Genomic DNA, 72,089 nt, shown 5'->3' on the forward strand with positions numbered 1-72,089 from the left:
TTCGCGAAGATTGACTGCCGTACCGTAAAAAGTATTCTGCAGTTTTGCGATTAGTTTGGTACTCCCTCTACCTAGATCTCTAGAGCAGTCCCTTTCGTTCCTTTTCAGACTCCTTAACGGAAAAGTTCCATCTGAGCACTTGTCACTTCAGGCTCATTAAAAATCGAAGGAGACTAGAGTCATCTTTTGTTTTTTCTCGACTCTTAAAAACTGAAAAAACAAGTTGTGTCAAAGCGTCTAAAAATTTATTTTAAACGGAATATTCATCACCCTTTTCCTACGTTGATCTTAGGTTGAGAAAATGGAGTCTACCAACCAAGGAATTCCCCTTGGTGGAAATCCTAGTCCCTTCTCCTCTTGGGGAGATGTTGGTGCACCCCATATGGCCACATTGTCGCTTCCAGGACTGACAATTGGCTTGCCAGTATGGCTTTTCTCAACCAATGTCGTTCAGAACACCACTATTCCTGAACAATCGAATCAGCAATTAGACGAGTCTAGAGTTGCCCACCAGCCTTCTACTTCCTCTAATTCTTCCTCTCCTCCTTCCTCTTCGCTTAATGGAACTGGTAAAGCTAAAAGCCAAGTTCCTAAGGAGAAGAAGGAAAAGAAGAAGAAAGAGAAGAAGAAGAAGGAGCCAAAGGCGAATGTGGGAAAACGAGTGTCGTCTAACGAAAATCCACACACTGCACCGACCAGGCCTAAATCTCCATGTGTCATTTGCAAAGGAGACCACTTTCACAAAGATTGTCCTTGCATCCCCTGGATACTAAGGGACTGGTCTCCTCGTTTGCACAATCCGGTGTCATCAACCTCTGGTGATCATGTTGAAAGCACACCGTCAACTAGTGAAAGTGAAGCCCCAGGACAAAAAGGGAAAGCTAAATTTCCTTGTAAACTGTGCGAAGGTAGTCATGTCGTCCACCGTTGTCCCTTCTTAGATGAAGCTAAAAGAGTTTTGGATGATCGTCCGGTTTCACCGTTACGACTTCCTCCTAGATATAAAAAACTCTTTCCGAGTCTGTCGCTAGTTAAGAATCCAGCTGACCCGCTCAAGTGGTCGGCTGAAGTGCCTATCATTGAAGATAAACCAACTGAATCCATACCAGACGAAAGTCAAAAGGTCGAGGCGGCAGTTGACCCGGTCTTGCCTTCAGAGGTTTTATCTTCAGATGATACAGTCACTGAAGAGAACAAAGATGACACCGTCCAAATTCTCTTCATCAACACAGACTCCGACGAACATGGGGGCAATCTACCCATTCCTTTACCGCAGGAAGGAAGTTCGTCAGAGCCATACCCGGCCGTCTACTCGGTCCCACCTCCAAGCAACCTAGTTGTCTCCTTCGACTGGAATCAACTAGGCAGACCCCGTTTACCAGCAAGCATACCATTCCGAATTATCGTTCAAATATATAGAATGGTCATGGTTGGTACCATCATAGATGAGGGGGCTTCTGTGAGTATCATTTCCTCTACTGCTTGGAAAGCGCTTGGTTCGCCATCGCTTTTGCCTGAGATGAGAAATCTGACAGGCTTTGATAAAGGAACCAGTCGACCTTTAGGGATCCTTCCCGATGTGCCCATAACATTGAGAGGGAAGACAGTTCGCATGAACGTAATGGTAGTTCAAGGACCCTTGGATTATAACCTACTCCTTGGACGAGACTATATTTATTGCATGGGAGCCATCGTCTCCTCACTCTTTAGAGTAATGTGTTTTCCGCACGAAGGAAGAGTGGTCAAGCTCGTGGACCAGCTTTCATTTCCCGGATCACGCATAGCAAATAGTCATATACCATCCCTAAATGGTCTCTTCACGCAAGAAATGTCTCAATCCCCAGTCCGTCCTCCCGATAAGCGCGAGTAATTCGAAGGGATATGACTGAAACCCAGGGGGCATGCATCCTGGTCTGCTTCGGCAGGAAAACTTTGGGTATAGGGTAGGTTTCCGCGAGAGAATATGACTAGTCTGTACCCCGTCCGTCAGTGGAAGGTTATTCTAGAATAAGATTCTCTTGTCAAAGTTATGTGAGTTGGCAGGCATCATCGCTCACCTTTGTTTATCTCGGTAGACATCGCCGAAGAAATGTTTCATTCGCAACGCGAATAAGACAATCTTTGGTAACCTGTAAGAGGTAGGCCTCTCCTGATAGAACAAATGTTTTGTCTGCAAATTGAGGGGTAACCTTGAAACCATATTTTATACCTGGGGGCATGAAAACCTTTTGGAGTGCAAGCGAGGGGCGGCTATTTATTTTTTAAATTTTTAGGACCTCTAACCCTTTAAACTCGTAGGATTAGTCGTCACCTAACTTTCATAAAGAAAGGATGTGGAGCAAAAATCTAAAAATTGCCATTTTTATATGAGACATCCTTATCATATGACTGGATTAATCGAGCACTTTTAGCACATAGTTCAAGCTCGTTAAAAAATAAACATAAGACATGAGCAAAAGTTTCCACCCGCGTTTAAGCTCGTTAAAAAATGAACTATTCCCCCGGTAAATAACCACTGTGAATGTAGTACTTCAGCCATTAAAGCCTTGGTCGTGTTTGCACCGTCACCTCCACTTTTTCATTGGCCGATCATTCACCTCCATTTGATTGTTTACCCATTTTGAGGAACAGCTGCGAAGAGTGATTTCACTAGCCATCCTTGTGACACTGCCGTGATTGGAAAATTCCAAACCTTACCTGGAATCAGCTGCTACCCATTTTATCACTCGTTCCTCAAAAGACGAGTCTTCTTTAAGCTCTTTTCAACTGACTCGTAAAATATGAAAAGATTGTGAAGTTTTGGCCTTCCAGCTCGTTAAAGCGACAGGAAGTGCTATCCCTCCTCTAGATTTTAATCTTTTTGGACCTGAGGGATTATTGCACAAAAATATCGAGCGCTTGTTTTGTTCGGCTCGTTAAAACTATCGAAAATTCATCCCTTTTGTATTGTTTTATACTTTTTCGGACTTAAGGGATTAGATGACGAAAAAGGAATTTTGGAGTTACCTTTACGTACCTTTTCAGACTCTCTAAAAATGAAAAGGGTCGAGTTATCTTTGTCGTTAAACTCGTTAAAAAGGTTAATAGCGACAAACTTGTCTTTAGACGAGAACGAGTTTCACTATCGCTAGGCTCGTTAAAACATAGCGATGGGTTTGCCCGAAGGGCAAATTATAGAACAAGCATATGTTATCCTCCTCAAGCTTGACAAAAATAAAGAGGTACTGGTCAGCAATGACTGGGGAAAAATTGGGAAGAAAACTCAAAGAATCTTTATTGGTAGCAAGTCGCTCTTGAACATGACACTTCCACTCCGTGTCCGAGTCGGGTTGGGTTGTTTCATTCACCACTCACATCACCATCGTCACGCCATACCATCCACATTTGGGGTAAATGCTACCAATCCATCACATAAGTGTCGCCGACATGTTCAAGAGAAGTCATCCAGAGAAGTCACCTGTGTCCCATCCACTACCATACATTATACTTCATTCTTTCATGACCGCCATCCTGAACCATATATCATCAGATCGTTTTCACCTCCATCAAAATCATTTGCTCCGTTCCGTGTCATTGATGTGGGATTCATTAAGGCCCTCCTTTGACGGATCGCTTCTTGTCAACATCAGCTCATTATCCAAGAAGTTGATCTAGGAACACCCCGTTCAGTACTTTGAAGCTTGCATGCCTTAATGGCAAGTTTCTCACTTCCGGCGACAGGTATACATCAATGACCTTCGACCGAAAGATTTTGCGTGGTGTTCGACGTCAAATCCTTTATTCACACCACGTGAATTGTACTGCATTACCTTGAGGGTCATTATCATTATCGGTGATTCCTCTCGCACTTGTTAATAGTTTACATCATTGACTGGTAATCAAGCGATGTCTTTCCATGTTCGACTTCAGAACATTTCTCACATGGATCGACTTGTACTTCGAGTGAAGATTGGACGAGATTGAAGACCCCGGATCTAGTTTCATCCATCCGGGCTTCGATATATATTCAGGAAAATAAAGACATTGAAATGTACAGCATTGCAGCACAGATAATCATCCTACCAAAAGGATGATGGCTCTACCAAAATCATCAGTCTACCATCAGACGATTGTCTATCCTATGTACATGAAAATGAATTTATAAAGCTGGGCATGGGAATACCCGCCTCAGCTAGAGCATGAAAATACTATGAAGATAATGTATTGTATTGTATCTTATTACAGGTCTCCTCCCAGCATTGAAAGAACTTCGGATCCTCCTAATAAAGCATTTCACCCGATAAACGGCCTCATACTTTAGGGGGCAACTGTTATAGACATTTTTGTGCCTTACAGCTCTAAGCATGAAATGTCCATAAACCAAGGGATCCTAAGTCCCTAAAAGTGTTGTTCTGACCCCTAAAGGAACAAGGTCAACAAATCACTGCTTCTCCCAGAAGTTCTCCACCAGAAACTGCTCATAATCAGTCAAATCAGGATCATTTCAGCTGCTCCACTGGCTATCTGCGTTGCATAGCACCCAAATACACTAGCTAGGTGCGTTTCAACGCACCTAAATGCACTACCAGGGTGCGTTGAGCGGAAAATTACAAATGGCAGTGTCATTCCGCGAGGTGGAAAGACAATGGAAGCTTCCAGAATCTTCTCCAATGACACTTGCCTCACTGAGTTCGACCAAGGATGAGTAAGAGGCTCTCAGTCTCCAAGTGGAAGCAAGAACTGACAGAGAGAAGCCACTAGTCAAATCATAAGCTGACTCATCCTCCTTGCATACATCTATATATGGATCCCTCATCCCAGAGATCCAGAGGCTGGAATTTTGTACATTGCAGAGAATTGTTGTTGGTTTTGAGATAGATATTAGAGTATTGGGTGATTGATGCTTTGTTGGAGGTGAAGAGGGGCTTCTTTGCTGGGAGGTTGATGCTGGATCAGGAATCATCGGTTGTAACTCCTCCTGGATCTTCTTGTTATATCAATAAAACTATTTGAGTTTCTCCTACATGCTTGTGTATCATTGATGTTTGTTACATTTGTATGTTTAGCTTAAATCTGATCCTAAGCTATTTATGAATATAAATCCATGTCTTTGTGTAGTTTTCTTCTTCTGTGATCTTACAGGAACTTGGTGAAGTTGGGCAAGTAAGGGAGCAGGTAGCTGGAAGTTGTCAAAGAGGAGAGAGATTGGATCAAAGGACTAGCGCAAGACACAGGTTGGTTCATCCTATTCCTCTTCGTTTATAATTCATAAAGAAGAATACGAAAGTAGTTTTCTCTGTTTGTTTCTAAGGTCACTGTCACACCTTAGTGGGATAGGGTCGTTCTGAATAGACACTTTTCCCGTTAACACGGTTTTTCCAAATACATTTTTTATGAGAAGTTATGAGCTCTGTACCAAGACCTATTTTTCAGCCAGAACAGAGCAAGGGACAGTCTCCTAGTTTCTAGGGACAGCAAAAGGATGAGTCATCAAGGGCCACCTGGAAGGTTATGAGCACCATCAAATTCAACTTCATGGAGTTTAGGTGTCAAGGAATGCTTTAAATGTTTAGATAATGTTGTTGTAATCATAATAAGGAGTTACACTCCTAGTTGTATTAGGTCTCTAGGACTCCTAGTTAGCTGTTTTTTGTATTAAATAGTTAGTTTTAAGTGTCAATAAGTGTCAAATTAGAAGGAATTCGAATTCCCCTCATGCTGGAGGAAGGAATCTACATGAAATCTATATATGGGAGAAGAACTAATGTATTAAGGGTTGGAAATTTCAAGAGAAACAGTGCAATTATGTTATTGCAAAACATTGTATGTTTTATGTTAATGCAGAAGTTTGGATTTACTACTTAGGATTCAGAGAGGGTTTTATGTGTTTTATTTCCTCATGGATTTCTTCATTTGCTCACTTGTAGTGGTATGAACACATGTTACTTAGAATTCATTGTTAATTCTATAACTTCCTTCATGTGTTCATAGACTGTGTTTCCTATATCATGTCTCTGTTTTGCTAGTAGATTAAAACTCTTTATGCCCTGACTTCCATGTAAGCTGATCTGTTGTTGTACTAAAACATACTTTGACTCCATAGCCCAATAGATGCTTGTTTATTGGCATTTTAACCATTTATACATTTTCATTTGATTTCAATCCATAGAGTTAGCCATCTTATTCATTATCCAAATCTTTAATCTTTTGAGAGAGCCCTTTCAGGTTGGGGAGGCTAAGCCTCAACCAAAAGTTGGTTTGAAATAGTTACTCAAAGTCTTCCTGATCAGTAGCCTATCAGGGGTCCGATTTTGAGATAACACATAGAATATCCCTCATCAGTCGTGTTTGGATCCGCTCTATAGGAATTTTGTTTCTCACTTGGCGGACTGCCATCTCTGCAATATGTTGGGATTAGCTCCATGGTGGTCCTAGGATCTTCTCTCCCTCCTATCAAGTTTACTCGTGCACCTCTCCATGATAAACCACTAAGGAAATATATGTCTTCACACTCAATAGAGAGCTCATGGTCCCCAATACTGAACACACCCTATCATTCATCCCATCGTTGCATAATCCAACTCAAGAGATCCTCCTGACTCTTCATCAGGTCAGGTATGGCATACTTTGGTTGGACACATCATCTCAAAGTTTCCAAACATGTCGAATTATTTAGCATTTGTAGTTCCTCGGCATCGTGAGCTCTTTCTCTCCACAGACGCATCTTGCAAGCTTAACTCTTATATAACACAACCCTTAAATCAGTCTCTAGCTGGCAGAAATCCCTAGGAAATCAAGAAAACCAAGATCACCTTGCACTCTATTGGCTAACAAGGCCCTTCAGTGCCCATAGGGCATGATAACACACCTCCCCTTCATGGGCAAGGCATTTAACGCACCCCATGGCCTGGGTGACCGCATTAGCCAACCAAGCCACCTAGGGCTTACTCAAAGATGCAAAATTGACCTGCAATGAACCTGAATTAAGTATTTAAATTCAAGTTAGGGATCAAGCCACCTACCTGGAACTGACAGAATGTCGAATGGTCGCCTAGATTGCTCACAATCGCTCAGGAAATTTCTACTCCTTTTTCTCTCCAGAGCACTCTCACAAACTTCAAACAGTGAAAATGAGGGCATGTCACCCTTCTTATAGTCACTGTGGAGGTATGACTCACTTTATCTAGTCATTGAAATTGAATCTCTTCATTCCTATCTTGTTTAAACATGCACCATGTTGATATTCTGTCAAATTTTACTTATGTTCTGATGATATTTTAGTGTCGTTATATAGAGTTGAACAAGTTTGATTCTGGATGAGCACGTTCTTTTTTGGGACTTTTTCTTTCTCTTGAACTAAAAACCTCGAGTTACCTTCTTCAGGTTCGTAAAACTCGGGTGTGTTACTCGATATTTATGATATTCTGAAGGTCAAAGCACGAGTTGACTAACTAACACTCCGATTTTCACTCAAATGTCAGCTCGAAAAGTAGGAAGCATCCACCTCATTCCTAACTAAGGACATTATTAATCCCATTTGGGATTTGAAACGTTGGTGTAAAAATTCTCTTACTGTGGATTCTCCGGTCAAAGATTCAAAAAGCACAAACCACAGATCTCTGAAATCCGACATTATTAATCCTAACAAAGCTTCATTAGAAGGGAAAGAGCAATAAATTAAGGCAACATCCAAGATTGCGCCTCATTGGAACTTATGAAGGAATTGACTAGGAGAGAGCCTCTCCTCATTTATAAATTAGAGGCTTGGCCATTGTAACAAGGACCAGAATTTTTGAGATCGACATTGTTATGTTGTCGAAGAGTTGAGAGAGAAAGAGAGGGAAAGGAGCCAAGGAGCTAAGGGAAGACTTGATTCAACAACCATGGTTGTAATCATTCTTCTCTCATCTGATAATATAGATTTGCTCCTATTTTTTCTACTTGATGATGTTGAAAACTCTTTTTTGTATATGTTGATGCAAATTCGAGATTGATGATTCTCTTAGATACATGCTAGATTTATATATTCCTATTTGTTAAATGATTTTAATCATCAAGATGTATATGCTGTGAAGGTTACTTCTTGTCTTGTTTATGTAAAGGTTCCCCTCTAGGAGTGAGTGAAGAGGCCTTCCCTTTACGACACTGAGATCTCTGATGAAGTTAAACTAGAGATAGAGAGGTAACTCTTATGCTTTTATCTTTGAAAAGTTGCAGGTCACCTAATTTTGTCTGCCTTGGGTCCTGGGAGACCTGAGAGCATTTTTCTATCTACAACCACCCTTGCATTAATCCCTATAGCAATATCCACCTAACAACTGACCATGACCTATGTATACTCCTTGGCCCTATCCTGCTCAACTCCTCATTTCCCATTTTCAACCATACCAACACCAACCTCCTCAATGGCGTAATTCATCACCAATATGAATGACTTAGCCAACCCAACAACCTACCTTAATGAATCCTCGTCCTCAACCACAACTACCCCAAAACAATCCACCCAAACATCTCCAAATTCTTGCTCAACCCAATCTGAACCCCAACAATAAGCAGGCCCAACAATTCTATAGTGGAGAGACATCTTATTCCACATATGTTGTATAAATCCAAGAAAACAACCTCAAGTCTAGGAAGGTGCTTCCTAATGATCACCCACCTTCTCCATCAGAGAACCTTGAAGAATAGAAGGAAGAAAGCACTCCTCAAGCCAAAAGACCTCCATATCCTGAAAGGTTGATCCATCCCAAAACACACACCCTAGGAGAAGTTGAACTTTTGGGAGAATTGAAAAACCTCTATGCCAATATAAGGAGGAAAGATGCCCCTACTATCAATGCTAATGGGAAATTAGTTGATCTAATGCTTGGGAAGGTCATCATCCCAAAGTATTTGGATCCTAGAAGCCCGGTAGTAGATGTGCACATTAACAACATTGTAGTCCCTAATACCCTTATTGACTTAGGGGTTGTAATCAATGTCATGACCAAGGAGACTATGCTCAAGCTTAACCTCCAAGGAGCCTTAAGGAAAAACACCATAGTATTGCAACTTGAAGAAAGATCCATAGTAGGACTCAAGGTTGTCATTGAGGATGTCATGGTTTCCATTGATTCTTAGGAGTACCCTACTGATTTCGTTGTTCTCCAGCCCAAACCATGTTCAATGGCTACCCTCTTATCCTACGAAGACCTTGGTTAACTATTATTGATGTTGTAATAGCCCGGGGTTAAAATTTCATGTAATAAAGTTAATAAAGGAAAAATAAGACCATGGTCATGGGACACATATTCCAAGCTGAATGTTGGGAAAAAAATCCAAGTGGGTGTTCATTTGGTTGCTAAAGGAAATTGGAAAGGGCAATGGAAAAGGCTTTGGAAAGGAAAGAGGAATTAATTGGAATTTTATTTATGGAAACAAAGGAAATTAGGAGAAATGTAAGGTGAAAGGTCATAGGTTACACGTGAGGAGGAAATTGAATGAAAAATAAATCGGAATTGAAGAAATTAGAGGCCTCATTAATAAAAAGGCTTATGAGGACCATTTCACTTTTTTTTCAGTGTAGTTTTCAAGCTCTCTGTCTATTCTCTCTATTCTCTCATATTCTTGCACACTTAGAGTATTCCTTGAGCACTCTAGCATTGGAGGAAGGAAGGAAGGAAGGACAAGCAAGCAAAGGTAAGGAAATATCTAGTAAGGAAGAGTTGGATCAAGTATCTACAACAAGATTACTTGCAGGTATTGAGTTACATGTATTATTTCCTTGCTATTTTTTGCATGCACGATACATGCATGTGTGTATTTGGTTCTATTGTTGTCATTGGCATGGGTTTTCTAAGCGTGACAATGGTCTTCAACCTTGCCTTTCCATTTCCAGATAGCCATGGTGTGATGGGGTTCTTTTAGTTGGTCGATCTAGATTACCGAATGGTTTTGAAACTGAGTGGGTTGGTCTCAGTAAAATTCCCAAATGCTTAGGAATCCCTTAATCGGTAATGGAGGGATACACAGTAAAGCCTGAGGGTGGAGATGGAAAAATTCCTCACGATTTAGGTAGAGATATCCAGAGGCATCCATGCTTGTTTAGGGCCTAGTGATCCCTTGACCGGTAATGGTGGTTTACATGATAAAACCTGGTGCTATAGGTGAGGGTTTCTAGCCTAGGAATCCCTTGATGGGTAATGGCAAGATACACGGTAAAGCTTGAGAAGCCCTAGTTAGTTTTGTTGTGTTTCCCACATTCATGCTTGGAATATGGCATATGGGTGATTGGCTAAAAGAAAGATTTGGTTCAAGCCAATCTATGGTAGGATGGTACGTGGAAGTCCCTGACTTGGTTGGTTTTTTCACATGTCAATAAAATATCTTTTCCTATTGTATTTCATGAGTAAATGTTCCTGTTATTTTGAGGCCTTGATGGTTTTTCTATCATTATTATTTTGTTGGTTATAAGCATGGTTTTAGGGCATAATTTGGTTATGGATCTCCTTGTGTTCTGTTCAGTAAATGAAATGTTAATGAATGTATGACGTAATAGATGATAATATAGTTATTTCGAGAGGGAATCAGACCTTCTTGATGAATATCATATAATTATGAGGTCCTTATGTTCATATATAATGTTTATTTTATCACCTAGATTGAACCTCAGGCTGAAGGAAGGCAATGTCAGGGAATCCACAAACCATGCTTATCCAAGTAGCTAGCCCTACTAGGCCGGGAGAGGGCTCTCTCCATAAGGATCTCAGCCAAGATGACTAGATCAGGTAAATTATATTTGGCTAGGTATAGTAGCACGATGTTTTGATTGGATTTGAAGGGGTTTTTATCTGATCAGGAGGAGCTGGACAGTTTAGGTCTAGGGAATTAGGTCAGAATTATAGGGTGTTCAATGGGGCAAGGTAGGCATAGGCTTTAGCACTCTATGACTTGATGGGGTGAGATTTTTTAGACTGGTAAGAAGCTAAGAAGAGCATGTGAAAACCATGGATCCTTCCTAGACTGTAGAAAACATGAAATGGTGAATGGTTTCCCAAGGCAGAGCACTGATGCAATGAATTTTGCCTATCAACTTGAAAACGTTCAACTAGAAACATGAAATGATTGACTGAATACATAAAACACATTAACACATGATCACAGAAGAAGAAATTGTACTAAAACTCATACCACATGGATCCCATAAAAATAGCTGCAATTCTTATTAATCTCCTGCTAAACTGCTACAAAATGGTGTACAATCAAGGTCTAAGCATCCAGCTGAGTCCAACCCTTTACAATGAGAAAGAAGAAGAAGATATAGACATGAATTCAACCTCCTCCCATCCTCAGGGGTCGAATCCCTAAGATGAGGAGCTAATCTAACTAATATTGAACAAGAAACAGGAATATAGGCATCTCAACAACTTGCCTCTAAAAGTGAAAAACTGATTCATTTGAGCTCAAACTGACTTCTAAGGTAATGAATCTACCCTCTATTACTATTTATCTATCATAGTTACATGACAAGTCATCATTTACAAAGATGAAACAACCTCAATGAGAGATAATCCAAGAATACAGTCAAAACTGGAAAAATAGGCATCCTGATCAAAATCTGCCCTATGCGCAGCACCACTGGCCCAACGTGCAATGCCACTTTCAGGTCCCTTTTGGAGGCCTTCCTAGCATCCCAATTGAGCTAATGATAGCTCATTGGAAATTTCTTCAAGTCTACTTTCCAAAACACTTGGAATTTAGGCATTTGAAGCTCATTTGATCCCTCAAAACATGATTCTCCCAAGACTACTTCTGTGTGTCCAAAAAGTGGCAGAAAGGTCACTTTTAGGGTGTTTTTTGACCTTTTGGTGGACCAATTCTGCCAAAAAAACTTTGAAAATCGGTAGGGTGCATGTCCTCATCGCTTTGAATCCAAAAATGCAAACCATTTCTTCATCGAGTGCCCCTAGGAAAAGCGCAGCACCAGTTTAGGCAGTTTTCCTGTGTGTAGAATTTCAAAAATTTGCAAGTGAAAATTTTTCTTCTAAACTTACCCAAAATTGGTGAGAAGCACCATCATCAAGTGTCCTGATGAGCCAAGGAAGCTTCAGCAAGCATCACAATCCTATCCTCCTCCTTTTTTCCTTTCAAAGCCTGCCTTAGCCTAGTTTTCATCTTCTTGACCCTCATATTGCAAATCTTGTTTAGGGTCCTGTAATGATAGGCCATGTGTATGATCATCTGATTGTCTCTGTTTGCCTTCTGTAGTAGCTTATCAAGGTGCAAGTTGAATCTCTCAAGCCAAGTCTCCCTATCATCTTCAATCTCTTTCTCAATGGGAGTCAAAGTGACACGTGCCTCTTTACCACTTTGTTGTTTTACTTTGAGCATTTCCAGCTCCATGAGGACTTGTTTGTCACTCAACTGCTTGTTTTCTTGCTCCAAATATGTGACGACATACTTGGCCCTCTCCAAATTGTCCATCAGCTTGTACTTGAGCCTCCTTTTCTTGTATGATTATTTCTTTTATTGTGTCTTCATCCTGAGCCTCTAAATCAATGATTTCAACTCCATGATGAGTATAACGCTACTCCGGCTCATCATGCTCAGTCAAGTCAAAGTCCCTTTCCTCCTCATCATCAAGATTATACTCCAACATATTTTCCTTCCCTTTGTGCAGCTGCTGCACCTGTACCTATTGTGTCGATGAAGAAGGCAAATCCCCTTCCACATCTTGTGGAGCTAGCATTTGCCTATGGGCTAATGAAGAAGGCAAGGTCCCTTCCACATCCCGTAGAGAAAACACTTTCCTATCGGCTGCAAACAATTTCCTTGTGCCCCTCTGATATGTCATGTAAACAGGAACCTCAGTAGTTCTAGTCTCCTTGGCCTCCTCATTCACATGAACATTTCTAGAATTTCTACCTGCTTCTTTAGACACTAGTGGAGGAATTTGAGGACCCCTGAAGATGTCATGAGAAATAAATGTCTCCCAAGAGATGTTGAGGAGACTGAGATGATGAAGCACAATCATCTTGATTAGGGAATAGTGATAGAGACTGCTCATGTGCTGAGGGTATGGCTTCTTCTGGACAAATTGAGCCATCTTCTCAATATTCTTGAATAAGAAGTAAGGGAGGTTTAACATCCTCACCCTAGTAAAATGCATGAGGAGCCTGATGTGATAGGTGTACAACCTGGAAAATATGCCCTCACAAGTGAAATACTTCATGATGATTTTCATCATGGACACATACTTGTCTTCGAGAAATCTGAAAGGAAAAAGTCTCTTCGCCTCATTTTTGTGTTGGGGTTTGATATAAGGCTCATAATAGTGTTCATCCAGGTCTTGGGCCTTGTACCACTTCTCCCATACATTAAGAATCTTGGTGGCATCTGAAATGATGGAAGGTGAGACTGTGAATGTTACCCCAGCAAGAGTTACCTTGTTGTCCTCAAGATGGGCTACAAAAAGTCTACTGAGCTCAAGGTGGTGTTGAACTCTCTCTACCTGCTCACAGAACTCATAGCAGCCAAGATATCTGAAACATGTAACAACCAACTGAGAGGCCTGCAATTCTCTAAGGTTTGATGGCTCTTCTCTGATAATCCTGCCTCCCTTGTGCGGTTTTCTCTGCTGCCTAGCTCTATCTGCTGAGGTGTCACTGCCTGTGTTTTCCTCCTCCTCATAGTCTCTGTCCTCTGTGTCCATGTTTGCAAGGCTAGAGGTTGTATGAAGGGAATGAGTGAAAGTGTTTTAGGAGTGAGGGGATGGGAAATGAGCTTATGGGCTAAAAATGAATGAGGGAGTAGGAAATGAGAGGGAGGGCTTGTTGTGTTTGAGAGATTTCCCTTGGGGAAGAGGATAAAGGGATGGAAATGATATGGAATAGGGGTAAAGAGATAAAGGGATAAGGGGATAGAGTTTATAGCTGTAGGGATAGGTGATAAGATGAACAATGAGGGTTTAGGGTTTTAGGCATACAAGGGAGATTTTTAGGGTTTCATATTTATCATGGAGAATGATGCTTATGATGTTGATATGCAAACCAAAACTACAACAAAGGAGGTCAACTTACTTACAATGAAGGTAAGAGAGAGCAATTTGGAGGTTTCTTGAAGATTTGAGGCTTTTCTAGCCCCCCTGAACAACGCACAGTGCCGGTGCACAGACACGCAACGCCACCCTAGAAGCGCAGTGCCAGTGTAAAATTACACTACGGAAATTCCCCAGACGTGCAGCACCGGCCTCAATGCGCAGCGCCAAGTCTTCAACGCGTAGCGCCAACCTTGCCTGCCTCAGAATCACACCGCCACTCCACCACTGCTCCAGAAGGGCAGCGCCAACCTTCCTTCGCCCAAAACTCACTCAAGCTTGCCTCTTCTTCTCACCTTTTGACTCCTTGCTTGCCAAATTGGAACAATGAACTTGAAAATGAAATGTGAGCACTTAAATAGGAGTAGATTTTGATTTTTCACTTGAAAACCCCACTTTCTAATGTTTCTTGTCCTTCTTCAAAACTCTGTTTTTAATGCCTTTTTCTACTTTGTGTCTTTTAAGTGGATAATGCTCAACTTTGAACTGATTTTTGCAGTGTTTCTTTATTTTGCAGCAAGGAGAGATGCTCTGGTGTAGCTAGGATCATTTATTACATATAGTGACTTAAAATTACATAAGAAATACAAATAAACTCAAAATACTCTATTTTCACCTCAAAAACATGTTTTTGAGGTGAAAATTACATTAGGTTAAAAGATAATTATTCAGTGGCTATGACCTACAAGCCATCATGCTTGACTTATTTATCATCCTCATACCCTTACTGACCTTTATTTACACTTTAAAATCAGGCATCTTTAACCTTGGAAATGAAACCCTAAGACCTAATGAAAACATGCCCTATGACCTAATGAAAGCATGATTGCAAATTGACCATGAAACCATAACTAAAGATAACCTAAAGAAGAGTCAGCAAGTATCCTCTATGAGGGAGAAATTTATATTTTTTGAAGAGAAGACAACCATTAGTGGATCAATTTGACATGACCTAATGAAATGATGTAAAAATTTTAGTATGGGACCCCTAAAATGAAAATGCAAAGAGCAAATTTTGATCCCTGATGGAAGCATGTAGATACTGACACTAACAGTCTATATGACCTGTACATTACACGATTATGATGTGTTTGACAAGTGTTTGATGAAATTTTTGTCATGGTTAGGATGAGTTTGGTCAGTTCCTAGTTCAAGTTTTGCATTAGAGCCATTTTCTTCTTGTTATTTATCATTTCTGAGAATTTCATCAAGTTCTGGCCTAGAGGCATGAGTCCTAGCCTCGAAAAAGTGGCTCAGATTTTGGAGTCACTCACACAAAACTTACTGAAAAAATTGCAGTTGCATGGAGGCCTTTTCGTGGGAGAATTTGGACACTTTCAGTCACATGGAGGGCTTGTCATTAGAGTGACTAGGGTTTAGGTTAGTAAAAATGAAAGTTAACTCAAAAGTTGGACACTCGGAGTGGTTGGTTAGCCCCTGGGGATCATATAGCTCTTGAGGAAGTCAGTTTGGTTTTTTGTGTGTTGATTCCACTTCCTTAACTGTACATGGGGAGTCAAATCATATCATAGTAAGTCTTCATCACATTTTTACCTCGGTGGACCGGTTATATTGGGTAAATGTGGTAGGAGGGTGTTACAAAGTGCTACCAGAGCATGGTTCACCCCTTGGACTAGATGGGTGGAATGTGTTTTTCATGCATGCATGTTGGTTGCATATGTGCTCATTATGTTGGTGGTCTATATGTTCATTATGTAGAAAATCTTGTAGATTCACAAGCTCAAGCAATGTACTAAAGCAAAAGACAAAAATCTACTTCTAATTTCAACTAGCAGAAGCCAACAGATTGATGAAAACAATATGAACAAGAAGAAGATAAATCAATGACACAAACACAAGATGTATCTGGGGAAAGCCACTACTCAAAACCCCGCTATTTGTATTGCATATATCAGAAATATGAGTGAAGATACAAAGCTTGTTCTCACTAGAAAAATTCCGCACAAGTATGCTCAACTCTCTCATCTCACATGCTAGCTCTTGGCCAATACTTAGCCAATTCTACAGCTCTCCAAGTTGTTGATCTCTTGCACAATTCCTAGGATGAATAGCCCGTATTTAAATGGATTTCATGCTTCCAAAATTGCACAATCCAAACATAGGATCAATCTCTGATGCATGCATGATATTTACACCCCAGTAAATAATACCACTGATAGTAAATTGTCCCTACACTCTAGTCTCAACTGGGTCTTTCCCTGAACTGACATGCATGAGTTTCTCATGAGGGAAACTTTAGTTAACTCGAGTAGCACTAGTGGATGAATTAGTGCACCAATTCACTGTTAGTCCTCTATTAGTTCCAAAAACAATTTATAACTAATTTAACTGAACTTAACTCAGGAAACTAAATGATCTAATTTCCAACTCAATTTAAACTCATACCAGATCCCTAAAACTTAGGGAGAACATATACATGACTATAGAAACACCTCCAACTCGAAATTCATAATTTAATTAAACTTAATTAACTATTTACAAGTTGCGATTATAATTCGATTTTAATTCTTAGTTTAATTCAAGGACAAATAAACTAGAATTTCTTGTTGCCATTTCTCAACACTCCCTCTCAACAAGAAAGGGATTATCAACTACCCCGATCTTGTCTCTATGAAATTCGAATTTACATCTTAATAATTCCTTAATTCCTTTGTCAAAATGTCATCATTTTGCACCTCCATGGGAATGTACTCTAACAATATAATCCACATCAATATAAATCTTTGAGATGATGATATCGGATATCAATATTCTTGGACTGATCATGAAAAACTGGATTTTCAGAGAGTTGGATACAACTCTGATTATCGCAGTTAATCACAGTTGGATCCATCTACTGAGCAAACAAACCAACCAGGATCTTCCTCATCCAGATGGCCTCACATGCTGCCTAACTCACAGCCATGTACTCTGCCTCTACTGAACTGAGTGTAACCGATCTTTGTTTCGTGTTGTACCAAGAAACTACAACTGACCCAATACTGAAGGTCCATCCTAATGTGCTTTTACAGTCGGATGGACTCCCTTCCCAATCTGCATTAGTGAAGCCTTGAAGCTTCAATCCCTCTATCTATATGTACCATAATCCATACTTAGAAGTGCCCTTGAGGTATCTCAACACATTCTTTGTCGCCTTCCAAAATAGCTTGGTAGGCCTAACCATCACTTGACTAAGTCGGCTAACTACATAAAACATATCTGGTCGTGTGTTCACCAAGTACATGAGTGAACCCACAAGCTACCTGTAAACTGTACCTTCCACTACTTCCCTTGAAGTAGCATCCTCCTTCCTCCAGTTACCTGCTGGAGGAGTCTCCATGGGTTTGTTGCTCTCCATGCAAAATCTACTAAATATCTCATTGGCATACTTTCACTGAGACACAAACAACTCCCCATCTCCCTGCCATACCTCCATGCCAAGAAAATAATAAATGAGCCCCATGTCCTTCATCTCAAACTCTCTTGCAAGGTCCTCCTTGCAATACTTGATCAAGTGATCATCACCTGTCTGTATGAGATCATCAACATAAAGTACAATGATCAACATTTTACCTTCCACCACTATGTGGTATAGGTTCGCATCCACTTCACTCTTCGTGAAGCCCAACCCGTTGAAGTAGCTATCTATCCTGGTGTACCAAGCATGGGGTGCTTGCTTAAGCCCATGCAACTCTCTCTTGAGCTAGCACACATGAGACTCACGGTCAAAGGTCTCAAAACCTTCAAGTTTCTCTATGTACACCTCTTCCTCAATCAGGACATTAAAAAAGATTGATTTCACATCCATCTAATGTATCTTCCAATCCATCTGTGTTGATAGTGCCAATATAGATATGATTGACGAGTACCTTGCAACATGAGAAAAGGTCTCATAATTGTCAATCCCCTCTACCTGTGAAAATCCACGAGCCACAAATCTAGCGTTATGTTTCTCCACACTACCATATTCAACTTGCTTTACCTTATAAAGCCAATGTGAGCTCACCACTGACTCGTCCTCCGGTCTCAGTACCATATCCCAAACAATGTTACGAACTATGGAGTCATTCTCCTCCACCATGGCATCAACCCAAAATGGCTGCTGCACTGCTTCCTTAAAGAAGATGGATCTGTCACAACATATTCACCCATAAGAGCCTTGTATCTAGTGTACCTGTCAGGTGACCTCCTCTACCCATGCTGAGAAGTAGGTGGTGCCACATTCTCCTATGCATCATCCAACAATCTGTTAGCCTCTCTGATGTGCTTTCTTCCCTCTCTGGAAAACTCTGCCTGAGTGGATGTCTCCACTCCCAGATACTCTGCATGTGGCTGCTCCACATAAATCTGAGGCTCCTCAACCTTAGGAGGTAAAATCTCCTCATCCACATGTAGCTCAAGCTCCCTCCCACGCGAAACTTGCATGGCCTTCTCCTCATCGAATCTGACATCCCTCAGAACCATTGTCATCCTGTTGGTCGGAAAGCACACCTGATAGTTGTGAGGTGTATCAGTGTACCCCACAAATATCCCCAACTATGTTGTGGTCTCAAGCTTCTTCTGTGCATCTTTGGTCACATGGAAATATTTCAATGACCTAAAAATCCTGAAGTGGCCAACATCTGGCCTCTTACCGGAATAAGCCTCCTCTGGTATCTTCATCTCAAGTATTCGATATGGGATACGATTCTGAACACAAACCATTGTGTTGCATGCCTCAGCCCACAAGTGTAGTGGTAAGCCTTGTGCATGAAACATCGCCCTTGATGCCCCTGCTATGCTTCTGTTATTCCTCTCGGCCACCCCATTCTGCTGAGGATTATGGGATGTTGTCAACTCCCTTTTAATATCTTCCGCTGCACAGAAGTTCTTAAACTCATTTGAGACATACTCACCACTGTTATCACTCCGTAGAGCTTTAACCTTCTTCCCAACTCTTTCTCTACCAATGCTTTAAAATCACAAAACTTTGTGAAGTCTTGATACTTTTTCTACATGAAAAATATCCATCATTTATGAGAATATTCATCAAACATAATACCTATTTTTTGTCATGGATGTTATCGAGAATGGTCCACACACATCTGATTGGACTCATTCTAGAATAGCCTCTACTCAATTGTCTCTATCGTGAAAGGAAGACTTCCTGTATTTTCTCAAAGTACACCCCTTGCATGTGTCAACTTGCTCAAGCATACATTTGGGAAGACCAGTAGATATCTGTTGCAATATCTTCAAAACCTCATCATGCAAGTGGCCCAATCGTCTATGTGACAACTCGCCAACGTCTCAGCTCTACACCCTTTCTGCTTTTGTGCTCAAAAAAGCACACTCATCTACTTGCAGCTTATAGAGATTCTTCACCTGAATCCATATATTCTTTACTTGACCTGTGTCTATGTTTCGAAGGAATGCCTTTCCTTTCGAGAAGATCACATCATAGCCTCTATCCTCAAGCACGGAAATAGATACCAAGTTCTTCTTCAGCCTGGGCATATACATAACATTCTTCAAGGTGAGTGGAGCCCCATGCTCCCTCCGAAAAGTAATTGTGCACAATCCAATAACACTATACTTCCTATTTTCACCCATCTCGATATGCATCTAGAGATATTTCTCTTCTAGGTCACTGAATAACTCTTTGTCACCAGTCATGTGGAATGAATCTCCACTATCTAAGTACCATACACTTCCCATCATTGATGAAATTGTGGATGTAATGAGGGAAAATTCCAATTTGAATTCAGAGACCAAAGCCTCACCCGCCACTCCTCCTGAGGACTTCTTCTTGGACTTATTGAGTGGATAATTTGTAGCAAAATGGCCCATCTCATGACAATGAGAGCACTTGACTTTGGTCACGTCTTTCTTCTTACCTCTATGATAAGAATCCGATTTGTAATGGGAAGCTTTCCCTTTCCCCTTATTCACCTTAATCGCTAAGGCACAGTTCTCTTCATCATCAATCTTTGATGAAGAGCCATCCCTAGTGTTCCTCCTCATCTCCTCCTACATCAAATCTAACCACAGTCGTTCCCAATCCAGCAGCTTCTCCCGACCATTGACAGAGTCCTAATAACTATGCCAACTCTTTGGTAGTCCTAGAAAATAGAGAATCACCATATCATCCTCGAAAACCATGATTCTAACACTTCCAAGTTCATCATGACATTGAGTGAACTGGGTTAAGTATTCTGGAATAGTCTCTCCTTTCTCCATTTTGATTTTTCGATGTTTGTCCTTTAGTTCCAATTTCCTTTGGTCATTGTTGTTTTGATACCAGTTCATCAATGCTTTCCACATAGCATACACAGTTTTCTTACCATGGAGACTTGAGACAATGTGGTCTCGAACTCCCTCAAGGATTATCACGCTCACCTTCGCCACACACTTCCTCCATTCATCCAAATTCTATGCGTCTAATGCTACTGGCTTAGGAATTTCTTGATCAACGAATTCCTTCAAGTCGTTATCGTCTAGCACATCCTCCATTTTGTCCCTCCAGGCTATAAAATTCTAGCTACCTTCCAAGGCAAACTCGAGCTGCAAATCATAGAACGCCATCTGCCAATCCTGAAGTATGTATTGCAATTTCAAATTTCACCTATAACCCAAAACTCAAAACTCTGAAATCTCCTCTACTATATTGTTCTCAGCTCTAACACCATGTAGAAAATCCTATAGATTCACAAGCGCATGCAATGTACTAAATAAAAAGACAACAATCTACTTCTACTTTCAACCAGCAGAAGCTAATAGATCAGTGAAAACAATATGGACAAGAAGAATATAAATCAATGGCACCTAACACAAGATGTATCTGGGGAAAGCCACTACTCAAAACCCCGCTATTTTTATTGCCTATATCATAAATATGAGTGAAGATAAAAATCATGTTCTGACTAGAACAATTTCACACAAGTATGCTCAACTCTCTCAGCTCACAAGCTAGCTCTTGGCCAACACTTAGCCAATTCTACATCTCTCCAAGCTCTTGATCTCTTGTGTAATTCCTAGGATAATAGCCCATATTTAAATGGAATTCATGCTTCCAAAACTACGCAATCCAAACATAGGATCAATCTCCAATGCATGCATGATATTTACACTCCAGTAAATAATACCACTGATATTACATTGTCCCTGCACTCTAGTCTTAATTGGGTCTTTCTCTGAACTGACATGCATGAGTTCCTCATGAGGGAATCTTCAGTTAACTGGAGTAGCACTAGTGGATTCATTAGTGCACCAATTGAATGTTAGTCCTCTATTATTTTCAAAAACAATTTATTACTAATTTAATTGAACTTAACTCAGTAAACTGAGTGATCTAATTTCCAACTCAATTTAAACTCATACTGGACCCCTAAACCTTAGGGAGAACATATACATGACTATATAAAGACTTCCAACTCAAAATTCATAAGATAATTAAGTTAATTAAACTTAATTAACTATTTACAAGTTTCTATAAGAACAGAATTCGATTTTAATTCTCAGTTTAATTCAAGGACAAATTAAATTAGAATTTTTTGTTGTCATTTGTCAACAGTATGCATGGAGATGGTCATTGTTGCAGTTGTGTCATCATATATAATTTGAAGGTGTTGTTGTTGAGATGTTTTTTTCATGAATGCATGTGGTTTGAATACGCATTTGTTATGTATGTTTGTTGTATATGTGGATGCATGCATGCATTGTCATGGTTATAATTTTCATGAATGGGGTCATGGTATGCGGTTGGTATGGTCATGCCTGGTAACTTGATGATGATTGAGATGATGTTTATATACTGTTATGATTATGTTTATACATGTATTGTGCTGATCTAGTTTATCTTGCAGATGATATATCCTCCCCTAAACTATACTGAGGTACGTTGATTATGTTTATATTTTGGTTTAGCTGACATGATATACTTGAAGGAAGAAGAGAAAAGATAACTAGCAAGATGGAATACTACAATTCACAAGATTCTCCCTATAGATCCGATGAGTTGTTGGAAATAATACTGAGAAGGGGGGTGAATCAATATTATCAAATCAATTATTTTTCATTTCACAATCAGATTTGTATACGCTACTTTAGCTGTGGGAAACTGCGTATATACGCTACTGTGTCTAAATCAACCACCGTATATCAGAAAACTTAAGATACATTAATTGTTGATCTTTAATCAGTGCATCGGGACTTCATTAATCATAAGAAAAGTAAACAGGAGCAGTAAAACAGAACAGATCATCACACACATGGACACAAATATATAAGGTGGAAACCCAATGTGGGTGAAAACCACCTGCTGCAATTCGTCTCTATCTTCTTTTAATTAGAAACTTCTTTTTACAATGATTTTGTACTGGTGCAGTCTTATACCAGTACATAGGCTGCTTCCTACAGAAGGCTACAACCTTCACTCATTCTCCAGCTTCTCCTGGAAGGGAGCTACAACCCCCTTAGCTCTTGTACTAGCTGAGGTACTAGTACGTAGGTGTTGACCTACAGAAGGCCACAACCTTCTCTTTTCTTCCAGGGACCACGTTTCATAAATTTTCAGGCTGGATCCATGAATAACATCAATCAAACATCAAGTATATCTGCATCAACCAATCTCCTTTGCACCAAACAAAACTGAAACAAATAGCCACTTCTTTGAATGTTGTAACCAGAACACAGTAATAGTAACCAGAACCAATCTTGAACCCAGAACACTGCAGCAATAAACAGAAGTAGCTAAAACATATTTCATGAGACGTACGCTACTTCAATATGCATAACCTGCATGCATATGCTCAACCTATGTATACGTTGTTTTGCATTAATGAACTAGCGTGTATACGCGCCTCTGTTGTGCCGAACCTACGTACAGATCTATAAAATATAATTTATCCTTTTCACTTATTCAGACATCAGTTATACCCAGATTATCAGATGTATAGATCAAGTCATGTGCCAAAATTAACATATCAAAATCACACAAAGATACTACTATTCAAGCCCTAAGATCTTGACCCATCAATAGTACTTATCCTTCTTCTTGCGCTCAGGTTCCTCATTGATTTAGATCCAGCTATCCACCATAACCCAATGACCAGTATTCCAGATCTAGCTCTTCATCAGATATTCAATGCTTGAGTGAATTCCTTTGCCTAATGATCTCCTTCCCCTTTTATAGTCTTAGGCCTTACCTAATACCATGCTCCAAAACCATAAAGAATCAATACCTGGGTTCAACACTTCAGACGAGATACCATGGTCCAAAACCATAGGTTCAAATACCATGGACCAAAAATAAGTTTTCCCAAACGTACGTTGTTTTCTTTTCATGAAAGTGTGTGCATACGTATACACACCTTTTGATCGTTTAACCCACATGTATACGCACCTTGGTTAAGAGGAACCTGCGTATATCTCTTTTTCCTTCATTCTGAGAGTCTGAACTGTAATCTGTCATTTGAGTGAGTTGCCATCAAGGACAACACCTCTGTCATAGCACCAAACCTGTGTCATAATGCCAAAAATCTCCCCCTTTGGACTTGATGGCAACCCCAAGTCACTCATAGTCATTCTCCCCCTTTGTCATCAATTGCAAAGGGTTATGCCCCCCTAAGTACATGATGAAATCTTTGCTCTGTTGTGTTGTCCATGCTCCCCCTCACTATAGGCAAGGTCTACAGAAAGATGTTCTACAAGAAGAAACATGACTTTATACATCATAAATGACCTTCCTATCACCAAAGACTCATACATACATCCATCTCCCAACCAAGTGGGGATATACCAATATTCACTCATCCACCCAACCAAGTGGGGATACACCAAAAGTTTACACAAGATAAAACAAGAACATTACATTATCCATCATAGGCATAGTGGGGAAACCAAAATAGGCCATTACATGACCTTGATAAGAAAAGAAATACATGACATAGAGATGAAATATCTACAACCAGAGTATGATAGTTATCAACAACTATCATCAGCAACATCTCTCAATCATCATTCAAACCAGCAACCATGTTCTTCTTCTGCACCCGTTCCACCTGAAACCAAAAACATTGTGATCTTGAACCAAGATCTTCTAGGATAATGCCAACAATGCCTTATTAGAAGAATATATATGCTCCCCCTGAACCTGTGCCATATGGTCTCTGTCAAACCCATATCAGACTCTTTTCATCCTGACTCTAGCCCCACTAATTTTCTTCAAACCAACATATACGCGACTGTATCCACAGAAACCTGTGTATGTACGCGGATACGCTTCATGAAACTCAAGTACGACCACTATTCTCTAAAACAGATTATTTCAACAACAAGATGATGCATCAACTACTCCCAGCTTCTGTCTGAGGTATTCAAATGTCTCCCTGGGCAATGGTTTGGTGAGTATATCAGCAACCTGTTCCTTGGAGGGAACATACTCCAATTTGACCTTTTGTTCAAGCACTTGTTCTCGGAGAAAATGATATTTGATAAGTATGTGCTTGGTCTTTGAATGCTTGATTGGATTTTTTGAAATGCTGATTGCACTTGTATTATCACATAAAATAGAGATAGGTCGAGTACAAGTGATTTGAAATTCTTGCAAATTTTGCATCATCCCAAGGAGTTGTGTGCAGCAAGATGTAGCAGCCATATATTCCACTTCAGCTGTAGATAAAGAAATTGAACTTTGTTTCTGTTGAACCAAGATACTAATCTGGAACCCATAAAGAATGCACCACCGCTAGTGCTTTTGTGTCATCCACGCTTCCTGCCCAATCTGCATCTGTATATGCATGAAGTGTGAGATCTGTATCTCTAGGATACCATAAACCATAGATTTGTGTCCCTTGAAGATATTTTAAAATTCTTTTAACCGCCTGAAGGTGTGCTTCTTTTGGATTTGCCTAGAATCTTCCAACTATTCCCACTGCATGCATGATGTCTGGTCGGGTACCTGTCAGATAGAGCAGACTACTAATCATGGATCTATAGGTTGGTCGATGTACTGCTGTTGAATCATCATTGGCGCTGAGGCTGCATCCTATTACCATAGGGGTACATACTATTTTCGAATCTTCCATGCCATATTTCTTCAAAATCTCCTTGAGGTACTTGGTTTGTGACAAAAAGATACCGTCTTTATTTTGTTGGACTTGTAAACCAAGAAAATATGTCAGCTCACCAATCAAGGACATTTCAAATTCTTTCTGCATCACCAAAGCAAAATTTTGACTCATGGCTTCTTCATTGCTACTAAAGATGATATCATCAACATACACGACAAGTATTAGCAATCTATCATTATCAATTTTTACATATATATTGCTATCGGCTGATCCTTTTGAAAAACCTTGTTGATGAAGGTATTTTTCCAGACGATAATACCAAGCCCTTGGAGCCTGTTTAAGACCATAGAGTGACTTCTTAAGTTTGCATACAAGTTTTGGATCATTTCCAAGGATGAATCCATCTCGTTGCTCAATATACACTTCTTCTTCCAAATCTCCATTTAAAAAAGTAGATTTCACATCCATTTGAAATACTTTGAACTTCTGAAAGGTAGAAAGAGCAAGAAACATTCTTATGGCTTCAAGTCTAGAACCTGGTGCAAAAGTTTCTTCAAAGTCTATACCTTCTTGTTGAGCACACCCTTTACAAAAAAGTTTGGCCTTGTTTCTAATAACATCTCCATTTTCATTCAACTTATTTTTGAATATCCATTTTGTCCCTATGACATTATTATCATTTGGTCCAAGAACAAACTCCCAAGTGTTATTCTTTTCAATCTGCTCAAGTTCTTCATTCATGGCCTTGACCCAGCATTCATCTTTGCATGCTTCACTTACATTTCGTGGTTCAGTGGAGGAGAGAAATGCTAGATAGCTTGAAGCTTCTGAAATAGTTCTTCTTGTTTGTACACCTGCCTCTTTCTGCACCAAAATTTGAGTTTCCAGATGATTCTTCTGAACGTACCTAGATGGAGTCTTTTCTTCTATCCTTATCTATTCTTCTGGTGCCTCATGGGTTTCTTCTTCATCATAAGTCTGATTTGATGTTGAAGGATAGTCCTCATCATCTTCAAAATCTTCGGATTTTACCAGCCTAGGAATGTTTCCTTCTTCATCAACCACTACATCAATACTTTCAACAAATTTTCCAAGTATTTTATTGTAACACTTATATCCTTTGCTGTGGGGAGAGTAACCAAGGAGAATGCCTTCATCTACTCTAGGTTCAAACTTGCCAAGGTTTTCATCAGTCATTTTGATGTAACATTTTCTTCCAAAAAATTTGAAGTATTTAACCGTGGGAGTCTTACCATACCAAAGTTCATGATGAGTTTGAGTGTTGTTCACCCGGACGTTTGTCTTGTTGAGAATAGTAACCGCAGCAAATGCAGCTTCACCCCAGAAGGTTGCGAGAGTTCCAGACTCATCAAGCATAGCACGAGCCATTTGTTGAACCGTTCTGTTCATCCTTTCCACTACTCCATTTTGCTGAGGAGTCCTTGCAGTAGAGAAATCCCTTCTTATTCCATGTTCTTCACAGAAATCGAAAAATTCATTTGAGGTAAATTCCCCTCCTCAATCAAACCTGAGGCATTTGATTCTGCAATCTGATTCATTTTCAACCAAGGCTTTGAATGCTTTGAACTTTTCGAAAGATTCATCTTTATGCTTCATAAGTCCTATCCAACACATCCTTGAAAAGTCTTCAATCAACAATATGAAGTATTCTTCTCCTCGAGGTGACCTCTTCCTAAATGGACCACATACATCAATATGGACAAGTTCAAATGGCTTACTAGCTAATCCTTCCTTCTCAAGGAAATTAGTTCTAGTTTTCTTACCAAACTGACATGATTTGCATATTGTATTGTCTGGAATTCTGATGTTAGGGAGATCATGAACCACCTGATATTTGCATGCTTTCCTTATCTGAGAGAAGCTTAGATGCCCCAATCTTCTGTGCCATAACCAGTGTTCATCATTCTTGCTTAGATAGCATTGTTGTTGTCCTCCCTTGAGTATGTATAAATTATCTGGATTTCTTATGCCTTTGATCAGTGTTTCTCCTATATCAAGCTCACGAACAATACATCCATTTGATTGAAATATTACCTCATTTCCTTGATCACACATTTGACTGACACTCAATAGATTATGTTTTAAGCCATCAACATACATAACATTTCCATCTTTGACTTTTCTTTCAAAATAACAAAACCTTTACCTTTTATGAATGCAAGGGTGTCATTTCCAAATGATACCTTCCTTTCCTTTTCAAAGGCACTATATGACTGAAGTTTTTCTTTACCTTTTATGAGCAACCACTGTCGATGTACCACTGATTTTCCTGTCCTTCCGCATATAAGGCTATACCACATTTTTCTGGTTGCGGTTCTTTCTTCCTCCATGTTTTGGGACTCAGTGAGGCTTGCTCCTTCTGAGTTGTTTGCCGAAACCTACTCCTACATTCAGAATCTTCATGACCAAAGTTGTTACAAATAGAACATTCTATTTCATTTTCAAGAGAAGAAAAGTTATTGTAGGTTCTTTTCCTGATTCCAGTCACACTCCTTTGATTTCGTGCTTCTCTAGTCATGATGGTCTTGTAGGCAACACATTGAGCTGCTTTGTGTCCAAAGTTATGACAAGAGAAACATTGGCCATTGAAGAAATTCCTGCGATTATCAAACCTTTCGTCTAGGTGATTGTAATTTCCATAGCCATTCGTTCTTGAGACAAATTGAGAATGATTTACCTGTGGTTGGTTGTAGCTTTTGGTCATCCTTGAAGTAGATTGCCCCTGATTTACTTGGTGATCTCTATTCATTCTTGAAGTAAATTGTCCTTGATTTACCTGGTGATCTGCATTATGCCTTTGTTGTCAATTGTCAACCTGTTCACTTCTCCTTGTTGCATCAAGATAACTTTTGGAGGTGGATGGCTTCTGTGCTTGAGATGCTTCTTCAGTATATCCAAGACCTGTCTTGATTAGAGGAGAACACTGCACTTTGATAATCTCATCTAACGTTTCAGATCCTTTAGCAAATCTAATATTAAGAGCTTTTGATTTCTAAATATCTTTTCTAAGTCCCACAATTTCACATTCTAACTTTTCACTGTGTTTTTCCCTTTCAGCAAGTTGGAATGTCAGAGCATCTATAATCATATTCTTTTCTTCTAAACAAATTTTAAGTTTAGAAATTTCTTCATAAAGACCTTCTTCATCTATAGCATCCAAGAAATCATCATCTTCAAAAGCCATCAAAAGTCTATAATCATTACATTGTTCATCTTCATCACTATTTGAAAAACCATCATTGTCTTCATGTGTATAATAGCTTTTCTTACTTACATTTTATTTTATATTCCATCTAACTGGTTCCTTACCTTTTTCAAGCTTATATTTATGATGACACTTAGCAGCATAGTGATTGACTCTTCCACAAGCAAAACATTTGAGAGGTAGCTTACCTCTGAATCTTCCAGAACCCCGTTGAAGGTTCTTGACAAAGTTTGATTCTTCCTCTCCTTCTGATATATGTCCTGACTCATTGTAATCTCCTTTTCCTGAGGCTTTGAATGTAGCTTCTCTCCTGTCTGATGGTCCCCCTTTTCTCATTTCGAAAGCAGTTAGGATTTCGTGCAGTTGTGACATGGAGATGCTCTGTAGATTCTACTTTTCTTCTATAGCAGAAACTTTTGATTCAAACTTGGAAGACAAAGATCTTAGAACCTTTTCAACCAAAGTAACTTCTTTTATTTCTTCACCCAAGTTTTTCATACAATTAACAATCTCATCTATATGCAAGAAATAGCTAGCCACACATTCATCATTGTGCATTTTGAGATTTTCATATTGAATTCTGAGAGTTTGTAGTTTTGCCCATTTTACCTGATCATCTCCTTCATAGCTCAGAACAATATTGTCCCATATTTCTTTTTTGGTTTTGAGCCGCATAACCTTGACAAACTCTGATTGAGATAAACTCCCTAATAGAGTATTAACGGCCTTTGCATTTGTTTCATACTGCTTCACCAACCGTATCTATAGGAGCTGCTGATGGAAATGTGTATCCTGTTTCCATGATATCGCAAACTTCTGTACCAAGAGATTGAAGATAGGCTGTGATTCTTACCTTCCAATAGACGAAGTTGCTCCCATCAAAAATTGGTGGCCTGATCGATACCTCTTTTTCGTAGTTGCTCATGATGATAGATCTTCCTTCAAGTGATCAAGCTTCTTCTGAAGGACCTGCTCTGATACCAATTGTTGGAAATAATACTGAGAGGGGGGATGAATCAGTATTATCAAATCAATTATTTTTCATTTCACAACCAGATTTGTATACGCTACTTCAGCCATCGGAAACTACGTATATACGCTGTTGTGTCTAAAGCAACCAGTGTATATCAGAAAACTTAAGATTCATTAATTTTTTATCTTCAATCAGTGCATCAGGACTTCATTAATCATAAGAAATGTAAACTTGAGCAGTAAAACAGAACAGATCATCACACACATGGACACAAAGATATAAGGTGGAAACCCAATGTGGGTGAAAACCACCTACTGCAATTCATCTCTATCTTCTTTTAATTAGAAACTTCTTTTTACAATGATTTTGTACTGGTGCAGTCTTATACCAGTACGCAGGCTGCTACCTACAGAAGGCTACAACCTTCTCTCATTCTCCAGCTTCTCCTGGAAGGGAGCTACAACCCCCTTAGCTCTTGTACTAGCTGAGGTACTAGTATGTAGGTGCTGACCTACAGAAGGCTACAACCTTCTCTTTTCTTCCAGGGACCGCGTTTCATAAATTTTCAGACTGGATCCATGAATAACATCAATCAAACATCAAGTATATTTGCATCAACCAATCTCCTTTGCACCAAACAAAACTGAAACAAATAGTCACTTCTCTGAATGTTTTAACCAGAATACAGTAACAGTAACCAGAACCAATCCTGAACCCAGAACACTGCAGCAAAATACAAAAGTAGCTAAAACATATTTCATGAGACGTATGCTACTTCAATATGCATAACATGCGTGCATATGCTCAACCTGCGTATACGCTGTTTTGCATTAATGAACTAGCGTGTATACGCGCCTCTGTTGTGCCAAACCTACGTACATATCTATAAAAGATAATTTAGCCTTTTCACTTATTCAGACATCAGTTATACCCAGATTATCAGATTTATAGATCAAGTCATGCACCAAAATTAACATATCAAAATCACACAAAGATACTACTATTCAAGCCTTAAGATCTTGACCCATCAATAGTACTTATCCTTCTTCTTGCGCTCAGGTTCCTCCTTCATTTAGATCTAGCTATCCACCATACCCAATGACCAGTATTCCAGATCTAGCTCTTCATCAGATATTCAATGCTTGAGTGAATGCCTTTGCCTAATGATCTCCTTCCCCTTTTATAGTCTTAGGCCTTACCTAATACCATGGTCCAAAACCATAAAGAATCAATACCTTGGACCAAATACATTGGTTCAACACTTCAGACAAGATACCATGGTCCAATACCATAGGTTCAAATACCAAGGACTAAATACGATGGACCAAAAATAAGTTTTCCCACACGTACGTGCTTTTCTTTTCATGAAAGTGCGTGCATATTTATATGCGCCTTTTGATCATTTAACCCGCGTGTATACGCACCTTGGTTAAGAGGAACCTGCGTATATCTCTTTTTCCTTCATTTTGAGAGTCTGAACTGTGATCTGTCATTTGAGTGAGTTGCCATCAAGGACAACACCTGTGTCATAGCACCAAACCTATGTCATAATTCCAACATGAGTAGCATGGCGTTGAGTACTCCCCTCACATAGTAGACACTTTAAGAAGTTTGAAGGCAAAATAAGAAGTTTCAAAGCAGATAATGACAGGATAATTCAGTCACAGGAGAGACTTACTAGGACACAGGAGAAACAAGCAGAGGATGATGCAGTTATTCCTCATATTTTTTCAAACTTGCGCAACTTGGTCCAAACTTTGGGTCAAAGACTTTGCATTTTGAGGAGCGGAGCACGCGGAGCTAGGGAAGTTTATTCATCGCGCAATGTTTTAGGGGATTTAGGGAGGGTCAAAGCCCCTTAATTTGTAATGGGTTTCAGGTATTAGTCATGTTTTTGTTGAATTTGTGGTATATGGACCATGGTTTTTGTAATGCTGTAATGTATATAAGGAGATGTAATGCTTTGTAATAGAGTCATGAATCAATCATAGGAGATCATAAGTGAATTTTATTCTCAGTTTTTTATTATGTATTTTGGGGATGGCTTCGCAACTGAGTGTGTGGAGGCCTTGAAGAGTTTGTAGCTGAGTGCGCAGACCACCCGCAGCTGGGTGCACAAGTCGAAGAAGAGCATGTATTAAAGATCATTATTAATAAAGGATAATTTTTTGGCGAAATATTGCGTATCTTTTTATGTTCATTCTCTATTGTTTTTATTATCGTTATGCATGCTTTTAATTAATTGCACGAAAGAATACATGTTATATTGTTTTCATTTATTTGATGCAATAAGGGTAATTCTGTAAAGTTAATCATCAACGTGAATTTATTCATGTATGAGAAGTTGTAGGAAGGTAGAAAACATAAGTAAATACATAAACGCAACAATGTGCATATCCCTTTGGTTGCGAAAACCTGGTTCTGCAGCCTCCCATAACTGCTTCGGGTGAGACTATGATCTGCTTGCAAGTCATTGCCGAAAGGGTCAGTGGTTGATGGTTTTGTTGGTCTGAAGCACACTCTGAACCTGGGTCAAGCCCCCTCACACCAACAAATAGTTCCATTGTTAGGACTAGGATCTACTTAAGGGATATGTTTTGGCGCAAATCAAAGAAATAAATCCAGTAGTGGGTTGAACATAAAGAAAAAGAATTTGCGGAAAAAGATAATGGAAACCCTAGATTATCAATTGAATATTGGTTGCAAAATTATATCTTCGAATAACAATACGAGATCTTCTTTGGTTCGTTCCACATTGAAATGTATAGGTGGGTATCTATGTTAACCAAGCATTAGACTTGTTTCAAGAACGACGAACCTAAGGAGTGGAATCCTAAATTGACAGGGTGAGTCAAGAACATTAGTAACAGTATCTCTGGGGTTGTTGATTTCTGTATCGATAACATTTTGGGAGGATTTATCACTAAGTTTGTGATAGACGCGATCATTCCCTATAGTGAAGCTGAATGAATATTTTTGAAAAGACCACAAGGTAAGTTCTTAAGATTTGTTAATCTCTGGATTAATATGTTATTGTGCAAAAAGGGGATTCTACGAATGCAGTTAATGTTTGGGTGAAGAGGAAATAAGCCTGAACTAGGATCTACGTGAAGTGGAAAACAATACAGGACAGATCCGAAGAATTTTATTGAAACCGAATATAGCCCCTTGTTAGGAGGATGTGAGAGTGAAGAAGAAAGAAGTAACCCTACAACCTCGCAGTATTCCCCCGCCCGTCCTGAAGGCATGTCAAAGTCAAGAGGTGAGAAGAATCAGGGCATCTTTGGGATTCCCCATCCATCCACCCCCCTTACACCCCATCCCCTTTCCCATAATTCTCCTACACCCCCTCCACCTCCACCTAGCCCAACGAGAAGAAACATGGCCGATGACATTGAGCTACCTATTTTTAAAGGACTTGGATCAGAGGATCCTGATTAGTTCTGGTTTGTAGCTGATGCAGTATGGACAGCAAGACAAATCACTAATTATGGTGTAAAGAAGGCCCAACTCATCACGTCGTTACAGGAAAGAGAGTTGACCTTGTATATGAAGTACTATGTGACTAACCCGACTACTTCGTTGGATGAAATTAAGAAAGCATTGGTATTAGAATTTAAGAAGCCGTAATCAGAATCACAGTGCATCATGGAGTTAAAAGAAATCAAACAGACAACGATTGAATCTGTGTGGAGGTTGGATCAGCGATTCAAGGTGTTGATGGGTCAAGTAAGCTTTGAAATATGCCCGCAACAGCACAAAGAATGGTTCATAGCCATGTTGCTGCCACATATTAGGTTACCATTGACACAGTAGAAGATAGAAACTCAAGCTGAAGCATTGGAGATTGCGATGAAGCCGGAAGCTTCACCGGTTGGGGATACTCAGCAGGAGTACATAAGATACAAAGTCAGCTAGTTAATATGACCTTGGAATTTCAGGACCTCAAGAAAGGTAAGGAGACTAGTTTAGAATTATGGTCTACAAAATGCAAAGTAGAAGGTCATTATAAGGATCAATGCCCCGTGTTCATGGATTATATTTCAAGTGGAGCACCTAATCCAGTAAATCCAAGTCTATGGTGCAATATTTGTAGAAAGAGAGGCCAACATCTCTCTGAAGATTGTTACCGGTTACAGAAGTATGCACAGACCACGAAGAAGTTATTTTGTAATTTATGTAGATCAGTAGGTCATGATGAGAAAAAATGTTAAATTTATGACTTAATGATGGAGTGTGTTGCTGATAGTTATAGACTGCAAGCTAAAGGACATACACATGAGGAGTAAGGCCAGCACGTTGGTCGAGGAGGATTTCAAGGACGAGGATGAGGAGATGGTCGAGGACATGGCCAGATTATCTGTTACAACTGTGGACATGCCGGACACTTCACAAGAGACTGTCAGAACCCTACGACAACTTGCAGTTACTGTAAGTCTTTTGATCATGTGATAGAAGAATGCCCCATCCTTATTGTGAAGATGTAGGAGAAAAGAAACTAGCAGCCTGCTGCAAATATCCAATTGGTGCCAGTTGAGCCAAGGGAATATCAACTACACATCAACATTGTAACGAGAAGTGGAGTTGCGACTGGAAATGATAAAGCCAATGGGAAAAAGGAAGTTGAACCTACATGGGTAAGAAAAACTACTGAAAAAGCTCCATCATTTGATATCCTAAAGGAAAAGCAAGTATTCATGGAGGTGAGGCGAAGCTTTATGGATGAGGGAGCCTTGACCTCTACCACGCAGCCAACTCAGAAGGATAACTGTGATATAGTACTGGTTGTAGCACAAGATATGGATTCGAATATTTTGAAGTCTTTCCTACATAATTTCATGAAATTGTCAAGAAACCATAAGGTTGTAGAGGGATTGCAGGGATTGATAGATTCTTGTGCTCCTAAAGAGGTACCGCAGAGTGAGATGCATGCATTGAATAATCTGTATAGACACAAGAAGCGAACTGGGAAGGAAATGAGGCTTACAGTGTAGATTAGGGAATACGACATGGATCAGGTTATCTTGGATCTAGGATCTGATGCCAATGTCTTGCTGAAGAAAACTTGGGAATTGATGGGTAAGTTGAAGTTGCAATGGTCAACTATCCAGTTGAAGATGGTGAATCAACAGAAGATCGTCCCTCTAGGAAGATTGTCAGGAATCACAGTAGACATTGATGGAGTGCACACTACCACTGACTTCGAAGTGATTGAGATTTTGGATGATAGTAATCCCTACCCCGTGTTGCTTGGATTGGATTGGGAATTTGATAACATGGCTATAATTAACTTGAAGAAAAGGCAAATGATATTTGAAAGCAATAATATGAGAGTTATTGTGCCATTAGATCCATCAGAGGGAGCGAGATATATTGAACCTGTTAGAGAAGAATACAACACGGATGACATCAACAACATTTACCAGATAACAACAAAAGAAGAAGAATGGATTAACCCTACTACAGATTCAGAAGAGGAATTGGAAAAATGGCAGAACAGGTTGAATGAAGTGTCTACAAGGAAATGTGCAAGGATCACTAAAGTAGTGTGTTGTATAATAGCTGAGGTACTGTTGTACTTTGAAACAACTCCCCCATTTATGAATAACAATAACTAAGAATAGAGATATAAATGGGGACCCTTTTTAAATTCTTAGGCTTAGGATGATAATACCTAACTCTAAGAAAATACCTAGAAAACCCTCACAAAACGACCTAAGGATGAAATGCTCATCACAAATCGCAAATCGCACTTTTCCATGTGACTGTCATAAAACACCTTTAAAGAATTGTGATGAGCGATCAAATCTCCCGATGTGATGTCCCGATCAACAACACCTTGTCATTTAGCAAATCACACTTCGCAAATTTCACAAGCAATTAAGCTATGTCTTTACGATATCCATTAGCGATTTGCAAAATGTGAGATTGTGATATTCGCAATCGCATTTCAATTTATAGATCTGGTAATGCTATATTGAATCCATTTAAAGATTGTGACGTGCGATTAAGAGCAATAAATCTTGTGAAATAATTATGTTTTAATATCAAAACAAATGAATTGACAGGTTAATAAATATTTAGCGGCTCGAGGAAAGATAATCATTTTCCGAGTTATGGGTAGTTAACGTTGAGTATCTCATTAAACCTTTCTCATGATCCAAAGTCATTTCAGAGAAGCTTTTAGTCTTAATTACCCGATACCGTTTGCGCTGATATATCTTGTCTATTTCAGGCAAGCTACAAAAGACATGTCATTAAGGAAGGCGATGCAGAAACAGAGCAGGCAGAGCATTGTTGAATCCAAGTTTACAGAGATGGCTCCTATTTTCTCTAATACAATCTGCGACGCTGCCAGAGGCACAAAAACTTGGGAGGTCATATACAATAGGCTTGAGGACAAACATCCTAAAACCATTGTCACGAGAGCAACAGCAGACTCAACAAAGCCTTCGGGACTTCAATTCAGGGATGCTTCATGTTCTTTCCTTCATAAGATAGGGGAAAGAGCTAAAATATTCCCATACATGGATATGATTATGTGGGTTATCGAAAAGCTCATCATTGAAGATAGGAAATTCAAGAATTCATGAATGGAGCTCATAGGGTCGTTCAGAGCAGAGGACTTGAAGAAAATGTACCACATACCTGACCCTAAGGATATCTATGACAAGACATTTGTGGCCAACTTCGCAAAGAAGAACCCAGACCCCTTCAAGTTGATTCAGGATTGGAGAGTATTGGACAACAAATTCAAATATGACATATCGGATTTGTATGATAGAGCCTCTTTGGAAAACCCCTACAACTATGCAGCAACTATGTTATGTAGATTATATGGGTTACCCAATAATACTAAGTTTTCCATAGAATGGATCCCTCTGATTGATGCCTGCGTTAATTCCCACATCATGAATTGGGCCTCCATCCTATCTAATAACCTAGCCACCATCATTACTGAATATCGACAGAAGAGAACCTTTTCTCCAGACAACCTTCCTCCATTCTATTTTAGTGCCTACATTATGGACGCCATCTGTTTTTGCACGAGATTTCTGACCATGGGTTGGAAATGGACCTTACATGACCCCTACCCAATTCATCTCAGTCATAAGAAAATATGGGAATCACATTATATACCCCACTTCTATAAAATATGTCATGTTGTTGTTTTGCCCCTGCATCAAATAATTTTCAATAAGAAAGCCCCCAAGTTTTCCCAAGAAGCTGCAACAAACCTGCTAGCTGTCGGCAAATAATTTCTTGAAGAATGGTTCACCTACATTAGGATTTTTGGTAGCACAACCGACCCACATGTCCTTCCTTTATATGTTTCTGATAAATTATTGGCAAGAGAGATTGCCTACCAGACTATGGGAAAAGGCCTAACTAAAGTTCTCAAAGAAAGCAAGAAGTTATTATGGCCCTCTTTTCCTGTCAAGTGCGGTTCTTTTGCCTTAGCAAATTTTGTTCATGCCACTAAGGAGTTAGCAAACATGGAAGCCCTTAGGCTTCATACATTGCCGAAAAGGCAATTTGATCCAGACAAGGTGGCATATAACATCACTATTGCAGTAAAGCTCAAGCCATACAACCATGATGATAACGATTTTGAAGATTTATTACAGTCGGCCCAATCCTTCAAACAAGTGTTCGAATGGGCTAAAGTGAACCTAAGTCCTGAAGGTTTTGATAAATTTCAGGAATTCAGAAATGAAAGGCTCGAAGTAATCCCAATGCACTTATTGAAAATTGAAGATAAGCCCACACCCAGTGTGACTGTTAATAGTGAAGGACCTAGTTCTCAAGTAGATTCTTAGATAAATACTGATAAAACACCAGATATAGGGAAGGCCCGAGACACAGATAATACAGCTGAGTCCAGTAGGAAATCAGCTGAGAAACAAGTGGTGAGGACCCCGACTATAGAAATCAGTTTAGAGGTCAAAGGCAGCAGTATGGAGCGGGAGTGGGATCAGTTTAATCAGAAACTGCAAGACACTCCCAAAACTACAAATACCCAAGAAACAGTGGAGTGTAAAACTCCTCTACCTTTTCAGGAGAATACAGAGCCCAAGACTTTGGATGAGCAGTCCAAATCCATGGATGATCAATCAAAGCCTATGGATGAGTACGCAATAACATCCCATCGGACTGAGATTATCCCTGCTCTACCCACATCATAGATTGTCTTGAAGGTGACTGCAATTCTACCACTTGATGTGTTCTACAGCCCACTCCACAAGGTTGTGTTTAGAAACACCCAAGTCCCACCTAGAAATGAGACAATAGACATAGTTTGGAGGGAAATTCCTTTCAACCCAGCTAAGAACTTGACTAGATTGTCACAATTCACGGGAGAATACGCAATGAACACCATGGACAAAGCTACTGAAGTCTCTACTTTTTTAAGGGAAAAGGAGGAGAGGATTGCACAAATCGAGCAACAGCTTGAAGCAGAGAAGACAAGTGTGAACAGGCAAGCAACTGAGTAGCTTGCCCAATTGAAACAGAGCATGGAGGTCCTGAAAATAAGCCATGAAATTGATATATCGGCTAAAAACATGCAACTTCAAGAATTACAGCAAGCCATGGAAATATATAAGGATGTCCCCACTACTAAGGAGTTTGTTAAAGAGGTGCTGGAACTAAATTCCCTCCTGATGGAACAGCAAGAACTCTTCTGCTAAAATATGTCACATATTACTCCTTATCTATCTACTAGTGATTAGCTAACAGACAAGGCGATCGACCAAAGAACCAATTCCACCGATCTAAACATCAGAATCTCAAAGTTCATAGAATGGCAGGAGACAGAGGATGGAAGGAAAGCAAATCTTCCTGAGATAGAGGAGACACATAAAGACATTTTCTTCACAGATTGGGACATAGGAATCAAGTAAGCTGAGCTAGAGGTGGCAAGGGTAGCCAACGTATCAAAGAATATAATCACGGCAGTGAACCATACTCTGTTTGCCACCAACCTGGTAAAGGAAGGCAATCTAAAAGAAATGGAAGATTTAGGTGCTTTGCATAAAAGCTGGTAGGAAAAGGCAATCGCAAAATCGACCAAGACTGATTGGGAGTCGTATTGGAAATACCTCGTGAAGCCACATAGCAAAATCATGACCCTTAAATGCTCAATTCATTCGACTCGGCAGATGTTGCCACCTCTCACCGATGTGATTTTCAGAGGACAGATCAGGACACATTTCGGGGCACCTCCTCAACTCAAACCAATGACTGATATATGCGATATGAAGGACAACCTGGCAGACAAAAAATCATCTTCTTAGTTCTTCTCATCAAGCCACTGTTTATTTTTAGAGTTAGCTAACTAGTTAGGAGGAAGGTTGTTTGAAACCTCCTCAAATTTTGTATAATCTATTTTTGCACATTAGTTAGAATATTATTAATACCCTTCTCATGCATTTAGAGAAGGGTCCACAATTTTATCAAAAACATTTTCAAATAATGCACTATTGTAATTTTTTGAATGCTTTGGCAAAATTATGGAACATGATCGTCTCTTTTAGATATCAGACTACTTTCATTTGATGATGCACTATTGTGTTCTTGGGATATAAATTGATTTGAAGAAAGGAGTTGATCCATGTCATTAATCAAATGAGAAGAACATCGCACATATGGTACTATTATCTTGTATGATTGATTCTATTTTTATTTAATTAGTGACAACACTTTATTCTTATGAATTGTATGTGAGATTTATCCTTTTTGTTAAGATTTAATTGCACTATTGTATGATGCCTAGCTGAAATTGTTAATTTTCATATACAATTCATCATATATGTGATATATTTTATAAATTTCTTTGACTAACTATTTAGTCAAAGAAATTATTTTATACGTTATCATCTCTGTTTATGTGTGATTTATCTTTATTATCACATGTTAAGCAGATATCTTTGTAGATCACATACCATACGAAGATACCTGGGTTTATATTAGAATAAGTCAGTTAGAGATTTGCATAATATAATAGATCATTTACATTATCATTACTCTATTGCAATCACCCATGAACCAGCCACTCTCATCTTAAAGCCCACACTAAGAAACTGGTCCCATTATCCCCAGTCGGAGCCACCACTTTAAACGGAAAAGGAGTTGTCTTAAGGTCCGGACCGGGTGGTTATCCCCCATGTTGGGGCAGTAGAAATCTAAAGCTGCAACATTTTGGCACTTGGAGGGCCATCCGACTATGAATGGCATTGGCGCTAGAAGGAGGGCCATCCGACTATGAATGGCATTGGCGCTAGAAGGAGGGCCATCCGACTATGAATGGCATATAAACCCAAAATATCAATCGAAAAACATTCATAAGAGTCAAAACCCCTCCACAACTTCTACACCTTCTAGGTCTCGTTTATAATCTCATGATCATAAATCTCAAGTTGTAGAAATATCTCCTTCGTTTCCTGAAGTAGTAAGACAACCACCTTCCCTAGATTATACTCATGAGTCTCCTGAAGTCCATTCTTTGATACAGAAATTGGAACAGATATCCATTTCTGCTGAGAAGCCACAGAGGCCCGAAGTTTATGATGAAAGTGTTATGTCCTTATTACAACAAACTGGTGTATTCACTAGATTGAAAAGTGAAAGGCTTGGAGTCACCCCTTTCGATTTCCCCATCCCTCCACGACGTAGGAAAGTTACCTCACCAGGGTCTGAATCGGATACTAGTGGAGATCACCTCACCTTTCCATCCATTCATTTCCCCATTCACTTCTACTCAATCCACAACTTCTCAACTATCCACTTCTCCAATTAGTACTGCCACTAGTAGTACTAACCCAATAGTAATTTATTCACCATCTATACCTACTTCTGGACCGACCTTCCTAGTTTCTTAGTATTCAACTACAGTTATGGCCAATCAACCTACTCAGCCTTGGACAAATCATGGTATTGTCTTGGTTGAAAATCCAAATGCACTCCCAACAAACCCAGAAAAATGGTTGCCTAAGTACAATCCTGACGATGCTCTCCCAACCGAATAACATCTAAATAACTTTATGTTAGCCATGAATAGTAATGGAGTTTCACATGAAGATGTTTTAATCATATTGTTCCCTTATACTTTCCAAGGATCTGCTCAATCTTGGTATTTTTCCCTTCCGGCAGGTTCAATAAGGAACTAGGATACTTTTCAAGAAGTATTTCTTGTAAAATTTGGTGATGACAAGACCATAACATCCTTGAGCAATGATCTTTCTAACTTAAAAGCTAATCCAAATGAAAATATCAAAGACTTCAACTCATGATTTAACAAGTTGTTAAATAAAATCCCAGCTGCCTCAAAATCTGTACTAGATGTACAAATAGAATGGTGCATATCGTCTCTTCCTTCTAATATTGAAATCTTTGTAGATAGAGCCAATAAGGCTACCCTTGTAGAAAACGTGAAAGAAGCCCTGTTTGTAGAAAGAAGGATTATATCTTTGGAGAAAAGATCACAAATAGATGATAGTAAGTTAAAGAAAGTAACATTTAAAGACGATTCTAAAAAGAAAGCTTCAAAGGACCCTTTCGATTTGGAAGGCCTTCAGAAAGTGTTAAAAACGATGTCTAATGAAATGGTCGAAATCAAGGAGAAAGTCGTAGAATCCTTTGCCCCCAAGAAACCTTTTCGCTTGTTTAAAAGAAATTCTCCTTCTGCATCTCAACCCCCAAACACCATTTCAAATGATGAGTTTGATCAAGAAACAGAAGAAGACTCGCCAGCTGAAGAGGAAGCCAAAATAGAAGAAGAAGTTGAACTAAATGGAATGTGGGATTTCATCCTCCCAAATGAAGAAGAGGCAAAAGCTATGCCAGTGACTACTAGAAGTAAAAACTCTCCTGACATATCTATCACAAGTCAGAAACAAAAAACTGCTACTCCTGTAAAGGAGAAAACAATAACTAAGAGATCTAAGACTAGTCAAATAGATCATATTCCTTCAGATCCCCAAATACTTCCAAAACATTGGTAATTTCAGATACAATGGAATACAACTTAGTCAAATACATGAAAAAGACTAGAGCAAACATCTCATTGCATGAACTCAGTAAACTCAAACAACAACAGAAAATTTTATTAAGAGAATTAAAAGCAATTCCTGTATCTCCTCTACCATCTGTTGTAGTTACTCAAGCTGCCTACAATATGGGAAAGCCACCATCATCTTCCAACAAAGTAGATCCTTCATATTTAGTTCTAATTGGTGATAGGTCTATTTCTCATATTCCTCCATTTCTGCTCACTTATGAAATTTTCAACAGGAATGTTCATAACTGCCTGGTTGATTCAGGAGCCTCTTCAAATATTATGCCAAGGGTTGTGTGCACCAAATTGAACATTACACCTCAAAAATATGTAGTACACATAGTTCAATTGGACAAGACGAAAGTAGAGGTACTTGGAGAAATAGCATCAGTTTCAATTAAGCTTTCCTCTAATCCAAAAGTTTCCCAAATAATTGATATTTTAGTGGCTAATATCCCTGAATTTTATGGTTTAATCCTAAGTAGGGATTGGTCTGAAAAGTTTCACAATTACTTTGCAACTGATTGGTCTCACATGTGGTTGCCACATAATGGTAAACCAAACCAAATCAGGGTAGACCAAGAAAATTTCATGAAATATACAGTCACTGACCTTGAGGGAAGTAATGAACCTGTTGCCTTCACCAATAACATCATTGGAAATTACTCGGTTGAGTCATTTTTGGGATCCTTTAATGCTCAGAGGTCTCCCTTTCCAGATAATACCGTAGTGCCTCAAATAGAAAAAAATTCACAAACATATGCTTCCAAGTTTGTAAATTTAGTAGATAAAATTTCAAATAATTCTTTTTTCTGGACTCTCTATTTTGACGGTTCCAAATCTGAATACAAAGTAGCGCAAAATGCATTTTTATCAATCCGTAAGGAGAGAAAACCATGTTAGCCTGCAAACTTGAATTTCAGTGCACTAATAATATTGTTGAATATGAAGCATTGATCCAAGGACTCTATAAAGCCATTGCTCTTAATGTCAAATATCTCTGAGTCTATGGTGATTCTGAAATAATTGTGAAGCAGGTTAGAAATACGTTTCATTGTGTCTCTGGGCACCTTGAACACTATAAATCATTAGCCCAGAACCTAACTTCTCATTTCTCTGCTTTTAACATTTCTTCAGTTCCAAGACTGCAAAATGCAAGTGTTGACTTACTTGTTAATGTGGCGTCCAAGCTTATACCCTCAAAATATTTCAGTTCAGACAAATTCTCGATAGAGTTAATATTTAGGTCATCAATTCCCGATAATGTAACAAATTGGAGAGTATTCAATAATGATGTGGATATAGTTAATTTCCTTACATCTGAAGGGTCCTATGAGGAACAAATCATAGATGAACAAGAGAATGATCTGCAAATCAAAAGTGATCATAATCAAAACCCAATCTCGAAGTTCGTAGTTAAGATGGAATATCTTTATGATCTAAAGGATAGATTTAAGAAAGTTACTAACTCCAAAAATCAAAGTTCTACTTTTAGATTTTAAGTAGTAAACTTAGGATCAACCGCAAAACCTCAAAATGTCAATCTTGATCTTGCCCTATCATCAGAAGAAATAATATCATTCATTATATTGTTGAAAACATACAAAGGTGTCTTTTCTTAGGATTATTCAGATCTCAAAACCTACAAATACCTTTATAATTCAACACACCATACCTATGACTTCGAATGAAAAGCAAGTCTAACAGAAGCTTCACAAAATTCATTCAAACCTTGAGAGTCAAATCAAATCTGAATTGAACAAGCTTCTGAAGACCAAAATAATCCTCCTTGTTAGACACTCTAAGTGGGTATCGAATATGGTGCCTGTAAGGAAAAGGAATGGTGATATCAGGATTTGTATTGAATTTAGGAACTTGAATAAGGCTTCTCAAAAGGATAACTTTCCTTTGCCTACCATGGAATAGATATTGCAATCAGTTGTAGGTTCTGAATTAATGTCTTTTCTAGATGGATTCTCATGATATAATTAAATTCTTGTGCATCCTGATGACATATTAAAAACAACATTAAGGACCAAGTCGGGAACATACACCTATCAGAAGATGCCTTTTGGACTCATTAACGCAAGTGCTACATTTCAGCGTGCTATGGATATTGCTTTTAAATGTATGATTAATAAATCAGTTGTCATTTACTTAGATGGAATCACAGTCTTTTCTAAGGATAGGAACAATCATTTGAGTGACCTGAAGAACATTTTTGAAAGATGCAAGAAATATGGCATTTCCTTAAATCAAAAAAAAAACTTATTTTGCTTTACCAGAAGGAAAACTCCTTGGTTTTATATAGTGTCCAAGAAATGGATTTACATTGATCCAAATAGAGTCCAGGAGATTGAAAAAATCCCTCTCCCACTTAAAAAAAATGACAATGCAATCGTTCCTAGGCCAAATTAATTTTGTAAAGAGATTTGTTCTAGATTTTTCACAGATCGTCCTACCCATTCAAACAATGATATGAAAAAACATAGTTTTCAAATGCGGAAAACATGAAAGGGAGTTATTGGAGTTGATTAAAAAAGCCATTATTAATGCTCCTTCGCTAACAACTCCTTACTTTCTCAAACCTTTTGTATTATACACTTTTTCATCTGATACATCATATGCAATAGTTTTAACACAGCTAAATGATGAAAATATCGAGGCACCCATCTCTTTTTTCAGTTCTAACTTGCAAGGTGTCGAGTTAAATTATTCAGCTGTCAAAAAACAAGCATTTGTTGTCTTTAAAACTTTGAAACATTTCAGACCTTTTCTTCTTAAATCCCATACAAAGATAGTAGTACCCTACCCTGCAGTAAGACAATTACTAATCCAAAGAGAAGTAGGGGAGAAAAGAGCCAATTGGGTTACTGCACTTCAAGAATATGATGTAGAAATCCGACTAGCTAAAATTGTCAGGGGCTAAGGTTTTTGCAGGATGCTAACATGAGCTTCCCAGTTACCACCAGAAGAAGATCAAGGTAATGAAGTACAAATATCAGAGGTAATCCTCAATGATACACAATCACAATATGCTAATTTGAAATTTTATTTTAAAAATGTATATGCTCATATGCATCTTAATTATAAAATGAACCGTGCCTTAAGGTTGAAATGAAATCAGTATGAACTAGTCAATGATGTATTGTTTAGAAAAAATAAGGATTTGGTATTGCTAAGATGTTTGGATAAACTTGAAGATGAAAAGGTCATGCAAGAATTACATAATGGACCAGCTGGAGGACATTTCGGAGGAAATACCACAGCTCACAAAATCCTACATGCAGGATATTATTTGCCAATGGTATTTAACGATGCACATGAATATGCAAGATATTGTAGAACTTGTCAAACCACAGCTGGAAGAGAAAGGAAGCCAGCATTCCCTTTACAACGAATAAACATCCAACAACCATTCGAATAATGGGGACTAGACATAATTGGTGAGATTGTTCCTAACTCTTCCAAACTGCATAGATTCATCCTTATAGCTACTGATTATTTTACAAAATGGGTAGAAGTTATCCCCTTAAAGGTAGCCAATACAGAAAGCATTACGGACTTCATTGATCAGTACATAATTACCAGATTTGGCTTACCCTCAGCTTTAATGTTTGATAATGCATCTTACTTTTCTGGAAATGCAATGGTAGAATTTTCCCTAAAGCGAGGTTTTAAGTTAAAATATTCAGCCAACTATTATCCACAAGGTAATGGATTAGCAGAATCAACAAACAAAAACCTCATCAGAATTATCAAAAGGACTATTGACCAAAATCATAGGAATTGGCACAAAGCATTGACATTTGCTCTATGGGCAGACAGAATTACATAGAAGGCCTCTATCGGTTCTTCTCCTTTTTCTTTAGTTTATGGAAAAGAAGTTTTTCTTCCCACAAACGTAGCAATCCCATCTCTTTCCCTAGTGCAATTCATCAATAAAAACCCTTCCTCTTCTCTCCAAGCTAGACAGTTTCAGATTCTCAAGCTTGAAGAAGATCAAGATAAGGCCAGAGCAACCCATTTCCATCATCAACAATTAGTCAAAGCCTCTTTTGATACAACCTCTGCCATTGAGAAAAATTTTGAGGTAGGTGATTTAGTTTTGAAATGGGATAAAGCACATGAGGAAAAAGGTAAACATACCAAATTTCGAAGACTATGGCTTGTCCCTTTTCAAATCATTGAGAAAACTGGACAATCAACGTTTCTTTTACAAGACTTATCAGGTAAGAAGGATTCTTTGCCCATTAATGGGCAAATTTTGAAAAAATACTTTTTCTTAGAATATAACCTCTTCCAATTTTGTAACATATTGCTTTTAAGATTCTTAGGAAAATAAAGGTTAAGTAGTATTTACTTTTGGCTTTTCAAAATAAAATCTTTGATAATATTTCTTTTTTTTCGCTTCTATAAGTAAGCAAGAGTTAAAAGAAATAATTAGGACGTTTGAGTACAAAAGTAACCCTGATTTCCTTGGAAAAACTTGATATTGCTAAAAAACATTTATTATATGAACAAACTCTTATCTTTTAGAATATGAATATTTTTTTATCAGTCAAGAAAAGAATATTTAACCTAGTCAGGAATTTCTACATATGAGTATCTTAAAAACTCTATCATTATCATCCAAAACTCTCAAAAGAGCCAATGAGTCAACCCATATGATAAAATTTCCCTTTTTCAGTGTAATTCTAAAATATACAAAACATAGAAGATAAAAAGTCTCATTACGAGCTTGTTTACCATGGCCATAGGGAAATAACTAAACTAATATTGCCAATACTGCATATCAAAATAGGGTAATAGTTAATGATCTTCTCGGTCAGAAGACAAGGGGTCTCATCAAGAGCCAACTTGTTTAGTTTAGTTACAACCAATGAATGGCATTGTCATTATTAGGTTACCAAGCCTAGACAATGTCTTTTAAGAGACCTAAAAGAAAAGATTATATTAAAAAAGGAAAAAGGGACAAGATCCAAGTGAGATTCAAAGCAAGTGAATATCATTTTGAAATTTGAAAATCGCTTCAGATGGGACAATGAATCATTGTTGGTTAAAAGATAACCCTGTTGAGGCTATGAACGTCTGTTGGCAGCAGAGGTTCTATCTATGATAAATGAGTAAACACCAAAAACTAATCTGTAGAAAACACTTGCTATATCACTTTATATCTTATTATTAGCTGATGCAAACATTTATATTTTTATCATTACAAGAATAAAGTAATTGAATAGGTAGATTGAGTAAGTAATGATGATTCTAGAAAAATCTTGCTTATTTTATAATTCATGTAATTATTATTCCTATAACTCTAATTACTTTGAAAGTTTTAGAAATTTCAGAAAAATACTCAGAGATAACTGGTTCTCCCAAGTGAATCGCCAATTGTTGTACTCTGAAACAACCCCCCCATTTATGAATAACAATAACTAAGAATAGAGATATAAATGGGGACCCTTTTTAAATTTTTAGGCTTTGGATAATAATACCTAACTCTAAGAAAATACCTAGAAAAACCTCACAAAATGACCTAAGGATGAAATGCTCATTACAAATCACACTTTTCATGTGATTGTCATAAAACACCTTTAAAGAATTGTGATGAGTGATCAAATATCCCAATGCGATATCCCGATCAACAACACCTTGTCATTTCTCAAATCGCACTTCGCAAATTTCGCAAGAAATTCAACTATGCCTTTACGATGTCCATTAGCAATTTACGAAATGCGAGATTGCAATATTCACAATCACATTTTGCTTTATAGATCTAGTTACGCTATATTGCATCCATTTAAAGATTGTGACGTGCGATTAAGAGCAGTAAAGCGTGTGAAATACTTATGTTTTAATATCAAAACAAACAAATTGACAGGTTAATAAATATTTAGCGGCCCGAGGAAAGATAATCATTTTCCAAGATATGGGTAGTTAACATTGAGTATCTCATTAAACATTTCTCACGATCCAAAGTCATTTCAGAGAAGCTTTCAGTATTAATTACTTGATATCGTTTGTGCTAATATATCTTTTCTATTTCAAGAAAGCTACAAAAGACATGTCACTAAGGAAGGTGATGCAGAAACAAAGCAAGCAGAGCATTAAAGAATCCGAGTTTACAGAGATGGCTCCTATTTTCTCTTATACAATCTACGACGCTACCAGAGGCGCAACAGCTTGGGAGGTCATATACAATAGGCTTGAGGACGAACGTCCTAAAATCATTGTCACGAGAGCAACAACAGACTCAACAAAGCCTTCGAGACTTCAGTTCAGGGATGCTTCATGTTCTTTCCTTCATAGGATAGGAACAAGATCTAAAATCTTCCCATACACAGATATGATCAGGTGGGTGATCAAAAACCTCATCATTGAATATAGGCAATTCAAGAATTCAAGAATGGAGCTCATAGGGTCATTCAGAGTAGAGGACTTGAAGAAAATGTACCACATACCTAACCCTCAGGATATCTATGACAAGGCATTTGTGGCCAACTTCACAAAGAAGAACTCGGACCCCTTCAAGCTGATTTAGGGTTGGAGAGTATTCGACAACAAATTCAAATATGAAAAATCGGGTATGTATGTTATAGCCTCTTTGGAAAATCCCTACAACTATGCAAGAACGATGTTATGTAGATTATATGGGTTACTCAATAATACTAAGTTTCCCATAGAATGGATCTCTCTAATTGATGCCTACGTTAATTCCCACATCATGAATTGGGTCTCCATCCTATCTAATAACCTAGCCACCATCATTACCAAATACCGACAAAAGAGAGCCTCATATCCAGATAACCTCCTCCATTCTATTTTAGTGCCTACATTATGGACGCCATCTGTCTTTTCACAACATTTCTAACCATGGGTTCGAAATGGACCTTACAAGACCCCTACCCAATTCATCTCAGTCATAAGAAAATATTGGAATCACATTATATACCCCACTTCTATAAAATATACCATGTTGTTTTTTTTCCCCTACATCAAATAATTTTCAATAAGAAAGCTCCCAAGTTTTCCCAAGAAGCCGCAAAAAACTTGCTAGCTGTCGGTAAATCTTTTATTGAAGAATGGTTCACCTACATTGGGGTTTTTGGTAGCACAGCTAACCCACATGTCTTTCCTTTATATGTTTCTAATAAATTATTAGCAAGAGATATTGCCTACCAGACTATGGGAAAAGGCCTAACTAAAGTTCTCAAAGAAAGCAAGAAGTTATTATGGCCCTCTTTTCCTGTCAAGTGCGGTTGTTTTGCCTTAGAAAATTTTTTCATTCCACTAAGGATTCAGCAAACATTGAAGCCCTCAGGATTCATACATTGCCGAAAAGATAATTTGATCCAGACAAGGTGGCATATAACATCACTATTGTAGTAAAGCTCAAGCCATACAACCATGATGATAACATTTTGAAGATCTATTACAATTGGCCCAATCCTTCGAACAAGCGTTGAAATGGGCTAAAGCGAACCTAAGTCCTAATGGTTTTGATAAATTTTGGGAATTCATAAATGAAAGGCTCGAAGTAATCCCAATGAACTTATTGAAAATTGAAGATAAGCCCACACCTAGTGTGACTGTTAATAATGAAGGACCTAGTTCTCGGATAGATTCTCAAATAAATATTGATAAAACAATAGATACATGGAAGGCCCGAGACACAGATAATACAGCTGAGTCTAGCAGGAAGTAATCTGAGAAACAAGTGATGAGCACCCGACTACATAAATTAGTACAGAGGTCAAAGGAAGTAGTATGGAGCAGGAGTGGGATCAGTTTAATCAGAAACTGCAAGACACTCCCAAAATGAAAAATACCCAAGAAACAGTGGAATGTAAAACTCCTCTGCATGTTCAGGAGAATAAAGAGCCCAAGTCTTTGGATGATAAGTCCAAATCCATGGATGAGAATTCCAAGCCTATGGATGAGTAGGCAACAACATCCCAGCAGACTGAGATTATCCCTACTCTACCCACATCAGAGATTGTCTTGAAGGTGACCAAAATTCCGCCACTTGATGTGTTCTACAGCCCGCTCCACAAGGTTGTGGTTAGAAGACAAAGGAAAATGAAAAGGGTAGAAACACCCGAGCTCCCACCTAGAAATGATCCAATGGACATAGTTTTGAGGGACATTCCTTTCAACCTAGCTGAGAACTTGACTAGATTGTCACAGTTCACGGGAGCATATGCAACGGCCACCATGGAAAAATCTACTGAAGTCTCTACTTTGTTAAGGGAAAAGGAGGAGAGGATTGCACAACTCGAGCAACAGCTTGAAGCAGAGAAGACAAGTGTGAACAGGCAAGCAACTGAGAAGCTTGCCCAATTTCTACAGAGCATAGAGGTCCTGAAAATAAGCCATGAAGCTGATATATCAGCTAAAAATATGCAACTTCAAGAATTACAGCAAGACATGGAAATATATAAGGATGTCCCTACTACTGAGGAGTTCGTTAAAGAGGCGTTGGAACTAAATTCCCTCCTGATGAAACAACAAGAACACTTCTGCCAAAATATGTCACGTATTACTCCTTATCTGGCTACTAGCGATCAATTAACAGATAAGGTGATCGACCAGAGAACCGAGTTCATTGATCTAAACACCAGAATCTCAGAGTTCATCGAATGGCAGGAGACAGAGGACGGAAGGAAAGCCAATCTGCCTGAGATAGAGGAGACACACAAAGACATTCTCTTCATGGATTGGGACGCAAGAATCAAGCAAGTTGAGCTAGCAGTGGCAAGGGCAGTCGGTGTATCAAAGAATATAATCAAGGCAGTGAACCATACTTTGTTTGCCACCAACCTGGTAAAGGAAGGCAATCTAAAAGAAATGCCCGATTTAGGTGCTTTGCATAAAAGTTGGCAGGAAAAGGTAGAGGCTCAAAAACAGGCAATCGCAAAATTGACCAAGACCAATTGGGATTTGTATTGGCAATACCTTGTGAAGCCGCATAGCCAAATCATGACCCTTAACTGCTCAATTCATTCGACTCAACAAATGTTGCCACCTCTCACCGATGCGATTTTTGCAAGACAGCTCAGGACACATTTTGAGGCACCTCCTCAACTCAAACCAATGACCGATATATGCGATTTGAAGGACAAGCTGGCAGACAACAAATCATCTTCTTAGTTCTTCTCATCAAGCCACTGTTTATTTTTAGAGTTAGTTAACTAGTTAGGAGGAAGGTTGTTTGAAACCTCCTCAAATTTTGTATAATCTATTTTTTCACATTAGTTAGAATAGTATTAATACCCTTCTCATGCATTTAGAGAAGGGTCCAGAATTTTATCAAAAACATTTGCAAAGAATGCACTATTGTAAGTTTGTGAATGCTTTGGTGAAATTATGGAACATGATCGTTTCTTTTAGATATCAGACTACTTTCCTTTGTTGATGCACTATTGTGTTCTTGGGATATAATTTGATTTGAAGAAAGGAGTTGATCCATGTCATTACTCAAATGAGCAGAACATCGCACATATGGTACTATTATCTTGTATGATTGATTTTGTTTTTATTTAATTAGTGACAACACTTTATTCTCATGAATTGTATGTGAGATTTATCCTTTCTGTTAAGCGTTAATTGCACTATTGTATGATGCCTAGCTGAAATTGTTGATTTTCATATACAATTCATCATATATGCGATATATTTTATAAATTTCTTTGACTAACTATTTAGTCAAAGAAATTATCTTATACGTTATCATCTCTGTTTATGCGTGATTGATCTTTATTATCACATGTTAAGCAGATATCTTTGTAGATTGCATACCATACGGAAATACCTGGGTTTATATTAGAATAAGTCAGTTAGAGATTTGCATAATAGAATAGATCATTTAGATTATCATTATTCTATTTCAATCACTCATGAACCACCCACTCTCATCTTAAAACCCACACTGGGAAACTAGTCCCATTATCCCCAGTCGGAGCCACCACATTAAACGGCAAAGGAGTTGTCTTAAGGTCGGGACCGGGTGGTTATCCACCATGTTGGGGAAGCAAAAATATGAAGCCACAATAGTTACTTGGCTTACCTTTATATGATGGTTTGGGTGATTTAAATACTTTCTTTAGAGATTATGAAAGACGAGTACCTGAATGTCAGAGACTGTTAGCTCTGGAGCAAGCACTGAGTGTTACTCTTTCTAGATGGTGGGGTACTCATAAGAAGAATATAGGAGATTGGCAAAAATTTAGAAGGTTGATGTGTGTAAGATTTGGTCAAGTAGAAAGAGATCTCTCTGATAAGTATGATGGCCATAATGATGCTAGAGACCACATATATCTATGTGTTACACTAAAAAATGTCACCTTGACTACTTACAGTTAGTATGGCTCAAATCAACAGTCATGCTACCCTCTTAGGCAAGTCTCATGCCTCTGTTATCCATCTCAAACTCAAAGAAGAGAGAAAGTCTTGTAAAAAATATGTTTATCTCTGGGGTCGCAGGTTCTCTCTAGCCTTACCTGCGGGGACGCTGACCATGTTCACAAAATCTGCATCCATGGACGCTCTGTATGTTAAGGGACAGGTGCGTCCCTCTGTAAAAGGCAAAATGCGCGAGTTTTATCTTGAAAAAGTTACTTGTGGTTACTTCTAGAACATTCTAGAGGTCGGTTTGATGAAATGGATGCGCCTCCAGTTGGTTCATGTATCTCTATTAAGAGGGAACTTATCCCATCAATAAGGGAGCTATCCCACCCAAAGAGGGGATGATCCCATTGATAGTGGACCTGAATAACCTCTTTACAACACTATAAATAAAGGCATTGAGCCAGAAGGAGAGGAGGTTGGAGCTATACATTTTCTTTGGGTAAATGCTGCAGGAATTAGGACTCCCATTTAGAACCTTGTGAGGAGAGATTGTCTTTGCTTGATTCTACTTGGAAGTGGGTGAGCTTTGTCAAAGTAGAGGAAAACCCTTGATGGACCCTGGGAGGAACTTGCACAACACCAAGGCCAGGTTGTAAGAGTTTCTTTGTTTCGTTATTAATACAAACTGGTTTATTTTTCTCAATAGCTTGTGTTAATGAGTTATTTCATGTGTTCCTTGGTCTGCATGTTAAATATATGTTTTATTATATGAAATGCAAGTGCTTGGTAATTGTTTGTTTGTTTGTGGTTGCAGGAATTGACTTGAAGGAGGAGCTCATCCGGATCGGCAAGGACGGACTACAACAACCGCGTTTTGGAATAAGGTAAGCCTAAACACTTGTAGTTTTCATGTTTTAAAAGGTATATTTAGAGAAAGATCACTCCATTTTGTCTTGTTTGTCGCTAGAGAGTTTAGACTCCTAGGGAGGTCAGTCGTGTCCGCACCCTTGACCAATTCCGTGTGACACTATGTATGGCATCTTGGGGAGAAATTTCATGAGAAGAATGGGTGCATGGCTTCATCCATACCTTGGAGACAATTCCTCATAATTGGTATCTGGAAACCGAGCTTCGACATGGTACTGCTAGCTAGGCAGAGATGGTTGAAGGATTCATAATGAAATTTAGATTTGAAGATGATTTCCCACATATAGAAACAACTCTGAACATAGTTAAGAAGAATATTTTTGAAAATGAAGTTCCAGTTATTTGGCAACCTGATTGGGTTGCACAGATACGCAATGTAATGGAATGCTATAATCTCATTTCCGAAGAGGATGAAGATCCTCACAACATTGACATCAAAGATTCATAAGGTCATCATGAAGTAAATGGGCCTGAAATAGAGATGCTTGATATAAAAAATCCATTGAAGACAAGGAAGATGAATATAGGATCAGAGATTGAACCAAAGTACACAACAATAGGAGATTACTGGGATGACGACACAGCTAGCAAGATAAAAAATCTCTTGCATGAATATCAGGAGTTGTTCCCTACTAATTTTTCAGATATGAAGGGCATATTAGGAGATTTGGGAGTCATGAGGATTCCTCTGAAGCCCAATGCAAATCTTGTCAAGCAGAGACCTTATAGACTGAATCCAAAATACAAGGAGAAGGTGAAAGAAGAATTAGACAAAATGTTAGTTGTTGGGATAACTGAACCTGTCGAAGAGTCTGAATGGGTAAGTCCCATGATGGTTCAGGAAAAGAAGGAAAAAGGGGAAATAAGAATTTGTGTCGACTTAAGGAAATTGAATGATGCATGCCTACATGAACCCTTCCCTACACCCTTTACAAATGAAGTGTTGGACAATTTAGGAGGGCAGGAGGCCTATTCTTTCACAGATGGATTTTCAGGATACCATCAAATCAAAATTACGCCAGAGGATAGACATAAAATGACTTTTGTGACAAAATGGGGCTCTTATCAGTACACGGTGATGCCATTTGGATTAAAGAATGCACCTACTATATTTTCCAAAGTTGTAATTACGACCTTCAAAGAATATATACACAAGTTTCTAGAAGTAAACTTTGACAATTGGATAGTCTTTGATCTCTTAAAGAAGCATGTGCCAAGCTTAAGGTTAATGCTAGATATGTGTAGGTGGCACCAGATCTCATTGAACTTAACGAAGTGCATCTTTTGTGCACCATTTGGTATAATGTTTGGACATGTAGTTTGTAAACAGTGATTAATGGTGGATCTAGCGAAGATCACAGTTATCGTTAACCTCCCAATACCAAAAACAGTAAGACAACTACGTAGGACATTGGGAAACACTGGCTACTACATGAATTTTATAAAGGGGTACGGGCAGATAACTGCACTGATGGAGAAATTTCTAAAGAAAGACATGACTTTTCAATGGAGTGAAGAGTGCCGGAAGAGCTTGGATGTACTAAAAGAGAATATGGTAATTGCGCCTATTCTAGTTTTCCCGAATTGGAAGAAGGATTTTCATGTACATGTTGATGTATCTTTCATAGCATTAGGTGTAGTGTTAGCACAGCCAGGAGCAGGGGAAATTGATCACCCCATAGCATTTGCAAGTAGGAAAATGTCCTACGCTGAAAAGAACTATAGCATGATAGAAAGAGAGAGATTACCTATGGTGTATGCATTACAAAAGTTCAGACACTACTTGTTGGGGGCGCATTTCAAAATGTTCACTGATCACTCTGCGCTGAAATATTTGGTGAATAAACTTGTTTTAGGAGGAAATATTTGTCGATGGTTGTTATTATTCCAGGAATATGACTTCAAAGTTTTAGTAAAGCCAGGAAAATTGAATGTTGGACCTAATCATCTATCAAGAATAGAGACAGGAGAAGAACCCACAAATATCGAAGATAACTTGCCTAATGCACAACTAGTTGCAATTAGAGTCGTAGATGATCACTTCATGGATATTATTTAGTTTATGACCACAGGAATGGTGACCATGGAGTAAACTATAAAACAAAAGAAGGAGTTGGTCATTCGAGCAGTTGATTTCTCATTGATTGTTGGACAATTGTACAAAATGGTACTGGATGAAGTATTGTGCAGATACGTCCCTGAACACGAACGAGAGAATATTCTAATAGAAGGTCATGGAGGAGTAGCAGGATGGCACTATGCAGGAAAATCCACTACGCAGAAGATCATGAGAGATGGGTTATGGTGGCCCACAATCCATAAGGGTGCAAAATAATTATGCCAAGCATGTGATGTATGTCAAAGAAAAGGAAATCCATCTAGAAGAGACGAGATGTCGCTAGTACCATAGGTGACTTTGCAGGCTTTTGACAAATGGGAAATTGACTTTGTTGGACCTATCAGTCCACCAGGAAAGAAGACTGGTGTGAGGTATATAATCACTACAACTGATTATTTGATAAGATGGGCTGAGGCACAACCAGTGAAGGATTGCAGTGCAGAAACTGCTGCGAATTTCATCTTTGAATATATATTGTCCAGGTTTGGCTATCCGAAGATCTTGATGAGTGACCAAGGCACACATTTCTTGAACAAGACTATTGAGGCACTAATTGAGGAATTCCAGGTTTATCACCAAAACAACACTCCTTATCATCCTCAGGAAAATGGAACGGTGGAAGCTTTCAATAAGATTCTAGAAAATGCATTGACCAAGGGATGCAATGTGAACAGAGATGACTGGGATTTCAGAATTCCAGTAGTGTTGTGGGCATATAGAACAACATGCAAGAAATTGATAGGGAAGACACAGTTTAGATTGGTATATGGACAAGAGGCAATTATGCCTATGGAATACATTGTGCCAAGTTTGAGAATTACGGTTGTCATAGATATGGTAGATCCTAACATCATAAAGGAAATAATGTCATGGACACTAGCTCTGGAAGAAGACAAGTTCGTAGCAGGGTTCCATCAGCAAGTACAGAAAGCAAGGGAGAAAGCTTGGCATGGCAAGCATATCAAGAATAAGACGTTCAAAGAAGGAGATATTGTATTATTATATGACGGAAAATTCATGAAGCTCCCATGAAAATTTAAAACACATTGGTTAGCACCATATATCATCAAGTACAGCACTGATGGTGGTGCAGTTCAACTTGCAAAGTTGAATGGCTAGCTAATTCTAGGATGAGTGAATGGTAGTAGATTGAAGATATACAGGGCTAACTTTATCCCTAGAGCTTCGCACTAAAAATTGAAAGGAAGTAAGTCTTAGTGCCACCCGCAGTTGAAAGTAGGCACGTGACTATAAACTACTTTACAGAAAGGAACTTCACTAAAGGAAGCTTACTGTGTCATATTCAGGAATATGACGAAGTCCGAAGGAACTGCGACAAAGAAAATGTGACTATGCCATGAGGAAGGGTTCATCAAAGTTGACTGGAAATATGACTGTTGGAAGGAAAAAGCTACCATTAAAAGGAAATTTTCATCAAGGGGCATGGGAAAAGAGAATTTATGAAGCATTGTTGGTTATATCTAGCCCCGTACCTATATTAAATGAGAAACTCTTGAAGCAATCATGAGGCTAGAATTCAAACTTGTTATAAAAACCACAACCCGAGCCACATTTGACACTTTATTGTCTGGAGAAATTGAGAAATTACATAGAAGAGAGCTATTGTATGTCTGAGAGGATTTTTGAAGAACTTGTTGGAATATTTGCAAAGAAAGGATTAGTGGGTATTATGGAGGCACAAGGAGCGAAGGTACCCATGTCCCCAAGATGCAAGAGGTCTCCAAGAAAGCAGGTGCCCACAGAACCACAGCCACAAAATAAGCAGGAGAAGAGACCAGCCAAGGTCTCTAGGGCGGAACTTAGAACATCCCCGAGGAATAGAACATAGACAGAAGTCTGCACAAAGAACATAGAAGATAAGGGGAAGAAGCTGATGCAAAAAGGAAAGAAGTTAATATACCAGAAGGTGCCTCAATAGATCAACGATAGCGAAGAGGAGGTCGACTTTTAATGAATGCAGACAGAGGACGAAGAGATCCCCACTGTGCTCCCACCTTACGTGCCACCAAGAAAACCAAAATCCAAGCCAGTTAAGGGTCCCAAGGATGGAAAGTTGGACGTTTTCACTCCGTTTCTATCTGAGGAAGTGTCGTTTGAGGACAAAGTGTTGGGGAGGATCCCCCAACTAAATATGGAAGACTGGGACTTCAATGATCAAATAAAATACCCTCAATTTGGACTAAGCAGGTATCTGAATCAGGTTTGGTACCCAGACAGTGGAGTCCCAAGGCTAGAGCCATTCTAGTGGGTCGCAGGATTGCAGAGAGCGGGCCTCCTAAACATGTTGAATGTGACACACTTTGGTTGAAGCAAAGTGAGTACAATCAATGTGCGATAGCTCCTCACGCTTGTACATGATGGATGCATTTGGCTAGGGATGAGGATCCTGAATGATGAGATGTTAATCAGAAAAATAACAGTGTTTCCTCATCAGGGAAGACCCTGAAGAAGAATTTGTGGGCAAGAATAAGGATAAGGATATGCCACAAATGATGAAGGAAAATTTCAGCCTAGTGAAGAATTTGAGGGGATATGACATCAATTCCATTGATGAACAAGGAATGCATTTTGAAATGCACATTTTGGTAGGAAAAATAATGAGGAAGTGCAGGGCCAATGAGGTGCCTGCAGCTCTTTGGCTATGCAGTGTAGTGCAGGAATCCAGTTTAATTGGGCTACCTATCTATGTGAGGAATTTTTTATAGACTGTAGGGAAGCACAGGAAGAAGGGAATTCATTCCATTGTGTTGGTTGTTAATACTCATTACGTTGATTGCATGGAAAGACCCAAAAAAATCGCAGTTTCCATCTGTCAAGGTGGATGTTTGTGAGGCAGTGAGGTATGCCTCCCTCTGGTTTACTAAGGAGCCAACATGTGCAACAAAAAATAGGATTTTCTTTGTAGTGATGGCAATGGATCTACACATGGTGGTGAATCATCATCCAAGGTTGTCACCTAGTTTTTATAAGCAGTATTGTCACATTGCAGATTTCAAAGCAGACTTCCACAAAGCTTATGTGAAGGCGACGAAGGACCCAACTAAGACATGGCACCCATTGCCATACTTAGTAACTGAAGATGCAGTGGCCAGAAGAATGGATGACTCCATTTGGTGGAGAAGTTGGAATAGAGAAGGGTATCCCACAGGATGCAGGTACAAGTGGAAAGGATGCAGAGGTGGAAACAAAGGAAACAAAGCAGGATCATGAGGAACCCCTTAGTGATGCAAGAGTATCAAAGGAGTCGCCTTTCATTTTTAGAAGGAGATACACAATTGTGGCAGGAAAAAGAAAAAAATAGAAGGCGGTTAAGCCCAAGGGCATAGAAATGCTTGTCCTCACTGATGGGGACATCGACGAGATCAGAGAGAAGGTCCAGGAGATCACGGTGGAGACCTGGGATATAATTGATGATTGATATAGAATGATCTTGACTGAAGTACAGAAAGGCATCATGGAGCTCAAGGCATTTCTACAAGTAGCAAAAAAACCATAACAAAGAGCTAAGTCACTACAGGGAGAGAAAAAGATAGAAACACCATTTGGTATTAGAATTGTGTAGGTACCAGCTGGGGAACTTCACTAGTACTCACTGGAGGAAAAAGAGAGAGCTAAAGTATGGAATATATTAGCATAAATATTGTCGCGCTTCCCATTCAAATGTTGCATGAATTCCATCAAAGTTTAACAACTGAGCTGAAGGAGTGAGAGCAACAAACCTCTGCGATGATAATGCAGATGAAAAAGGATAAAGCATCACTGAAGAAGCAATTGGAGGAGGTGGCTAAGCACAGAGATGATGCAATTCAGTGACAAGAGAAGTTGGAAAAATCCATCCAAGAGAGTTATAGCATAGTACCAAATGTGAAGATCAGTGACTTGGAACCACCAACAAAAAAGGTTGCGAAGCTCTCCCTTGCAATCAAGGAATCGAAGAACACATTGGTGAAGCTCAAATTTGACTATGAAGTGTAGATATCAGAGCTGAAAATAAGGCTACAGCCAGCCATGCCACCAAAAGTATGGGAGAAGAGACAGAAAGATTTAAAGGTAGCATTGAAAGTCATCTCTGACATAGTGGTGGATTGTGGGAATTTATTGGATGACAAGATGCAGATTTTGACCTCACTGCAGGAGGATCCAAACATCTGGAAAATCGAGGAAGAACTATAGGTGAAGCAGAAGTAGCACAACGATATCCTTGCAGCTGTAAATACCTTACCAATCTTGCAGAGACTCGCCAGCGAAGGGAAGAACCTCCAAAAGCAAATAGATGAGCTTCAGAGGAAGGAGCATATATTACAAGCACAAACTCAGCCATGCAGGATGAGGTGCTCAAACTGTCTCTAGCAGTGGACGATAGGCTCAAATAATTGAAGAAAAGAGAGGTAGATATATTGTAGAAAGTTTTTGGCCCAACCACGGAGGCATTGTTGGAGGAGACGCACAAATAGGAGAAACAAATGGCAGAGACAGTCCAGCAATATAATGCAGCATACAACAAAATTGCAGCGAAGTTCAAGGGAACCGAAGTTGAGTGACTCGGGACGAGTCACGAGTGAGTCTTGGGGGCCTGTTGGGTGCAGCCCAACTTGGTCCAAGTTTTGGGTCAAAGACTCTAAATTTTGAGGAGCAGAGCGCACGGAGCTAGCGAAGTTTAATTCATCACGCGGTGTTTTAGGGGCTTTAGGGTGGGTCAAATCCCCTTATTTTGTAATGGGTTTCGGGTATTAGTCATGGTTTTGTTGAATCTGTGGTATATGGACCATGGTTTTTGTAATGATGTAATGTATATAAGGAGATGTAATTCTTTTTAATAGAATCATGAATCAATAATAGAAGATCATAAGTGAATTGTATTCTCTATTTTTGAGTCTATATTTTTGGGGAATGCTCTACAGCTGAGTGCGTAGACCACCTGCAACTGGGTGTGCAAGTCGAAGAAGAGTATGTATTGAATATCATTATTAATAAAGGAGAAGTTTTGGCGAAATATTGTGTATCTTTCTGTGTTCATTCATTGTTGTTGTTTCTATCGTTATGTGTGCTTTTTACTTAATTGCGTGAAAAAATACATGTTATATTGTTTTCTGTTATTTGATGCAATACGGGTAATTCTGTAAAGTTAATCATCAGCGCAAAGTTATTCATGTATCCAAAGATGTAGGAAGGTAGAAAACATAAGTAAATACACGGACGCAACAACGTGCATATACCTCTAGTTGCAGAAACCTAGTTCTGTAGCCTCCCATAATTGCTTCGGGTGAGATTGCAATCTGTTTGCAGGTCGTTGCCAAAAAGGCCAGTGGTTGAGGGTTTTGTTGGTGTGCAACACACTCTGAACCTGGGTCAAGCCCCCTCAAATTGTTATGAAACCAGCTCACAAAAAGATAGAAAAGATAGATCAATGCCTTAGAAATAAGCCTCTTTGAGGGGGCAGCCTCCTTTACATTACACAAATGAACAATTTTTTGTTGATACAAATGACAAGACCTCCTCTCTATATATAGGAATCTAAGGGGTCATAATATAATCAGAGCCGACATAACAATAATAATGTAAGGGCACAACAATAATAATAGTGGGCTTCTATGGGGCACAATAATAACAATAGTGGGCTTCTATGGGGACTACATGGGTACAACAATATAATAAGAGGGTTGTACTAATAAAAATAAGGGGTTACAATAGTAGTATAGGGGCGTAACATGCCCCTCTCCTTCAAAAAGTGTTGTCCTCAATGCTTGAGTAGTTTTTGATGCTTCTGTATAAAATTCTTGTCCTTCCATGTGAAATCTTCAACAGGTAAGTTCTTCCACTTGATGAGATGCTTTGAAATTGATCGATTTTGTAGTTGCTGACTTCTCGATTCTATAAATTCTTCAAGTTCCAATATGCTTTTTCCTTCCTTGTCAAGTTCTGGAAATATTGTTGGAACTGGGATATTCAACAACTTTTGAATGAGTTCCCACCCCGCTTCGCCATTCTTCCATTCATACTTTCCTTTGTTTATCAAATTTGGTTGGATAATTGTACCAACCTCTACCATTTCTACAACCATATGTTCAATTTCACTCCTTTGGGCATATGGATATCTATAAGGCTTGACATTTGGAGGAACACATCCTGGAATAAAATGAATAGCATGATCATGATCACAAATACGTGGGAGACCTTTGGGAGTCTCAAATACCTTGGAATGATTGTCCAAGACTTTTTGGAGATCCGGAGAAATACATGATTTCGATGTGCGAACAGTTAGCGAACATAATTGTGCAATTACACCTCATTTTTCTTTCTTTAGAAGCTTTGTCATTCCGTCAGAGTTGATTATCTTTCCTGGTTTCCCTATGATACGCCTTAATTCAACTTCTTTTCCTTCCGAAAAAAATTTCATAAAAAGTTCTTGAAAATTAAATGTTGTTGCACCCAAGGATTGTAGCCATTGGACTCCTAGTACAACATCAACAACACCCATTGGAACAGAAAACATTGGGCTATTCAATATATATTCTCCCATGGATAGCTTGATATTATGGCACTTTCCAGAGCAATTTATGGTTCCTCCACTTACAACCGTCACTTGACACTCTGGTGCTGGATCTAGGAAGCAATTCAAGTCCTTAGCTATCTTACAATTAATAAAATTATGGGTACTACCTGAATCAATCAACACTATTACCTTTTTCTTCTTGATATGTCCTATCTTTATAGTTTGAGGAGTGGTAATTCCAACGAATGCATTACAAGATATGGTCAGATTCATTTCTTCTTTCCTTGGGGTTGGTTCCTGGTGAGTATCCTTTTCTTTTGATGTTTCTTGGTACTTTTCTTCCTGATATTTCACTATTTGAACCTTCTTCTTCTTGGCATGTCCTTCTATCTTGAGAGTTTTGGGAGTGGTAATTTCTTCCAATGCTTTACAAGATATGGTCGGATTCATTTCTTGATGCTCGATGTGATCTTTCACTTCTTGAACATTTTTCTTCTTGATATGTCCTTCTATCTTGATAGTTTGAGGAGTGGTAATTCTGGCCAATGCATTACAAGATATGGTTGGATTTATTTCTTCTTTCTCAATGTGATCTTTCACTTCTTGAACCTTTTTCTTCTTGATATGTCCTTCTATCTTGAGAGTTTGAGGAGTGGTAATTCTTTCCAATGCTTTACAAGATATGGTCGGATTCATTTCTTCTTTCTCTGGGTTTGGGTCCTGGCGCATATCATCTTCTTTTGATGTTTCTTGATCCTTTTCTTCCTCCTCTTCATAATCTATGTAAAATAATTTCTTCTCAACACACTTATGACCTTTAGTGCATTTTCTATCATAGTTGTAACAAAGCCCTTTTTTTCTTTATTCTTCCAATTGTTGTGGTGTAACCCTTGTAGGTTGTGGAAGGCTAGGAGAAACAACACTTCCATTATTATAGTTGTGAGGAGTAGACTTCCTTGTTGCCATAATTTTACTTTCCACTTTGTAACAAATCACTTTTTCTCTTTCCAATTGTTGTGGTGTTTCTCTAAATAAGGTGTTGCTCTTTGTATCCTCATAATGTGCTATCATTTCCTCCGTGAAAATTGACCACGTAAGAAGCTGTTTATGAGAACAAAGCCCTTTATACCATAAAAATTGATCCTATTCTAAATATGAAGATGCAATACATACCTTTTGTAACAGTGGTACACCATGTAGATCAAAATATTGCTCCATCTAAAGTATGCAATTTATTGGATCCTTGCCATCAAACTTCCTCATATTGCCTTTTCTTGATTTTAGGAGTTCGATCTTGAAACGACTATAACTCTGTAATTTCAATTTTTCCACTTCTGAAATTGCAACTTGTAGTATCCCTCTGTTTCCTCTTTCCAATGCCACTGGTCTGATTGAATTTAGATTCTCCAAGAAAGAGTTATGCACAATCTCCCAAGATGACCTAATTATATACCTTTTTAGAAGAGCAAACTTGTATGAAGTTCCACATGTCACTGTGTTAACCTTAGGATCTGAAAAATATACACAGGAAACTACAACTCGTCCTCTTTCTGTAACTTCTTATGAAATTTGAATCTGATGCTCAAAAAAAAAGTTATGACGATTTTCCCCAGGTCACCTGTTTAGAATGTAATTCAAGAGTCTGCAAAAAGGCCAACTTCCTCAGATCATATCTCCAAAAATATAGCACAAAAAGCTCTAAAATTCAGACTCGAGCTTCAGAACGATTTCAAACCAAATGGGTTTTTTTTAGCATCTGAAACGTCACAAAAACAAAGTTATAGTGCAAATGCCACAATGATTTGTTTGGAGCAACGAAACCCTAGAATCCAAAGCTCTGATACCAAATGTTATGAAACCAGCTCACAAAAAGATAAAAAAGATAGATCAACGCCTTAGAAATAAGCCTCTTCAAGGAGGCAACCTCCTTTACATTACACAAATGAAAAAAATTTAGATGATACAAATGACAAGACCTCCTCTCTATATATAGGAGTCTAAGGGGTCATAATATAATTAGAGCTGACATAACAATAATAATGTAAGGGCACAACAATAATAATAGTGGGCTTCTATGGGGCACAATAATAACAATAGTGGGCTTCTATGGGGACTACATGGGTACAACAACATAATAAGGGGGTTGTACTAATAACAATAAGGGGTTAGACTAGTAGTATAGGGGCCTAACACAAACCAACAGAGACAGGTCATACTGGGATGATACCATCAAGGATGGCACATTCTTGGACACACCTGATAAGAGAGGTAGTGGACATGGGCATTACTCTAGTTCTCGTTTCGACATGTATCATGGTCATCATCACTATTATCATTATAGGAGGAATGACAGGGAATATTTTTAGATGAGTTTAAGAAATAAAAGCCACCTACATTCAATGTATAAATGAATAAGTCATAGGATGCAGAATCTTGCTTTCTTGGAATGAATAATTTCTTCATATTGCATGATTACTCAGAGAACATGAAGGTCGTAATAGCTACGTTTAGTCTTAAAGGTAAAGCATGCATTTGGTTTGAATATGTGAAGAATGTCATAGGCATTAGGAAGAGGAGTTGACTTGGAGGGAGTTTGAAAGACTTTTCAAGAAGAAGTATCTATCGGAGAGATACTATGATGACAAGGCAAAGGGGTTCTATGAGTTGAAGATGGGGTCTATGACCAATGAGGAGTATACTAGCATATTCATGGATTTATTGAGTTATGTATCGTATATTGAGGAGGAGAAAGCTAAGATTCATAGATTCATCAGTGGGTTGCCGGTAGCATTCAAATACAGGATTGAATTTGATGAGCCTAGATCGTTGGAGGAATCCATCAAAAAGTTCAAGCGTTGTTCTCAGCAATCAAAGCGTAAGACGAAATCTCAACAAGTTTGGAAAGGGAAAGACAAAGCTAAGGGAAAGTGGCCACTGAAGCGAACAAGACCTTGGGATGTAGGTGAGAAAGAGAATGTGGTTCCTTATAGGAAGTTTAATGTAGTTAGACAGGGACATGAGTCACAGCCTGGAGGGCAGGAGAATAAAGGTGATGGTAAGGGACAGTTGTAGTGTTGGATATGTGGCAAGGAGAATCTCAAGAAGGATTGTCCATCATATCAAGGCGGTAGACCTCATATATACAGTGCACAGGAAGCATAGACAGTTGGTGATGTTGGACAGAGCATTCCTCGAATCTATGCAGCATTGGATAATAGGCAAGCGGATCACTAGGCATCTATTATCGAGATGGATAGTAAGCTTTGTGATCAAGTTGTCTCTATTTTGATTCATCCTAGATCTAATTATAGTCATGTTAATCCTAACCTGGTGGATAAGTGTGGATTGAATAAAGAAGTACATGCAAAATCTTGGTTAATGCAATTGGCTACAAGTACAAAGAAAAGAGTTCATCATTGGGTAAGAGCTTGTGCATTTGAGTTGAATGGTATGCCCACATCGGCGCATCTAAATGTGCTTCCATTGGTATCATAGAGTATGTTGTTACGTATGGACTAGTTGTATCTTCATATGACCAAGGTGGATTGTTATGAAAATGCTATTGAGTGCTTGGATGAGAATAACGAATAGAGGATCTTGCAGGGTAAGAAGAAGGCAACATCAATCAGAATGGTTACATCTATGCAGGTGAAGCGTAGTTGCAAGAAAGGGTATGTGTTAATTGCAGTGCATATTTCTAGTGATAAAGGTAAGGATGTTGAAGATGTGGAAGTTTTGAAGAGGTAAGGATGTTGAAGATGCGGAAACTTTTTAAAATATTATTACTTATACCATAACGACCTGTTTTCCCGCCGATATTTTAAGGGTTGTTAGGAATTTTAAGTAGGTGATAAATTTGTCATCACCGACCACCGGACCAGTCCAAATTGTCGCTCCCTTAGTAGAATCTAGTGTGCTGACTGTGCTGCCATGTGTCACACCCGGATTGGTTTGTACGACTAACTAGATGGTTGACTGAGCTACAGGCATCATGCTGACGTCAGCTGCCACATGTCGCTCTGTAATTGGCTCCCCCTCATCTATATTTCCACATCGTCTGTTGACATCAGCATTTGTATTGTTGATGTCATCATGCCAAGTGGCCCTACCTTCAAAATTTGTAGTTGTTTTTGAAAAACTTCAATGAGCCATAACTTCTTCATACGATGTTGATTTGAGGTGTCATTCGTGAAGTTGGATTCAGAATGACGAGCTCTTCAATTTGAGATTGGTTTCGTTGCGCTTCGAGGACTTGAAAATTTGGCCTCTTAGGATCCTCCGGGATCAATGTATGATACCTTATTGTTTGTAAGATACGAAATTGTTTCCCATATATTTAAATATTAAAGTTTATGAAGATGTACATATATTCTATTTCGAAAATTTGAACCTATAATTTGGTAAGAAAAAACATACCAAGCTTTGAGGGTTAGGTCAATTGGTCAAATTTTTGTCATTAAAACACCTATATTATTAAGAAGTCACAAAAGTCACCTGGCAAGAAGTGATCCTTTTAAATAAATCTCCTTGATACAATATTATATAAACATAAAAATCATTAATCTCCAAAAACCATAAAAAATAAATAAATAAATAAAAATAAAAATATTCAAATTGATTTTATATTTAAACCTCAAACACTTTACTTATCCATTCAACTAAATCTCAAACACTCTATTGTTTCATCTTTACTTTAGTGTAATTAAAACTTAATTATTAAAAATTAAATATTTAAACAATATAATTTTATCATTGGTAATTGAATTCAATATTACTCCCTCGTGATTCTTTTACTAAAACCAAAAACACTTGGGATATTGGGCTCTATACAAGAACGTTGTATAGAGCCCTAAGTAATCAACATCCAAGATATAGTCATAAGGTTGTTTCTTGGACACTCAACATCTTATATATGGGTTTGTTTTTATTAGTTTTTATATAGTTTGTTATTAGTTAACGTCGAAGGTTAAGTGTTATTGTTTTCACTTTATTATTTAATTTATTATTTGAGTTTTGATTTAAGAGCCAATGTGTGATGAGGAATTTGAGTTCTGTTAATAAGATATATTGGAATATAAAATTGGTATTGAATTTTTTAAAGATAGTATTTTATAGTAATTGTATGCATTTGGTATAGATAAAGATGATTAAGCCATTTGAAAACGACATTGGATGGTTGCCAAGTTCAAAAGCATGGAAGAAATATTATTAGGACACTAAAATGGAGCAACCAAAGAATATTGGGCTGTAAGACTCTACCAATCTTTTTATTTGTCTTATCAAGGAAAATTTTTGGTTATTTGTCTTATGAAGGAAAATTTTTGGTTAGTTAAATCACTCAATGAAGGGAATTGCGTGAACACTCATATGACAAGTAACTGCAAAGAAAAGAAGATTAACAAGCCAAGATTTTTTTGTGGTAGCCACGGGGATGTGAATCCACAAATATACAAATAAGTATAATGCTTAAATGATTACCTTACCCAAATTTTATGGAATTCAGGAAAGTGCTTATGTTTAGAAAAAGATATTAATACACATGTTTATTGATAAAAGTTGTAGGAATGCCAAAGATTTAGAGGTGGTTCGACTATGTTGTGTTGATAGACAATGTTGATATTATGACAAGGAAGAATGGATGAATAGGATCATGTTGCAAATGTAGATGAGGAAGCATTAAGGAATTTGGTGCAACTAAAAGAAATTAGTCCAAAGGTTGCTACAATGAACCCAAAAAAAAACATTTAGAATAGTAGAATGATGATGAAGATGACAACCAAGATGGTTTTAACATTAAGGACTATGTTTTTTTAAGAGGCAAGGGATTGTAACATCCTATTGTTTAATGCATATTGATATTATAATCATAATTAATTGTGTTATTGATCATTGTATGGGGTATGTAAATGTAAATGGGAAAAAGACCCTGAATAATTATAATTATAATTTAAATACATGTTCGTGAAGTGGTGAAGCCTAATACGATATGGACCATATGAAGTTATGAGGTGGAGGGAAGCCAACAAGAGGGAAATGGAGGATTTATATTTGCCAATAGATTATAGGTTGAGTCAAATGTTCATAAGGCTCAAGATGGTCAACATTTCCCATGAAAATATCTTGGAGGGAAGGTGTGGCAATAAGTGTGAGCAATTATGAATAGGATTGTGCAATAGTACTGGAATTGCTCAAAGGTATGGGCAACATATCATTAAGAATATTTCTAGAATCTATCTAAAATATTTTTTTCTAACCACGCATGGGTAGTCCTGACAAAAAACCCATCAAGGGAGATGATCCGTAAAATACAATAAAAGAGAGAAGCGTAGGCTAGCAGTGTTTTAGTGTGCATACGAAGAAACATTGTTTTGCAATAGTAGGGAATCAAGAGGAAAGAGAATGAAGCTTCCTCATAGGATAGGAAGTACTCGTGGAGAAACATTCTCCCACACAGAGAGGAAGATCTTGTGTAGGTAGGCGCAAGATAAATAAATGCACTAGTATGTGTGCAGGAGAATCACTTATGGGAAAGGTTTGAACAAAGCAAGCAAGAATTAATTGTAGTGTAGAGTAGGCAGATAAATAGAAAGGAGGATTGATGGATCTAAGTAGATGAAGGATATTGGCTTCATAAATCCACCCTTTATTGTTGTGTGAAAATTTCCCTCATGGCTTCTTCGTCTAGCTTGGGAGAGGCTAGCTGCAAGAAAGAAAGCAATGCATTTGAGCCTATGGTGGGGTGGAACATGGCTCACCCTCAATCAACTACAGGTTGCATTTGATTAATAAAATAAGTGCCCTTGTGGGCTTAGATCTGTAATGTTAATTAAAATGGATGAAATGGAAATCATGTTGATGAACTATGTATCTATGAGCTTGCATGTTGAATGCTTATCACAATGTGTGTGTTGCTTGTTTATGTTATAAATTGGTAATTTCTAGTGGTGCCTAGGAGAGAAGGTAGATCTAGTTTTAAGGATTGTAATGAATGTGAAAGTGTTCATATGCTTGCTTATAATTATTTAGGAGCATTGATAATGCATGGTGTGCTCCTAAAGGAGTTGGATTGATAGATTTGTGGTCTTGGTTATTGTTGAGTTTTTGGTTGAGTCATTGTTTCTTGTAAGTTTGAATTAGTAAGCTTTAGCTTCCATGGACAACACATAAAGGCCCTATGTTTACTATGAGTATTGGAAGGTCTTGTTAATGTTTGGGCCTAAATCAAGAGTACATTCCCCGATGATAATTCATCTCTGGGTTGAAAATGGATTCACTCTTAAAGGTTTCTTGTATGTAACCAATATGACTCATTGTGCATCTTGTAACAATGTGATAAATATATGTGTTGGAAGTGAGAATTTATCACTTCTAAGTTAAAGGTAGAGAATCGTTTTGGCCTTGGGAAGAGGATGAAGAGCCCTAAAGTACTTGGTGAAAAAGCTTTAAGTTTTCTGGAAATTTGGAGCTCAAGAAAGCCCCAACCTTAGCCCCTGGTCGCATGGGCTAAGGGGAGCCAGGATTAGGAGCTAGTTGTGGAGGGGGATTCCAACATATCAAACCTTGGGTGAATGAATTAAACAACATATGGAGAAATTCCAATATGTCATGGCCCAAGCAATGGACCATCAAATGAATACCTTAGCTCCTGTCTACTATGATTGTCAACTAGCACACTTAGATATTGGAGAAACCAGGGTATCAAGCACTCAAAGCTTTTGAAGAATGATGCCAATAACATGTCACAAAAATGACATGGTAGTGCCATGTGGGTGACACATGTTGCCCTGATATAGCCCTCTTGGGAATGCCATCTAAACAAAAATGAGTGACACATGGCACACATGAGAAGTGCCATATGGCAGGGGACATGTTAGTGTGTGCCACATGTTAGGTGGCCATGTGTAAGAGATGTCATTTGGCACCATGTGGTGGGTTATGATTGGTTGGCATAGTGATGAGGTGCCAAGTTGAGTTGGCCATCGGCCTATCGATGTTTTGCATAGGCTTTTTATTATATAAAATTTGCTAGAATTTTGATATTCCACCCTAGATAGAATGTCATATCAGCCATATCGACTGTTGGGTGCTAAAAGGTGTCTTTTAAAACTCCTAATTGCCTCACATTAATTATCAACCTGGGTAAGTCTTTTTATTCCAAGAGTGTACACAATATGTGCAAGCTATAATTCCAGAGAGTAATGCTTTAAAATAAGTTATTAAATTCAATACAAGAGTAAACGGATGCAATCATAAATCTCAAGCTTGTAACTTTAAGGGAAATAATTCATCTAAGCATCATGACTCAATCTCAAACAAAACCATAATTCAATCTTAATCAACCAATTCAAATGATAATCAACCAAGAGCATTGTAGCATTAACTGAGCTCTTTCAGTTGGACTTAAACTATTGGATAGAAGGAAAGCATTTAATCAATAACGCTCTATTCTTTAATTAACAAGAAATGATTCTTTAACTGATAACTAATTCAATCCACAGCATGAATTAAATAAAACCAACTTGGATTGTGCATTAATGAAATGAATACCAGAAATCTGAATTAACAAAAATAAATCAACTGCAAAGCTGTAAAGCAGAATAAACTTGCAGGAAACAGAAAAAGCATAAAACAAGGAACAACAGTAAGATCCACCAAAGACCGGGCCCTAGCCACCAGCGAATGTTGCTTAGATACTTCAGAATATCCGAATGAACAGCAACGCGAGTTATATATTAATCATCAAAGTCACTTGTCATTGCAATACGATCTTGTTCTTCAGAATCACACTTCTGTAAATTAAAATTACAGTTTAAGTAAAGACGATAGATCCCTCTTCAATTTTCCCTTTTATAGTCAAAAGGAAAAAGATAAATGTGATCCTGATCCTGAGGGATTCACAACTAAATGCTATCTTCAGACAATTCTTTCATCTTGCATTTATCTTCTTGATTCATTCCTTGGTTCAACCGCACACGACGCGTCTCATTTCCCTTGATTAGCTTTTGTTGTTCCGACTGTTGTTTTTCTACATAAAAAGTAATAAGAGTTAGTTTGTTCAGTCAAATCGTATCTGTTACAGGGAAAAGTGTCTACTCAGAACTGCTTATCCCACTAAGTTGTGATAGTTGCCTTAGAAACAAGAAAAGTAAAGCTACTTTCATTTTTCCTTTATCAAGTATAGATAGAGAGGAATAAAGAAGACCAACCTCTGTCTTGCGCTAATCTCCTGGTTCAATTCCTCTCTTCCTTGATAGTCTTTCGCTACTTGTTCCCTTGCACACCCAACTTCACAGAGTACCTGTAAGATCACAAGAGCATAGCACTATACAAGAACATGGATCTATAATCATAAACAATCTAGGATCAGATGTAAATTGACCATACAAATGCAGCAAACATAAATGATACAAGAGTATGGAGGAAAACTTGAATAGCTTTTATTGATAAACAAGAAAGAGCCAAGAGGAGTTACAACCAGTTGTTCTGACCCAACATCAACCTCTTAGCAAGGAAGCCCCTCTTCACCTCATACAAAGCTTATATCACCCAACAATTTGATGTTTGTCTCAAGAAACCAACAGCAATTCCTTACAATATGCAAAATTCCAGCCTCTGGATCTCTGGGATGAGGGATCCATATATAGATATCTGTAAGGGAGATGAGTCAACTTGTGATTTGATTAGTGTCTTCCCTCTGATAGTTCTTGCTTCCACTTGGAGATTGATGATCTCTTACGCATCCTTGGTCGAATTCAGAGAGGCAAGTGTCACAGGAGAAGTTTTTGGAAGCTTCCATTGCCTCTCCACCTCGCGGAATGACACTGCCATTTGTCATTTCTCGCCCATCGCACCCCATAGAAGGGATTTTTGAAATGCAACACACCCACACAGTGTATTTAGGTGAGATGCAATGCACCTGGCCTGTGGAGCAGCTGAAATGATCCTATTTTGACCAATTCTGAGCAGTTTTTCATGGAGAGCTTCTGGGAGAAGCTGTAATCGGTTGACCTTGTTCCTTTAGGGGTTAGAACAACACTTTTAGGGACTTAGGAGCCCTTGTTTTATGGACATTTCATTCTTGGGGTTGTAGTGCCCAAAAATGTCTATAACAGTTGCCCCTTAAAGCATGAGGTCGTTAATCTTTTGATGTCGAGTGAAATGCATTATTATGAGGATCCGAAGTTCTTTCAAGCTAGGAGGAGACCTGTAATAAGATACAATACAATACATTATCTTCATAATATTTTCATGATCTAGCTGAGGCGGGCATTCCCATGTTCAGCTTTATAAATTCATTTTCATGTACATAGGACAGACAATCGTCTGAGTGTAGACTGATGATTCTGATAGAGCCATCATCCCTTTGATTGGATGATTATCTGTGCAGCAATGATGTACATTTTATGTCTTTATTTCCCTTAATATATATCACAGCCCGGATGGATGAAACTAGATCCGGGGTCTTCAATCTCGTTCAATCTTCACTCGAAGTACAAGTTTATCCATGTGAGAGATGTTCTGGAGTCGAACATGGAAAGACATCGCTTGATTACCAACCAATAATGTAAGTTGTTAACAAGCGCGAGAGGAATCACCGATAATGATAATGACCCTCAAGGTACTGCAGTACAATTCACGTGGTGTGAATAAAGGACTTGGCGTTGAACACCACGCAAAATCTTTCGGTCGAAGGTCATTGATGTAAACCTGTCGCCGGAAGTGAGAAACTTGCCATTGAGGCATGCAAGATTCAAAGTACTGAATGGGGTGTTCCTAGATCAACTTCTTGGATAATGAGTTGATGTCGACAAGAAGCGATCCGTC

This window comes from Pinus tabuliformis, chromosome 6 (genome assembly GCF_031772625.1).
Source record: "Pinus tabuliformis cultivar Carrire ecotype Pingquan chromosome 6, CPIR1, whole genome shotgun sequence".
Classification (NCBI taxonomy): domain Eukaryota; kingdom Viridiplantae; phylum Streptophyta; class Pinopsida; order Pinales; family Pinaceae; genus Pinus; species Pinus tabuliformis.